At 50.6% G+C, this 72,089-nt stretch overlaps 1 long non-coding RNA gene across 1 annotated transcript; it reads right to left on the reverse strand.

The window, feature by feature from the left end:
• Positions 1–13,911: 13,911 nt before the first annotated feature.
• On the reverse strand, positions 13,912–52,627 carry LOC138287241 (uncharacterized). Its single transcript, XR_011202177.1, has 4 exons — positions 52,533–52,627; positions 16,825–16,885; positions 15,070–15,122; positions 13,912–14,553 (listed from the first exon to the last, which is right to left on the reverse strand). It is a non-coding gene; the product is annotated as an uncharacterized lncRNA (long non-coding RNA).
• Between the last annotated feature and the right edge of the window lie 19,462 nt (positions 52,628–72,089).

Below are 72,089 nucleotides of genomic sequence, written 5' to 3' on the forward strand. Positions count from 1 at the left end.
TGCTGAAGGCCGCCAACATACCGTGGCCGCGGCGGAAATCCGCAACAGGTATTGCGACCCACATCTCGTAATCCGCCACTATGCAGACACCCACACAAGTCCGCCACACCAAAGGTCAGTGATAAACTGGCGATACCAAAACCCACACCGTCACGCCAACAAGAATACGTCCACACTATCACGACCCACAAATCTACACACACTTTAAAAACACAACCACATTGGACAAATCGAAATACACACACCTGATACACATACACACACCACACCCACACACTCACAACACTATAAAACACACACCCCAAACTACCCACAACCCCTTACAATGACATTTTTGTGAAGAAGCACAGAGAGAGAATAGATAACACTACTCCAGCATCCACTAGCACACCACACCATCACGCATACAACATCCACACAACTCAAACAACACAAACCAACACAACATTTCACACAGCACAACAAACATCACCTCACACATCACCCACACCACATCATGGCACCTCAAAGACACCCCAGGTTCATGGTGGAGGAAATCATCCGGTGGAGCCACAGCTTTTCGGATCACAGGTGCAGCACACCTCCATTGTTAGGAAGATGGAGCTATGGCGGAGAATCTTCGACAGTGTCAACGCAGTGGGACAGCATCCAAGAACACGGGATGATATCAGGAAGAGGTGGAACGACCTACGGGGGAAGGTACGTTCCGTGGTATCCAGACACCAGATTGCTGTACAGAGGACTGGCGGTGGACCCCCACCTCTTCCCCACAACTAATAACATGGGAGGAGCAAGTCTTGGCAATACTGCATCTTGAGGGACTCGCAGGAATAGCAGGAGGACTGGACTCTGGTAAGTCAAAGCTTTATCCCCCCACCCCACCTGCATGCCATCAAATACCCCCACCCTCACCCTCACCCCCATCACTCCAACACCTCACATATGCCCCACTATCACAACACAGCCATCCCAAGCCCAAGCCCTGCATGCAACACCAAAGCATGGACACCCATTGCCAAAGCATGTCCAGTGCAGACACCCACACAGACCCTAAAAACACTAATCACACAATGGCAAACACAACAAGGCAAGCACAGGAGTAGAGTGTAACTCACCCAATGCACAAGATGGCACTCACAGATACTAAAACTATGCATTTACACCCCAACAGGACCCATACCCAACGTCACCGGACAGGAGGTGCCAGACATATCCAGTTACCCCACAGAAGAGGCCCACTGTGACGACAGCAGCTCTGCACACCTGGATCAAGATGACTAGCCCGGACCATCAGGGACCTCTGGACAGTCCGTTCCCCTGCCACGGTCACAAGCCACCACAGAGCCTCCCCCTTCAGGAGACATCACCACAGCACCCACCCAGCAGGCCCATCCCTCTGTCCCCAGGACACGTCAATCAGCAGTGTGTGCACCACTACAGGGACCCCAGGCAAACCCACCAACCCAAGACAATCAGGGACCGGGGGTCAGAAGCAGTGGGCACACGGTTCAGGGGACAGAGGCACAGGATAACAGGGAAACTGGGAGGACTGCTGTGCGACAGGAGGAGGACAAGCCCAGGGAACCCACTCTCCACGAGGCACTCTCCAACATCATGGGAGCATACCATCATTCCCAGGAGACCATGGGCACAGTACTGGGCAAGTTTCAGGAGACCCAGCAGCTGCAGGAGGAACACTAGCTGGGAATCAGGGAGGACACCACCCTGGTCACTATTGCAGGGGTGCTGGCAGATCTGGCCAACACCATGAGGGACACAGTGGGACACAAATGGGCCCCTGACACTAGCCTGGACGTTGAACAGCCCTCCACCTCCGCCGGCACTAGTGGACAGGAGGCCCGCCACAGGACCAACAGGCCACCAGCACCCCACCCTCTGCAGAAGGAGACCCAGCCTGCAAACGGTCCCTGAGATCCAGGAACAAGACAGAGAACATTGCCAAGACCCCCGCCAGGAAATAAGACTCTCCTGATTGTCACCCTTCTGTCCCACTTTGTCACCCTGTCCACCTAAACTGCCATTGCTGCCCTTCCTATGCCCCCTTGGACAATGCACCTGTGAGACCAAGAGACTGAACTCTTCCATGGACATTCCTCCACCATCACCCCAGCCCTTTGCACCCCCTCCACTTATTAGTACTGAAATAAACACCCTTGAATTACAAATCAATCTGGAGTCAGTCTGTACTTTCACAAATGTGTAATTGCAACCTTTCAGAAATATAGCAATGTCAATGTTTATGTTCACATACCAATGTTACACAGTTGTTGGGCAGCAGTGAACATAGCAGAGGGCACAAAGTGGGACCCAAATCTGTGAAATGGAAAGCCAAAGTGACATGTCAGGGTCCATACATAGAGGTAAAAATGCAGAATTATGCTATGTCCTACAGTAGTATGAGATGTGAGAAGCAGTGCCATCCTCTTACCTGTGTCTCACTGGAAGTATTGCATGATGATGTTGTTTCGGTTGTCTATATCTTCTTCTTCTACCTCCTCTTCTTCACTGTCCACAGGCTCTGCAGCTGCCACAAGACCAGCATCAGGCCAATCCCCCTGCAGAAAAGGCACCTGGCATCGCAAAGCCAGGTTGTACAACATACAGCATGCCACGATGATCTGGCACACCTTCTTGGGTGAGTAGTATAGGGAGCCACCTGTCAGATGAAGGCACCGGAACCTGGCCTTCAGGAGGCCGAAGGTGCGCTCTATTATCCTCCTAGTTTGCCCATGTGCCTCAGTGTTACGTTCCTCTGCCCTTGTCCTGGGATTCCTCACTGGGGTCAGTAGCCATGACAGGTTGGGGTAACCTGAGTCACCTGCAAATATCGAGGGACAACTGTTAGACATTGTAGAAGGCTGGCCTGGCTTATAGTGGGTACCTTGTCGTACTTACACACTGTGCCAGGTCCAGTGATTCCTTATTAGTAGAATAGAGGTGTTTCTAGCAGCTTAGGCTGATAGAAGGTAGCTATGGCAAAGCAGCTTAGGCTGAACTAGGAGACATGCAAAGCTCCTATTATACCAATGATACCATACAGCACAATATCATAAGAAAACACAATACACAGAGTCACTAAAAATACTTTATTTTAGTGACAATTTGCCAAAAGTATCTCAGAGGATACCCTCACTTAGGAGGTAAGTAATATACACAAATTATATGTACACAAACCCAAAACAGGTAAGTAACAGTAAGAAAAGTAGTGCAAACAATGTAGAATTACAATAGGATGGAATAGGTAGACATAGGTCTAGGGGCAACACAAACCATATGCTCCAAAAGTGAAATGCGAATCACGAATGGATCCCAGACCTATGGGAGGTTGTAGAAGGTCGCTGGGACTGTAAGAAAACAGTAAGGGTGTCCAAGATACCCCACCCCAAGACCCTAAAAAGTAGAAGTATATCTACCCTACTACCCCAGAAAGACAGAATAGTCGTGATAGGGGATTCTGCAAGAACCACAAGCACCAGCAAAACACTGAAGACGGATTCCTGGACCTGAGGACTTGTAAAGGAAGGGGACCAAGTCCAAGAGTCACGCAAGTGTCCGGGGGGGGGGGGTCAGGAGCCCACAAACCCCAGGTGGAAGAAGCCGAAGATTCTGCAATAATGAAAAGAGCTAGGAACTTCTCCTTTGGATGGAAGATGTCCCACGGCGTGCTGGTGGTGGCAGAAGTGTTTCCAGGCAAAAATACTGCAAACAAGCCTTGCTAGCTGCAAGAGTCGTGGTTGAGGATTTTGGGTGCTGCTGGGGACCAGGAAGGACCAGGATGTCGCCCCTTGGAAGAGGAGACAGAGGGGGCGCTCAGCAACTCAGAGAGCCCCTGCAGAAGCAGGCAGCACCCAAATAAGTACCAGAGCAGGCAGTTAGAAGATCTGAGGACAGCGGTTGACTCAGAGTAACAAAGGAGGGTCCCACAATGTCGGATTTCAACCCAGCGAGTTGGGCAATGCAGGACGGAGGGGTGGGGACCCAGGCTAGGCTGTGCACAAAGGAAGTCCTGGAAAAGTGCACAGAAGCCGGAGCAGCTGCAAATCACGCAGTACACAGGTTTGCTGTCTGGCATGGGGAGGCAAGGACTTACTTTCACCAAATTTGGACAGAAGGGCCACTGGACTGTGAGAGACACTTGGACCCAGCTCCTGTGTTCCAGGGACCACGCTCATCAAGAGGACCGGTGATGCAGAAGTTTTGTGCCTACGTTGGCAGGGGAAAGATTCAGTCGACCCATGGGGGATTTCTTCTTGGTTTCCAGTGCAGGGTGAAGGCAGACAGCCCTCAGATCATGCACCACCAGGAAACAGTCGAGAAAGCCGGCAGGATGTTGCTGGTAGTCTTCTTCCTACTTTGCTGCGGTTTTGCAGGTGGCCTGGAGCAGTCAGCGGTCGATCCTTGGCAGAAGTTGAAGAGGGAAGTGCAGAGGAACTCTGGTGAGCTCTTGCATTCGTTATCTGAGGAATAGCCCAGAGGATAGACCCTGAATAGCCTGAAAAGGAGGTTTGGCTACTAAGAAAGGAGGCTTGGCTACTGAAAGAGGTAAGCACCTATCAGGAGGGGTCTCTGACGTCACCTGCTGATACTGGCCACTCAGAGCAGTCCATTGTGCCCCAACACCTCTGAATTCAAGATGGCAGTGTTCTGGGACACACTGGAGTAGCTCTGGGCGCCTCCACTGGGAGGTACTGGCTGGGGAGTGGTCACTCCCTTTTCCTTTATCCAGTTTCGCGCCAGAGCAGGGCTGGGGGATACAAGAACCGGTGTAGACTGGCTTATGCAGAGATGGGCACCATCTGTGCCCATCAAAGCATTTCTAGAGGCTGGGGGAGGCTACTCCTCCCCAGCCCTTCACACCTATTTCCAAAGGGAGAGGGTGTAACACCCTCTCTCAGAGGAAATCCTTTGTTCTGCCAGGGGGGCAGAAAACTGTCTGAGGGGTTGGCAGCAGCAGCAGCTGCAGTGGAAACCCCGGAAAGGCAGTTTCGCAGTAACCGGGTTCTGTGCTAGTGACCCGGGGATGCATGGAATTGTCCCTCCAATACTAGAATGGTATTGGGGTGACAATTCCATGATCCTAAACATGTTACATGGCCATGTTCGGAGTTACCATTGTGACACCACACATAGGTAGTGACCTATGTGTGGTGCACGTGTGTAATGGTGTCCCCACACTCACAAAGTCCGGGGAATTTGCACTGAACAATGTGGGGGCACCTTGGCTAGTGCCAGGGTGCCCTCACACTAAGTAACTTTGCACCTAACCTTTACCAGGTAAAGGTTAGACATATAGGTGACTTATAAGTTACTTAAGTGCAGTGTAAAATGGCTGTGAAAGAACGTGGACGTTATTTCACTCAGGCTGCAGTGGCAGGCCTGTGTAAGAATTGTCAGAGCTCCCTATGGGGGGCAAAAGAAATGCTGCAGCCCATAGGGATCTCCTGGAACCCCAATACCCTAGGTACCTCAGTACCATATACTAGGGAATTATAAGGGTGTTCCAGTAGCCAATGTAAATTGGTAAAATTGGTCACTAGCCTGTTAGTGACAATTTAAAAGAAATGAGAGAGCATAACCACTGAGGTTCTGATTAGCAGAGCCTCAGTGAGACAGTTAGGCACCACACAGGGAACACATACATATAGGCCACAACCTTATGAGCACTGGGGTCCTGACTAGCAGGGTCCCAGTGACACATAACAAACATACTGAAAACATAGGGTTTTCACTATGAGCACTGGGCCCTGGCTAGCAGGATCCCAGTGAGACAGTGAAAACACCCTCACATGCACTCACAACAGGCCAAAAGTGGAGGTAACAAGGCTAGAAAGAGGCTACTTTCTCACACAACCCCCCCCCAAACGAAGGACAATAAGGCTAACCTTGGCCAGTTGAGACTTTATTGTCTAAGTGGTGATAAGTAGAGAGTAGCTCTGCAATAGACTGGTTACTCCCTTTATCATCCACTATATGGTTACCTCCCTGTGGGGATGTAAACCACCCTGTTTGAAGTTTTTTAGCTAAGCAACAATGTGAAGATGTATTTTCAGAGTTTCTATCAGTAAGTTTTAGCTTAGAGCAGTGGGAATTGTCCACTGAACCTATTTGTAATGATGGAAATGCCAGACAGGGATGCTGTCTCAGAAAAGCCATAGCTGGGCAAAAACTTTGTCCATATGGCTGGAAGAGAGAACAGGGATGCTGTTTCTCTTGAGTTGGAGCAGGGCAGGGATGCTGTCCTGTGAGCTCCACACTAGGGCAGGGATGCTGTCCTAAGGCCCATATTTATACTTTTTGACGCTAAACTGCGCTAACGCAGTTTAGCGTCAAAAAGTTTTGCGCCGGCTAACGCCATTCTGAAGCGCCATGCGGGCGCCGTATTTATTGAATGGCGTTAGCCGGCGCAAGCAGACCGGCGCTGCCTGGTGTGCGCGAGAAAAACCACGTACACCAGGCAGCGCCGGCGTAGGGGGAAAATGGCGCATGGGCGTCTTAAAATGGGGCAAGTCAGGTTACGTCGAAAAAATCGTCGTAACCCGACTTGCGCCATTTTTTTTCGACGCCCATCCCCCATCAACATGACTCCTATCATTGTAAAGATAGGAGTCATGCCCCCTTGCCCAATGGCCATGCCCAGGGGACTTCTGTCCCCTGGGCATGGTCATTGGGCATAGTGGCATGTAGGGGGGCACAAATCAGGCCCCCCTATGCCAAAAAAAATTATTAAAAAAAAATAAAAAAATACTTACCTGAACTTACCTGAATGTCCCTGGGGTGGGTCCCTCCAGCCTTGGGTGTCCTCCTGGGGTGGGCAAGGGTGGCAGGGGGGGTCCCTGGGGGCAGGGGAGGGCACTCTGGGCTCATTTTGAGCCCACTTGTCCCTTAACGCCATGCCTGACCCAGGCGTTAAAAAGCGGCGCAAATGCGCCGTTTTTAGCCACGCCCACTCCCGGGCGTCTCTTTTGCCCGGGAGTATAAATACCACGTAAAGGCCTGGGAGTCATTTTTTAGACGGGAACGCCTCCCTTGCATATCATTAACGCAAGGAAGGGGTTCACGCTAAAAAATGACGCACATTCCGGGAACTTTGGCGCTATACGCCTCTAACGCCATAGTATAAATATGGCGTTAGTTGGCGTTAGTTTAGCGTCGAATTTGCGTCGAAAAAAACGACGCAAATTCGGCGCAAACGGAGTATAAATACGGCCCTAAGGCCCATATTTATACTTTTTGACGCTAAACTGCGCTAACGCAGTTTAGCGTCAAAAAGTTTTGCGCCGGCTAACGCCATTCTGAAGCGCCATGCGGGCGCCGTATTTATTGAATGGCGTTAGCCGGCGCAAGCAGACCGGCGCTGCCTGGTGTGCGCGAGAAAAACCACGTACACCAGGCAGCGCCGGCGTAGGGGGAAAATGGCGCATGGGCGTCTTAAAATGGGGCAAGTCAGGTTACGTCGAAAAAATCATCGTAACCCGACTTGCGCCATTTATTTTCGACGCCCATCCCCCATCAACATGACTCCTATCATTGTAAAGATAGGAGTCATGCCCCCTTGCCCAATGGCCATGCCCAGGGGACTTCTGTCCCCTGGGCATGGTCATTGGGCATAGTGGCATGTAGGGGGGCACAAATCAGGCCCCCCTATGCCACAAAAAAAAAACAAAAAAAACTTACCTGAACTTACCTTAATGTCCATGGGATGGGTCCCTCCGTCCTTGGGTGTCCTCCTGGGGTGGGCAAGGGTGGCAGGGGGGGTCCCTGGGGGCAGGGGAGGGCACTCTGGGCTCATTTTGAGCCCACTTGTCCCTTAACGCCATGCCTGACCCAGGCGTTAAAAAGCGGCGCAAATGCGCCGTTTTTAGCCACGCCCACTCCCGGGCGTCTCTTTTGCCCGGGAGTATAAATACCACGTAAAGGCCTGGGAGTCATTTTTTAGACGGGAACGCCTCCCTTGCATATCATTAACGCAAGGAAGGGGTTCACGCTAAAAAATGACGCACATTCCGGGAACTTTGGCGCTATACGCCTCTAACGCCATAGTATAAATATGGCGTTAGTTGGCGTTAGTTTAGCGTCGAATTTGCTTCGAAAAAAACGACGCAAATTCGGCGCAAACGGAGTATAAATACGGCCCTAAGTGTTGTGAAGCAGTGCAGGGTTTCTGCACTAAAGTCTCTATGGGAGGGTTGGAGGGATGCTCCATGTTAACTAAAATGGTGCTCTTTTTCTCACCAATGTTAGTTATCCCACAGAGAGGTACTTTTACCTCAGGCAGTACAGTTTTGCCAACTGATGATTCCCTTGGAACAGGTGCCACCCCAGGAGAGGTTTCTCCCACCACAGGAATGGTATCCTGAATGGTAGGGTGGTTAGGGGATACTGTGATACCCTTTTTACCTGTTGATGGAGAGGGATCCTGAGTTTTCAGGCCTTCTCTCCTTTGCTTTTTCATTTCAGTAGAAATGAGAGGGAACAATTCCTCAGGGATGCCCAGCATGGCTGCATGGGCATAAAACTCTACATCAGCCCAACCTGAGCCCTCTAGGTCATTACCTAAGAGACAGTCTAAAGGTAAGCTAGGTGATACCACCACCTGCTTAGGGCCAGTAACTCCACCCCAACTAAACTGAATTATAGCTAAGGGAAGAAACTTAGTGGAGTTATGGACATCAATAATTTTATACTGTTGTCCAATGATGTGTTGTTCAGGAGCCACTAGGTTTTCAGTCACCAAAGTGATACTGGCACCTGTGTCCCTGTAGGCCAAGGCCTCAACACCATTTATTGAAATGTCTGCCTGTACTTATCCATTGTAAGGGGACAAGCAGCCAGTGTGGCAAGGCCAATGCCACTAGGTGTGACAGAAACTGTCTTGGGACTGACTACCCCAGTTTCTACTATGGACCCATAAGTGAACCCAACTACACCCTTATCTTGACTGTTGCCAGCAGTCCCACCACTAGTACCACAACTGCTAGGGGCACTAGAGCTTGATGTATTAGTGGTGGTAGGCTCAGGGGGTTTACCTGGACAGGACTTATCCCCTGGCCTATGGCCTCTATTTTTACACACAAAGCACCAAGGCTTTTTAAATTGTGTAGGTTGAGAAGAAGAGGAAGAATTTGTTTTATCCCCACCCCCTGAAGAGTGTTTAAGATTTGAAGTGGGATCTTTGGTTTTACCCTTATCCCCATGCTTATCTTGAGATTTTTCACCATCCTTCTTCTTAGTGTTCACTTTGTCACCCCCTGTATGAACTTTTCTGTTCACACTTGTTCTGACCCATTTGTCTGCCTTCTTTCCCAATTCTTGGGGAGAGGTCAGATCAGAGTCCACCAAGTACTGGTGCAACAAATCAGACACACAATTATTAAGAATATGCTCTCTCGGGATCAAGTTATACAGGCTTTCAAAATCAGTAACTTTACTGCCATGTAACCACCCCTCCAAGGCCTTCACTGAATGGTCAATGAAATCAACCCAGTCTTGTGAAGACTCCTTTTTGGTCTCTCTGAACTTTATCCTGTATTGTTCAGTGGTTAAGCCATAACCATCCAGGAGTGCATTCTTAAGAACTGTGAAATTATTGGCATCACTTTCTTTCACAGTAAGGAGCCTATCCCTACCTTTTCCACTAAATGATAGCCATAGGATAGCAGCCCACTGCCTTTGAGGGACATCCTGTACAACACAGGCCCTCTCAAGTGCAGCAAACCACTTGTTAATGTCATCCCCCTCCTTATAAGGGGGAACTATCTTATGCAGATTCCTGGAATCATGCTCTTTTGCAGGATGACTATGGGAAATACTGCTGCTGCCACCATGGATTTCTAAACCCAACTTCTGTCTTTTCTTCTCTAGTTCTAAAGACTGTCTATCCAAATCCAGCTGTTGCTTTTTAAGCTTCAGTCTGGTTTGTTCCACCCTCAACTTATTGAGTTCCCTTTCTAACAATCTGTCATCTGGGTTGGTGGGAGGGACATTCCTAGACACAGAAGTATGATGAGAATGAACAGAAGGAGACCTGTCCCTTACAGAGTGCACCCTAGCAGCTTGGCTAACAGAAACATCACTTCTACTGTGGTGAGAATGAATGCTCTTGCTATGATGTGAGACAACACTATGTGTATGGTGTGACTCTACATCAGTACCAACTATGCTAGACTGTCTAGTAATGGGCAGGCTAAGAAGTTTCTTTCCTGAACCTTTTCCTGGGGGTGTCCCTGGATCAGATTGGGAACCATTAGCTACTTTTTCAACAGATGGGGCACTTTTAGCCTTATCTTGTTCTCTAAGCATGTTAAGTAACAATTCCAAGGAAGGATTCTTCCCTACACTCAAACCTCTCTCTATGCAGAGACTCCTTGCTCCTTTCCAGCTAAGGTGATCATATGCAATCTTGGACAGATCAACATTTTGGCCTGTGCCAGACATTTTTAGAGAGAGTTAAAGTGATAGAAAAAGAGAAAAAAGTTTTCAGAACTTTTTAGAAAGACAGAAAAAAAAACTTTTTAAACTTTTTAGAACTTTTAGAAAGTTTAGAAGTACTTTTCAGCACTTTAGAAAAGAGTGAAAAGAGGAAATGCAAAACGTTTTAGCTATGTGTACACACACTGAACTTGTTTTGTATATTTTTCTCTTATGAAAAGTACAACGACAAGAGTGGTAAGTAGTCTCAAAGCACTTATCCCACCACTGCACAACCAATGTAGGAGGCTGGACTGGCTTGTAGTGAGTACCAAGGGGTACTTGCACCCTGCACCAGGCCCAGTTATCCCTTATTAGTGTATAGGGTGTCTAGCAGCATAGGCTGATAGATAATGGTAGCTTAGCAGAGCAGCTTAGGCTGAAATAGGAGACGAGTGAAGCTCCTACAGTACCACAAGTGTCACTTGCACAATATCATAAGAAAACACAATACACAGTTATACTAAAAATAAAGGTACTTTATTTTTATGACAATATGCCAAAGTATCTCAGAGTGTACCCTCAGTGAGAGGATAGGAAATATACACAAGATATATGTACACAATACCAAAAATATGCAGTATAGTCTTAGAAAACAGTGCAAACAATGTATAGTTACAATAGGATGCAATGGGGACACATAGGGATACGGGCAACACAAACCATATACTCCAAAAGTGGAATGCGAACCACGAATGGACCCCAAACCTATGTGACCTTGTAGAGGGTCGCTGGGACTATTAGAAAATAGTGAGAGTTAGCAAAATAGCCCTCCCCAAGACCCTGAAAAGTGAGTGCAAAGTGCACTGAAGTTCCCCAAAGGACAAAGAAGTTGTGATAGAGGAATAATGCAGGAAAGACACAAACCAGCAATGCAACAACAATGGATTTCCAGTCGAGGGTACCTGTGGAACAAGGGGACCAAGTCCAAAAGTCACAAGCAAGTCGGAGATGGGCAGATGCCCAGGAAATGCCAGCTGTGGGTGCAAAGAAGCTTCTACTGGACAAAAGAAGCTGAGGATTCTGCAGGAACGAAAAGGGCTAGAGACTTCCCCTTTGGAGGACGGATCCCTCTCGCCATGGAGAGTTGTGCAGAAGTGTTTTCCCGCCAAAAGAACACCAACAAGCCTTGCTAGCTGCAAATCGTGCGGTTAGCATTTTTGGATGCTGCTGTGGCCCAGGAGGGACCAGGATGTCGCAAATCGGAACAGAAGGTAGAGGGGACATCGAGCAAGACAAGGAGCCCTCTTAGCAGCAGGTAGCACCCAGAGAAGTGCCAGAAACAGGCACTACGAGGATGCGTGAAATGGTGCTCACCCGAAGTTACACAAAGGAGTCCCACATCGCCGGAGACCAACTTAGAAAGTTGTGCAATGCAGGTTAGAGTGCCGTGGACCCAGGCTTGGCTGAGCACAAAGGATTTCCGCCGGAAGTGCACAGGGGCCGGAGTAGCTGCAAAAGTCGCGGTTACCAACAATGCAGTCTGGCGTGGGGAGGCAAGGACTTACCTCCACCAAACTTGGACTGAAGAGTCACTGGACTGTGGGAGTCACTTGGACAGAGTTGCTGGATTCAAGGGACCTCGCTCGTCGTGCTGAGAGGAGACCCAAGGGACCGGTAATGCAGCTTTTTGGTGCCTGCGGTTGCAGGGGGAAGATTCTGTCGACCCACGGGAGATTTCTTCGGAGCTTCTAGTGCAGAGAGGAGGCAGACTACCCCCACAGCATGCACCACCAGGAAAACAGTCGAGAAGGCGGCAGGATCAGCGTTACAGAGTTGCAGTAGTCGTCTTTGCTACTATGTTGCAGTTTTGCAGGCTTCCAGCGCGGTCAGCAGTCGATTCCTTGGCAGAAGGTGAAGAGAGAGATGCAGAGGAACTCTGATGAGCTCTTGCATTCGTTATCTAAAGTTTCCCCAGAGACAGAGACCCTAAATAGCCAGAAAAGAGGGTTTGGCTACCCAGGAGAGAGGATAGGCTAGCAACACCTGGAGGAGCCTATCAGAAGGAGACTCTGACGTCACCTGGTGGCACTGGCCACTCAGAGCAGTCCAGTGTGCCAGCAGCACCTCTGTTTCCAAGATGGCAGAGGTCTAGAGCACACTGGAGGAGCTCTGGACACCTCCCAGGGGAGGTGCAGGTCAGGGGAGTGGTCACTCCCCTTTCCTTGGTCCAGTTTCGCGCCAGAGCAGGGGCTAAGGGGTCCCTGAACCGGTGTAGACTGGCTTATGCAGAAATGAGCACATCTGTGCCCATGAAAGCATTTCCAGAGGCTGGGGGAGGCTACTCCTCCCCTGCCTTCACACCATTTTCCAAAGGGATAGGGTGTAACACCCTCTCTCAGAGGAAGTCCTTTGTTCTGCCATCCTGGGACAAGCCTGGCTTGACCCCAGGGGGGCAGAAACCTGTCTGAGGGGTTGGCAGCAGCAGCAGCTGCAGTGAAACCCCTGAAAAGGCAGTTTGGCAGTACCAGGGTCTGTGCTACAGATCACTGGGATCATGGGATTGTGCCAACTATGCCAGGATGGCATAGAGGGGGCAATTCCATGATCATAGACATGTTACATGGCCATATTCGGAGTTACCATTGTGAAGCTACATATAGGTAGTGACCTATACGTAGTGCACGCGTGTAATGGTGTCCCCACACTCACAAAGTTCAGGGAATTGGCTCTGAACAATGTGGGGGCACCTTGGCTAGTTCCAGGGTGCCCTCACACTAAGTAACTTTGCACCTAACCTTTACCAGGTAAAGGTTAGACATATAGGTGACTTATAAGTTACTTAAGTGCAGTGTAAAATGGCTGTGAAATAACGTGGACGTTATTTCACTCAGGCTGCAGTGGCAGGCCTGTGTAAGAATTGTCAGAGCTCCCTATGGGTGGCAAAAGAAATGCTGCAGCCCATAGGGATCTCCTGGAACCCCAATACCCTGGGTACCTCAGTACCATATACTAGGGAATTATAAGGGTGTTCCAGTAAGCCAATGTAAATTGGTAAAATTGGTCACTAGCCTGTTAGTGACAATTTGAAAAGAAATGAGAGAGCATAACCACTGAGGTTCTGGTTAGCAGAGCCTCAGTGAGACAGTTAGGCACCACACAGGGAACACATACATATAGGCCACAAACTTATGAGCACTGGGGTCCTGACTAGCAGGGTCCCAGTGACACATAACAAACATACTGAAAACATAGGGTTTTCACTATGAGCACTGGGCCCTGGCTAGCAGGATCCCAGTGAGACAGTGAAAACACCCTGACATACACTCACAAACAGGCCAAAAGTGGGGGTAACAAGGCTAGAAAGAGGCTACTTTCTCACAATGCCACATTGATTTTATGAATTATCAATAGCGCAACACTGGGTCCTTTTAAAGCTTCCTATCCCAGTACAAGCTTTTCTTGTTCTGTGGCTAAAGCCAGGTACGTGATCGACTTTGGCGGTCTTTGAAATAACTCGATCAACACAAAAAAGAGAGCTGGTGGAGAAAATCTTTCTAGATTAAAAACGATAATCCAGCGATTTTTATTGCAGTGAGAACAAGAAAAGAGTTTTCATAATTGCTTTCTTTTAAACAATGTTTTATTTCCTCCTGAATTACAGGAGATGCAGATGAAAGATTGTTCTTTTAAACTGGGACGATTGGTCGTCTTGACAGTTCTGTCACATTATGTGGGCAGATGCTGTTTTCTTGAGAAGGTGCTCAGGTCTTCAAGGCACTGCTCATAAACGACCAAGCAGAATCTACAGCACTGATTAGTTTTCTCTCAAGTGCACGGCTTGTCGCCAATGTTCTTCGTTCTTACAAACCTTGAAACGGTAAATTCAGTAATTGCTTCTGATCGTTTTACTTTAGGTGCTCGACAACGTATAATGAACAGAAGAAATGTGAGGAATCACTTCGACATTCTGCAGTTTCTTCTGCTCCACGTTCCTCACCATTCCTGGTGCGAAGGATTTCTTTTTACAGCTCTAGAATGTAGAATATTTTACTTTCTTCAAAATAATCCTTTTCATCGTGTTTCACCAAACAAAGTTTCTTTTTCGGTTAGTGTTTCAGTGACCTGTAGAAATAGAGTTAGAGATAGTAAAGTGACACCAAGAAATAATGTTTATGACAGTTTGCAGAAACAAAGCATTTACAGAAATGAGGAAGGAAACCAGCTTGAGTTGCATTTCTGACAGGGGTGACACAGCTCTCGGACACTGTGCATACAGGGAGCTTGGAACCAGTGAAACCCGAGGTTGTGTGCACAAAAATGAGTGAATACTGAAGAACGAAATGCAAGTTACACATACATTGCAACACGGATTCTCAGAACCATCCAACATCAACAATTTACTCTCCGTGACAATGGCTGGTATCACAGTAAGACATTTGAACACCTTTACTGAGTTATCAGCTATTGTTTACTCTCCTGCCCACTTAGAGGATTCATCGATTTCTTATTTCAGTGATTCCTGAAGAGACATTTTATCGGCCTTGTACTCAGTGCTTTAAATGCCGCCGTAGACTGAGGCTGTGTCCAGTTCGCTCAGTGGAATTCACCATTTCAAACTGAGGGAAGATAAGGACTTACTTGGCGGCCGGAACTCTTCCCGCTCCTCCAACAGCACCCGATTACTGCAACACCTGAAAAAGGAGAAAAATCACAACACAAAAAGAAGTAAAAAATGGACAAGAAAAGAAAAGCACATACCAAAGAAACAGAGGAAAGAGAAAAAAAAGACAAGCTCCCACTCCCACCAGAGAGACCCAGCACAACCCCTGAAGTGGCAGACAAGACAGAGAAGGGCGGGATGGGAGGACACGACTAGGCGGAAGTCAGTTCCATGAGGAAGAATGACTAACAGTCCGAGGGAGGAGAGTGTCACGTGCTGTGGAAGAGGAGACAAATGCGGGGCTACTCAAGGAACTGCTGGGCGACACAGGGACAGTGCTGAAGGCCCAGCGCGTCCAGACCCAAGGAACTGCTGGGCGACACAGGGACAAGTGCTGGAGGCCCAGCGCGTCCAGACCCAAGGAACTGCTGGGCGACACAGGGACAAGTGCTGGAGGCCCAGCGCGTCCAGACCCAAGGAACTGCTGGGCGACACAGGGACAAGTGCTGGAGGCCCAGCGCGTCCAGACCCAAGGAACTGCTGGGCGTCCAGACCCAAGGAACTGCTGGGCGACACAGGGACAAGTGCTGGAGGCCCAGCGCGTCCAGACCCAAGAAACTGCTGGGCGACACAGGGACAAGTGCTGAAGGCCCAGCGCGTCCAGACCCAAGGAACTGCTGGGCGACACAGGGACAAGTGCTGAAGGCCCAGCGCGTCCAGACCCAAGGAACTGCTGGGCGACACAGGGACAAGTGCTGAAGGCCCAGCGCGTCCAGACCCAAGGAACTGCTGGGCGACACAGGGACAAGTGCTGAAGGCCCAGCGCGTCCAGACCCAAGGAACTGCTGGGCGACACAGGGACAAGTGCTGGAGGCCTAGCGCGTCCAGACCCAAGGAACTGCTGGGCGACACAGGGACAAGTGCTGGAGGCCCAGCGCGTCCAGACCCAAGGAACTGCTGGGCGTCCAGACCCAAGGAACTGCTGGGCGACACAGGGACAGTGCTGAAGGCCCAGCGTGTCCAGACCCAAGGAACTGCTGGGCGACACAGGGACAAGTGCTGGAGGCCCAGCGCGTCCAGACCCAAGGAACTGCTGGGCGACACAGGGACAAGTGCTGAAGGCCCAGCGCGTCCAGACCCAAGGAACTGCTGGGCGACACAGGGACAAGTGCTGAAGGCCCAGCACGTCCAGACTCAAGGAACTGCTGGGTGACACAGGGACATACCCAGGAGGGGACCAGACCTGCACCAGGAGCCCACCAAATTCACATTCCGTGAGGAGTGTGGCTGCATCTGCTGGTGCCAGGGTAAGCAGGCTGTCAGCCACATCAGTGGGACTCGGGGAGGCAGGACACTGCTACAAACCCTACATGGCAACGCGCTTTGCCAGAGAAACCTTAGTATTCGTAACTGCCTTAAAGTGAGAGGCAGAAAGGAGAAAACATCACAGAGATTGTGAAACTGGAGATAGTTACCCTGACCCTGGAGTATACTAACTTGTGGAGGGGAACATTCTCAAAGCAGGTACCATAACAATAAATAAGGAAGAGGACTACATATAAGTCACATATTTGTTTTATTTTATTTCCATTTTTTATTCTCACATGCTCTATAGCTATAGAATAGTCTGGAGGGGGAGTCAAATTCCTAAAGCTGAAGAGATATAAAAAAGAGAGAGGAAGTCTAGAGAAGAAGTAGGGGTTATGGAGACTGAGGTTTTAGGAAATCTTTACCTGACATTTTTTATGTTCCTCCTAAGGTAGCAGTCCCAGTGCTTGGTCCATCCCAGAACACCTTGAAAACAAGGAAAGAGAAGCTGCAACCTATAGATTATTTGCTGCAAACATGAATCACACAACAGCACATCTCCCAAACAACCATCCTGTACTTACAAAACAAAACAAACTCTTATTCTCAGGAACAATTGTAAAGCACTTTTGGTTTATGAACAATTAGGGCTTTTTTCGGAATACTATTTTATCCTCCCGGTATCTGTGACCAAACCAACAACACACATCTTTCTTCAAATCCAAACTTCCTGTCTGTCGGGTTATCCCCCTTGTTCATGGTTGAGAGACCCCATCGTGACTTCACCCCCAAGTAATGCCCGGATACTGATTCCGAACGCCCCGGAGTCCTCAACACATTCTTTAGGGGGTCGGCAGGCTATAGCGCCTAGTGCTGTTCCATACAGAGAGGGGATCTAGGGCCAAAGGTGAAGAATAATATTAATAATGAGGCGTCCACCTCGTGAGAAAGCTCCTGCTCACATTTCTCACATCGGACTTCATTTGCTTCCCTACGAGCATTTCTTTTTTACTGGCAGCGCTTGCCTACAGTTTCTTCATGCTGTGTATCCTCGTGTGCTGCGGCTTCGTTGCTCGTAAGTATCACAGAGTTCAGGCTGCGGACTGGCTCGGCTCTTAGAGCCCGTGTACGAGCCGAGCCCTGACAATACTTGCCATGGAAAGCACCACAAACAAGCAGAATATGAACACAAAATAGTCTCTTTAGTGAACTAAAAGGCAAGACAGTTATCATGTGAACCATGTACGTGGCCCAGAATATTATAAAGCAACATTACAGTCGTTAAATTAAGCAAAACAGATTTTAATACAATTGATATTGTGAACTCACATATTCAAAAGTACTTTATATACGCAAATGCCAGATTTTCTGGAACTCAACAAAAGCTCAATTTTTAGAGTGAAGGTGGTGTAAAAGTGAATGGATATCTATTTGTGGTCCCTTTTTTAAGTTAAGGCTTTGTTTTACTTAGTTGTACATCTTTTGCCAGTTTTGTGTAGCGCCAGCTCACACAGAAGGTTTTGAAGCGCTTCACATAAGCACCAGTTTACACAAGGTCAGGTTCATTTTTACAGTCACCGGGAAATGAAGTGAGTTACCCAGAATCACGGGATAGTCAGCTAGCGCCGAGACTCGAGCCTGGCCACAGCATGTGGAGAGGGAGGGTGTCAGGCAGAAGCCTCTTGCGGGCTTGAGGTTTCCACAGCGCCTCGAGCTGAGCCAGAGCCAGGCTTCAGGCCTGAGTTTTCGGGGCTCCCCCACCTCTGAAAGCTAAGAGGGGCTCAGAGAGGCGCCTAGATACTGGCCAGGAGAACCTCAAAGGACAACAATTCACCCTGTGCAAGCGCTGTTCTGAGATAGCAAACAGCGTTAAAGGTAGTGGACGTCACTTAGCGGTCAGTGAACTGCTATGCCTCCGTAAGTGGAACCCTGTCCTGTCTTGAACTCTGACCTCGGTCAGAAGCTCAAGGCCCTCCTCCACCTGCAGGCTTCTGCCTGCGCCTCATCCCTGGTGCCTAGTGGGAGAGTTCTGCTATTCTGCTGGGCTGCCCTCTTTCCTCTTTTCTCCTCCTTTTTCTCTAAGTGTGCCAGCACTTTCCTCTTTCTTTGCCTCTTTCCCTTTTCTCCTCCTTTTTCTTTTAGTGTGCTGTTTCTGTGCCTTTCATTTTCTGCGCTTTCCTCCTCATTCTCACATCTCTCTCTTTCTTCTCTCGCTCACTCCCCCCGCCACTGCTGCCCCCGCGGCCCGCCCCCTTTTTTTCATGCCGTTCCCCGCTCCTGCCTCCCAGCTGTCCTCTCCTCCCCCCTCCCTACTTAATGGCAGTCACGCCCAGCAGGCGCCCCACTGGCACGCGTAAGGGAAACCTGTCTCCGTCCGTGTCCCAACCACGACCAGCGCCAGGACCCCTGGACCTCTCACCCACCCCTGCTACACGCCAGCAGCACTAATCGCACTCCACCCAGGACACGGCAACAACTGTAAGCAGGCATCTCCAAGTAACACCAAGGGACCCTTCACCTGTCCCCACCGCAAATTCACCAGCCTCCGTCACTCAGGACCACCCCTGAGGACCCACAAAGCAGATCACAGCCTCAGATGTATCCTGATCAACACTCGCTCCATCCACAGGCACGCCATCGAACTCTGGAACCTCATCGACACCACATCCCCGGACGTCGCCTTCCTCACAGAAACATGGCTCAACCCCTCCTCGGCTCCAGACATCGCCATCCCAGACAGCTAGAAGATCATCCGCAAAGACCGCACAAATCGCCCGGGGGAGGCATCGCCATCTTCCACAAAGAGTCCCTACGCCTCTCCACCAGCACCAAAGACTCCACAACCAACATGGAGCGCCTCCTCTTCCAGATTAAAACCAACCCTAACACCACTCTGCAGGGCACCCTCATCTACAGGACGCCGGCCCCCCGCCCACCATTCTGCGACCCCATCGCTGACCTAGCCACCACCCACGCTCTCACATCTGAGGACTAGATCCTACTGGGGGACCTCAACTTTTACCAACCCCGGACTCAAGCAACTTGTCACCGCAGCCACTCACTCGGCCGGTCACACACTCGACCCCATCTTCTCCCCCAGCAACCACATCTACGTCAGTCACACCACCGAACTCCAATGGACCGACCACTGCTGCATTCACTTCACCTTCAACAAACCCATTGGTCGCCACCACGCTACCCAACTTCCCCGCAGAAATTACCGAAGCGTCATCACACACCCCCCAACCCCCTACACCGACAATGAGTCCAGCAACATAATAGCAACCATCCACTCAGGAGCACCCACCGACCCCAGCCCTCACCACATTTTCAACAAAGCCAGTGACATCATCGCACCCAAACTCCGGCATACCGTCAACCACTCCTTCTAAACCACCACAGAGTCTGAAACACGCAGAGATCAACCCTCTACTGAAGAAACCCAGCGCTGACCCGACAGACCTCAAGAACTACCGGCCCATCTCCCTGCTCCCCTTTCCGGCCAAATTCATCAAGAAGGCAGTCAACAAACAACTCACCACCTTCCTGGAAGCCAACATTATCCTGGACCCCTCTCAGTCAGGATTCAGAGGCAACCATAGCACCGAGACCACCCTCCTCGCCGCCACAGACAACATCTACACCATCCTGGACCAAGGCGAGACCGTTGTCCTCATCCTCCTGGACCCTTCTGGCTGCGATACAGTCTCACACGACACACTACGCATCTGTCTCCACGACGCCGGCATCCAAGACTCAGCACTGCAATGGTTCTCCTCGTTCCTCACTGGCAGAACACTGAAGGACCGACTCCCCCCCTTTCTCTCGGAAGCCATCAAAATCAGCTGCGGCATACCCCAAGTATCCTCACAGAGTCCCACCCTCTCAGCTTCTACATGACCCAACTGGCTGTCATTGTCAGAAGCCACGCACTCAACATCATCTCCTATGCGGACAACACCCAACTGATAGTCTCCCTCACCAACAACTCGACCACCGCCAAGAACAATTTCCACAAAGGAATGGAAACAGTCGCCGCCTGGATGAAAGAGAGTTGCCTCAAACTGAACTTGGACAAAACAGAAGTCCTCATCCTCAACTCAACACCGTCCACCTGGAATGATTCCTGGTAGCCCACCTCCCTCGGAAATGCCCCCACCGACCACGGCCGCAACCTCAGCGTCATCTTAGAGTCATCGCTCTCAATGGACCGAGAGGTGAGTGCCGTCTTATCTGGCTGCTTCCACACCCTGCGCATGCTTAGAAAAATCTACAAGTGGATCCCTACTGAAGCCAGAAAGACAGTCACCCAGGTCCTCGTCAGCAGCCTCCTCGACTACACCAATGCACTCTACGCCGGAACCATCGCCAAGACCCAGAAAAGACTACAACGCATCCAGAATGCCTCCACACATCTCATCAAGAATGCCCTGTAGGAGGCTGGACTGGCTTGTAGTGAGTACCAAGGGGTACTTACACCTTGCACCAGGCCCAGGTATCCCTTATTAGTGTATAGGGTGTCTAGCAGCTTAGGCTGATAGATAATGGTAGCTTAGCAGAGCAGCTTAGGCTGAACTAGGAGACGAGTGAAGCTCCTACAGTACCACTAGTGTCACTTGCACAATATCATAAGAAAACACAATACACAGATATACTAAAACTAAAGGTACTTTATTTTTATGACAATATGCCAAAGTATCTCAGTGAGTACCCTCAGTATGAGGATAGCAAATATACACAAGATATATGTACACAATACCAAAAATATGCAGTATAGTCTTAGAAAACAGTGCAAACAATGTATAGTTACAATAGGATGCAATGGGGACACATAGGGATAGGGGCAACAGAAACCATATACTCCAAAAGTGGAATGCGAACCACGAATGGACCCCAAACCTATGTGACCTTGTAGAGGGTCGCTGGGACTGTAAGAAAACAGTGAGAGTTAGAAAAATAGCCCACCCCAAGACCCTGAAAAGTAAGTGCAAAGTGCACTAAAGTTCCCCAAAGAGCACAGAAGTCGTGATAGGGGAATTCTGCAGGAAAGACCAACACCAGCAATGCAACAACTGTGGATTTCCATACGAGAGTACCTGTGGAACAAGGGGACCAAGTCCAAAAGTCACAATCAAGTCGGGAGTGGGCAGATGCCCAGGAAATGCCAGCTGTGGGTGCAAAGAAGCTGCTACTAGGCAGTAGAAGCTGAGGATTCTGCAGGAACGACAAGGGCTAGAAACTTCCCCTTTGGAGGATGGATGTCCCACGTCGTGAAGAGTCGTGCAGAAGTGTTTTCCTGAAGAAAGACTGCAAACAAGCCTTGCTAGCTGCAAATCGTGCGGTAAGGGTTTTTGGATGCTGCTGTGGCCCAGGAGGGACCAGGATGTCGCCAATTGCGTGAGGGGACAGAGGGGGCGTCCAGCAAGACAAGGAGCCCTCTCAGAAGCAAGCAGCACCCAAGGAAGTGCCAGAACAGGCACTATGAAGTGGAGTGAAACAGTGCTCACCCGAAGTTGCACAAGAGAGTCCCACGCCGCCGGAGGACAACTCAGGAGGTCGTGCAATGCAGGTTAGAGTGCCGTGGACCCAGGCTTGGTTGTGCACAAAGGATTTCCGCCGGAAGTGCACAGAGGCCGGAGTAGCTGCAAAAGACGCGGTTCCCAGCAATGCAGTCTGGCGTGGGGAGGCAAGGACTTACCTCCACCAAACTTGGACTGAAGAGTCACTAGACTGTGGGAGTCACTTGGACAGAGTTGCTGGATTCAAGGGACCTCGCTCGTCGTGCTGAGAGGAGACCCAGGGGACCGGTGATGCAGTTCTTTGGTGCCTGCGGTTGCAGGGGGACGATTCCGTCGACCCACGGGAGATTTCTTCGGAGCTTCTAGTGCAGAGAGTAGTCAGACTACCCCCACAGCATGCACCACCAGGAAAACAGTCGAGAAGGCGGCAGGATCAGCGTTACAGAGTTGCAGTAGTCGTCTTTGCTACTTTGTTGCAGTTTTGCAGGCTTGAAGCGCGGTCAGCAGTCGATTCCTTGTCAGAAGGTGAAGAGAGAGATGCAGAGGAACTCTGATGAGCTCTTGCATTCGTTATCTAAGGAATTCCCCAAAGCAGAGACCCTAAATGTGAGAAGGTAGCCTCTTTCTAGCCTTGTTACCCCCACTTTTGGCCTGTTTGTGAGTGTATGTCAGGGTGTTTGTCACTGTTTTCACTGTCTCACTGGGATCCTGATAGCCAGGCCTCAGTGCTCATAGTGAAAACACTATGTTTTCAGTATGGTTGTTATGTGTCACTGGGATCCTGCTGGTCAGGACCCCAGTGCTCATAGGTTTGTGGCCTATATGTATGTGTCACTGGGACCCTGTCACACAGGGCCCCAGTGCTCATAGGTGTGCATGTGTATGTTCCCTGTGTGGTGCCTAACTGTCTCACTGAGGCTCTGCTAACCAGAACCTCAGTGGTTATGCTCTCTCATTACTTTCAAATTGTCACTAACAGGCTAGTGACCAATTTTACCAATTTACATTGGCTTACTGGAACACCCTTATAATTCCCTAGTATATGGTACTGAGGTACCCAGGGTATTGGGGTTCCAGGAGATCCCTATGGGCTGCAGCATTTCTTTTGCCACCCATAGGGAGCTCTGACAATTCTTACACAGGCCTGCCACTGCAGCCTGAGTGAAATAACGTCCATGTTATTTCACAGCCATTTTACACTGCACTTAAGTAACTTATAAGTCACCTATATGTCTAACCTTTACCTGGTAAAGGTTAGGTGCAAAGTTACTTAGTGTGAGGGCACCCTGGCACTAGCCAAGGTGCCCCCACATTGTTCAGAGCCAATTCACTGAACGTTGTGAGTGCGGGGACACCATTACACGCGTGCACTACATATAGGTCACTACCTATATGTAGCTTCACCATGGTAACTCCGAATATGGCCATGTAACATGTCTATGATCATGGAATTGCCCCCTCTATGCCATCCTGGCATTGTTGGTACAATTCCATGATCCCAGTGGTCTGTAGCACAGACCCTGGTACTGCCAGACTGCCCTTCCTGGGGTTTCTCTGCAGCTGCTGCTGCTGCCAACCCCTCAGACAGGCAGCTGCCCTCCTGGGGTCCAGCCAGGCCTGGCCCAGGATGGCAGGACAAAGAACTTCCTCTGAGAGAGGGTGTGACACCCTCTCCCTTTGGAAAATGGTGTGAAGGCAGGGGAGGAGTAGCCTCCCCCAGCCTCTGGAAATGCTTTGTTGGGCACAGATGTGCCCAATTCTGCATAAGCCAGTCTACACCGGTTCAGGGACCCCTTAGCCCCTGCTCTGGCGCGAAACTGGACAAAGGAAAGGGGAGTGACCACTCCCCTGACCTGCACCTCCCCTGGGAGGTGTCCAGAGCTCCTCCAGTGTGCTCCAGACCTCTGCCATCTTGGAAACAGAGGTGCTGCTGGCACACTGGACTGCTCTGAGTGGCCAGTGCCACCAGGTGACGTCAGAGACTCCTGCTGATAGGCTCCTTCAGGTGTTAGTAGCCTTTCCTCTCTCCTAGGTAGCCAAACCCTCTTTTCTGGCTATTTAGGGTCTCTGTCTCTGGGGAAACTTTAGATAACGAATGCATGAGCTCAGCCGAGTTCCTCTGCATCTCCCTCTTCACCTTCTGATAAGGAATCGACCGCTGACCGCGCTGGAAGCCTGCAAACCTGCAACATAGTAGCAAAGACGACTACTGCAACTCTGTAACGCTGATCCTGCCGCCTTCTCGACTGTTTTCCTGCTTGTGCATGCTGTGGGGGTAGTCTGCCTCCTCTCTGCACCAGAAGCTCCGAAGAAATCTCCCGTGGGTCGACGGAATCTTCCCCCTGCAACCGCAGGCACCAAAAAGCTGCATCTCCGGTCCCTTGGGTCTCCTCTCAGCACGACGAGCGAGGACCCTCGAATCCAGTGACACCGTCCAAGTGACCCCCACAGTCCAGTGACTCTTCAGCCCAAGTTTGGTGGAGGTAAGTCCTTGCCTCACCTCGCTGGGCTGCATTGCTGGGAACCGCGACTTTGCAAGCTTCTCCGGCCCCTGTGCACTTCCGGCGGAAATCCTGTGTGCACAGCCAAGCCTGGGTCCACGGCACTCTAACCTGCATTGCACGACTTTCTAAGTTGGTCTCCGGCGACGTGGAACTCCTTTGTGCAACTTCGGCGAGCACCGTTTCACGCATCCTCGTAGTGCCTGTTTCTGGCATTTCTCTGGGTGCTACCTGCTTCAGTGAGGGCTCTTTGTCTTGCTCGACGTCCCCTCTCTCTGCAGGTCCAATTTGCGACCTCCTGGTCCCTCCTGGGCCCCAGCAGCGTCCAAAAACGCCAAACGCACGATTTGCGTGTAGCAAGGCTTGTTGGCGTCCATCCGGCGGGAAAACACTTCTGCACGACTCTCCAAGGCGTGGGGGATCCATCCTCCAAAGGGGAAGTCTCTAGCCCTTGTCGTTCCTGCAGTATTCACAGTTCTTCAGCCTAGTAAGAGCTTCTTTGCACCAACCGCTGGCATTTCTTGGCATCTGCCCATCTCCGAGCTGCTTGTGACTTTTGGACTTGGTCCCCTTGTTCCACAGGTACCTTCAGACAGGAATCCATCGTTGTTGCATTGCTGATTTGTGTTTTCCTTGCATTCTCCCTCTAACACGACTATTTTGTCCTTAGGGGAACTTTAGTGCATTTTGCACTCACTTTTCAGGGTCTTGGGGAGGGTTATTTTTCTAACTCTCACTATTTTCTAATAGTCCCAGCGACCCTCTACAAGGTCACATAGGTTTGGGGTCCATTCGTGGTTCGCATTCCACTTCTGGAGTATATGGTTTGTGTTGCCCCTATCCCTATGTTTCCCCATTGCATCCTATTGTAACTATACATTGTTTGCACTGTTTTCTAAGACTATACTGCATATTTTTGCTATTGTGTATATATATCTTGTGTATATTTCCTATCCTCTCACTGAGGGTACACTCTAAGATACTGTGGCATATTGTCATAAAAATAAAGTACCTTTATTTTTAGTATAACTGTGTATTGTGTTTTCTTATGATATTGTGCATATGACACTAAGTGGTACTGTAGTAGCTTCACACGTCTCCTAGTTCAGCCTGAGCTGCTTTGCTAAGCTACCATTATCTATCAGCCTAAGCTGCTAGACACCCTATACACTAATAAGGGATAACTGGGCCTGGTGCAAGGTGCAAGTACCCCTTGGTACTCACTACAAGCCAGTCCAGCCTCCTACATTGGTTGTGCAGCGGTGGGATAAGTGCTTTGAGACTACTTACCACTCTTGTCATTGTACTTTTCATAAGAGAAAAATATACAAAACAAGGTCAGTGTATATACACATAGCCAAAAAGTTTTGCATTTCCTCTTTTCACTCTTTTCTAAGTGCTGAAAAGTACTTCTAAACTTTCAAAAAGTTCTTAAAAGTTTAAAAAGTTTTTTTCTGTCTTTCCAAAAAGTTCTGAAAACTTTTTTCTCTTTGTCTATCACTTTAACTCTCTCTAAAAATGTCTGGCACAGGCCAAAAAGTTGAACTGTCCAAACTTGCATATGATCACCTTAGCTGGAAAGGAGCAAGGAGTCTCTGCATAGAGAGAGGTTTGAGTGTAGGGAAGAATCCTTCCTTAGAACTGTTAATTAATATGCTTAGAGTACAGGATAAGGCCATAAGTGCCCAATCTGTAGAAAAAGTAGCTAATGGTTCTCAATCTGATCCAGGGACTCCCCCAGGAAAAGGTTCAGGAAAGAAACTTCTCAGCCTGCCCATTACTAGACAGTCTAGCATAGTTGGTACAGAGGTTGAATCACATCATACTGATGATGTGCTCTCACATTATGCTGGTAGCCAAGCTGTTAGGGTGCCCTTGGTAAGGGACAGGTCTCCTTCTGTTCATTCCCATCATACCTCTGTATCTAGAAATGTCCCTCCCACCCACCCTGATGACAGATTGTTAGAAAGGGAGCTCAATAGATTGAGAGTGGAGCAAACCAGACTGAAGCTCAAGAAGCAACAGCTGGATTTGGATAGACAGTCTTTAGAAATAGAGAGGGAAAGACAGAAGATGGGTTTAGATACCCATGGTGGCAGCAGCAGTATTCCCCATAGTCATCCTGCAAAAGAGCATGATTCCAGGAATCTGCATAAGATAGTTCCCCCTTACAAGGAGGGGATGACATTAACAAGTGGTTTGCTGCACTTGAGAGGGCCTGTGCTGTACAGGATGTCCCTCAAAAGCAGTGGGCTGCTATCCTATGGCTATCATTTAGTGGAAAAGGTAGGGATAGGCTCCTTACAGTGAAAGAAAATGATGCCAATAATTTTACAGTTCTTAAGAATGCACTCCTGGATGGTTATGGCTTAACCACTGAACAGTACAGGATAAAGTTCAGAGAGACCAAAAAGGAGTCTTCACAAGACTGGGTTGATTTCATTGACCATTCAGTGAAGGCCTTGGAGGGGTGGTTACATGGCAGTAAAGTTACTGATTATGAAAGCCTGTATAACACAATCCTGAGAGAGCATATACTTAATAATTGTGTGTCTGATTTGTTGCACCAGTACCTGGTAGACTCTGATCTGACCTCTCCCCAAGAATTGGGAAAGAAGGCAGACAAATGGGTCAGAACAAGGGTGAACAGAAAAGTTCATACAGGGGGTGACAAAGATGGCAATAAGAAGAAAGATGGTGAAAAATCTCAAGATAAGCATGGGGATAAGGGTAAAACCAAAGATCCCACTTCAAATCTTAAACACTCTTCAGAGGGTGGGGATAAAACAAATTCTTCCTCTTCTTCCCAACCTGCACACATTAAAAAGCCTTGGTGCTTTGTGTGTAAAAATAGAGGCCATAGGCCAGGGGATAAGTCCTGTCCAGGTAAACCCCCTGAGCCTACCACCACTAATACATCAAGCTCTAGTGCCCCTAGCAGTAGTGGTACTAGTGGTGGGACTGCTGGCAACAGTCAAGCAAAGGGTGTAGTTGGGTTCACTTATGGGTCCATAGTGGAAACTGATGTAATCAGTCCCAAGACAGTTTCTGTCACACCTAGTGGCACTGGCCTTGCCACCCTGGCTGCTTGTCCCCTTACAATGGATAAGTACAGGCAGACAGTTTCAATAAATGGTGTTGAGGCCTTGGCCTACAGGGACACAGGTGCCAGTTTCACTTTGGTGACTGAAAACCTAGTGCCTCCTGAACAACACATCATTGGACAACAGTATAAGATTATTGATGTCCATAACTCCACTAAGTTTCTTCCCTTAGCTATAATTCAGTTTAGTTGGGGTGGAGTTACTGGCCCTAAGCAGGTGGTGGTATCACCTAGCTTACCTGTAGACTGTCTCTTAGGTAATGACCTAGAGGCCTCAGGTTGGGCTGATGTAGAGTTTTATGCCCATGCAGCCATGCTGGGCATCCCTGAGGAATTGTTCCCTCTCATTTCAAGTGAAATGAAAAAGCAAAGGAGAGAAGGCCTGAAAACTCAGGATCCCTCTCCATCAACAGGTAAAAAGGGTATCACAGTATCCCCTAACCACCCTACCATTCAGGATACTATTCCTGTGGTGGGAGAAACCTCTCCTAGGGTGGCACCTGTTCCAAGGGAATCATCAGCTGGCAAAGCTGGACTCCCTGAGGTGGAAGTACCTCTCTGTGGGATAACTAACATTGGTGAGAAAAACAGCACCATTTTAGTTAACATGGAGCATCCCTCCAACCCTCCCAGAGAAACTTTAGTGCAGAAACCCTGCACTACCTCACAACACTTAGGACAGCATCCCTGCCCTAGTGTGGAGCTCATAGGACAGCATCCCTGCCCTGCTCCAACTCAAGAGAAACAGCATCCCTGTTCTCTCTTCCAGCCAGATGGACAAAGTTTTTGCCCAGCTATGGCTTTTCTGAGACAGCATCCCTGTCTGGCATTTCCATCACTACAAATAGGTTCAGTGGACAATTCCCACTGCTCTAAACTAAAACTTACTGATAGAAACTCTGAAAATACATCTTCACATTGTTGCTTAGCTAAAAAACTTCAAACAGGGTGGTTTACATCCCCACAGGGAAGTAACCATATAGTGGATGATAAAGGGAGTAACCAGTCTATTGCAGAGCTACTCTCTACTTATCACCACTTAGACAATAAAGTCTCAACTGGCCAAGGTTAGCCTTATTGTCCTTCGTTTGGGGGGGGTTGTGTGAGAAGGTAGCCTCTTTCTAGCCTTGTTACCCCCACTTTTGGCCTGTTTGTGAGTGTATGTCAGGGTGTTTGTCACTGTTTTCACTGTCTCACTGGGATCCTGATAGCCAGGCCTCAGTGCTCATAGTGAAAACACTATGTTTTCAGTATGGTTGTTATGTGTCACTGGGATCCTGCTGGTCAGGACCCCAGTGCTCATAGGTTTGTGGCCTATATGTATGTGTCACTGGGACCCTGTCACACAGGGCCCCAGTGCTCATAGGTGTGCATGTGTATGTTCCCTGTGTGGTGCCTAACTGTCTCACTGAGGCTCTGCTAACCAGAACCTCAGTGGTTATGCTCTCTCATTACTTTCAAATTGTCACTAACAGGCTAGTGACCAATTTTACCAATTTACATTGGCTTACTGGAACACCCTTATAATTCCCTAGTATATGGTACTGAGGTTCCCAGGGTATTGGGGTTCCAGGAGATCCCTATGGGCTGCAGCATTTCTTTTGCCACCCATAGGGAGCTCTGACAATTCTTACACAGGCCTGCCACTGCAGCCTGAGTGAAATAACGTCCACGTTATTTCACAGCCATTTTACACTGCACTTAAGTAACTTATAAGTCACCTATATGTCTAACCTTTACCTGGTAAAGGTTAGGTGCAAAGTTACTTAGTGTGAGGGCACCCTGGCACTAGCCAAGGTGCCCCCACATTGTTCAGAGCCAATTCACTGAACTTTGTGAGTGCGGGGACACCATTACACGCGTGCACTACATATAGGTCACTACCTATATGTAGCTTCACCATGGTAACTCCGAATATGGCCATGTAACATGTCTATGATCATGGAATTGCCCCCTCTATGCCATCCTGGCATTGTTGGTACAATTCCATGATCCCAGTGGTCTGTAGCAGAGACCCTGGTACTGCCAGACTGCCCTTCCTGGGGTTTCTCTGCAGCTGCTGCTGCTGCCAACCCCTCAGACAGGCAGCTGCCCTCCTGGGGTCCAGCCAGGCCTGGCCCAGGATGGCAGGACAAAGAACTTCCTCTGAGAGAGGGTGTGACACCCTCTCCCTTTGGAAAATGGTGTGAAGGCAGGGGAGGAGTAGCCTCCCCCAGCCTCTGGAAATGCTTTGTTGGGCACAGATGTGCCCAATTCTGCATAAGCCAGTCTACACCGGTTCAGGGACCCCTTAGCCCCTGCTCTGGCGCGAAACTGGACAAAGGAAAGGGGAGTGACCACTCCCCTGACCTGCACCTCCCCTGGGAGGTGTCCAGAGCTCCTCCAGTGTGCTCCAGACCTCTGCCATCTTGGAAACAGAGGTGCTGCTGGCACACTGGACTGCTCTGAGTGGCCAGTGCCACCAGGTGACGTCAGAGACTCCTGCTGATAGGCTCCTTCAGGTGTTAGTAGCCTTTCCTCTCTCCTAGGTAGCCAAACCCTCTTTTCTGGCTATTTAGGGTCTCTGTCTCTGGGGAAACTTTAGATAACGAATGCATGAGCTCAGCCGAGTTCCTCTGCATCTCCCTCTTCACCTTCTGATAAGGAATCGACCGCTGACCGCGCTGGAAGCCTGCAAACCTGCAACATAGTAGCAAAGACGACTACTGCAACTCTGTAACGCTGATCCTGCCGCCTTCTCGACTGTTTTCCTGCTTGTGCATGCTGTGGGGGTAGTCTGCCTCCTCTCTGCACCAGAAGCTCCGAAGAAATCTCCCGTGGGTCGACGGAATCTTCCCCCTGCAACCGCAGGCACCAAAAAGCTGCATCTCCGGTCCCTTGGGTCTCCTCTCAGCACGACGAGCGAGGTCCCTCGAATCCAGCGACACCGTCCAAGTGACCCCCACAGTCCAGTGACTCTTCAGCCCAAGTTTGGTGGAGGTAAGTCCTTGCCTCACCTCACTGGGCTGCATTGCTGGGAACCGCGACTTTGCAAGCTTCTCCGGCCCCTGTGCACTTCCGGCGGAAATCCTGTGTGCACAGCCAAGCCTGGGTCCACGGCACTCTAACCTGCATTGCACGACTTTCTAAGTTGGTCTCCGGCGACGTGGGACTCCTTTGTGCAACTTCGGCGAGCACCGTTTCACGCATCCTCGTAGTGCCTGTTTCTGGCATTTCTCCGGGTGCTACCTGCTTCAGTGAGGGCTCTTTGTCTTGCTCGACGTCCCCTCTCTCTGCAGGTCCAATTTGCGACCTCCTGGTCCCTCCTGGGCCCCAGCAGCGTCCAAAAACGCCAAACGCACGATTTGCGTGTAGCAAGGCTTGTTGGCGTCCATCCGGCGGGAAAACACTTCTGCACGACTCTCCAAGGCGTGGGGGATCCATCCTCCAAAGGGGAAGTCTCTAGCCCTTGTCGTTCCTGCAGTATTCACAGTTCTTCAGCCTAGTAAGAGCTTCTTTGCACCAACCGCTGGCATTTCTTGGGCATCTGCCCATCTCCGAGCTGCTTGTGACTTTTGGACTTGGTCCCCTTGTTCCACAGGTACCTTCAGACAGGAATCCATTGTTGTTGCATTGCTGATTTGTGTTTTCCTTGCATTCTCCCTCTAACACGACTATTTTGTCCTTAGGGGAACTTTAGTGCATTTTGCACTCACTTTTCAGGGTCTTGGGGAGGGTTATTTTTCTAACTCTCACTATTTTCTAATAGTCCCAGCGACCCTCTACAAGGTCACATAGGTTTGGGGTCCATTCGTGGTTCGCATTCCACTTCTGGAGTATATGGTTTGTGTTGCCCCTATCCCTATGTTTCCCCATTGCATCCTATTGTAACTATACATTGTTTGCACTGTTTTCTAAGACTATACTGCATATTTTTGCTATTGTGTATATATATCTTGTGTATATTTCCTATCCTCTCACTGAGGGTACACTCTAAGATACTGTGGCATATTGTCATAAAAATAAAGTACCTTTATTTTTAGTATAACTGTGTATTGTGTTTTCTTATGATATTGTGCATATGACACTAAGTGGTACTGTAGTAGCTTCACACGTCTCCTAGTTCAGCCTGAGCTGCTTTGCTAAGCTACCATTATCTATCAGCCTAAGCTGCTAGACACCCTATACACTAATAAGGGATAACTGGGCCTGGTGCAAGGTGCAAGTACCCCTTGGTACTCACTACAAGCCAGTCCAGCCTCCTACACTAAATAGCCAGAAAAGAGGGTTGGGCTACTTAGGAGAGAGGATAGGCTAGCAACACCTGAAGGAGCCTATCAGAAGGAGTCTCTGACGTCACCTGCTGGCCCTGGCCACTCAGAGCAGTCCAGTGTGCCAGCAGCACCTCTGTTTCCGAGATGGCAGAGGTCTGGAGCACACTGGAGGAGCTCTGGGCACCTCCCAGGGGAGGTGCAGGTCAGGGGAGTGGTCACTCCCCTTTCCTTTGTCCAGTTTCGCGCCAGAGCAGGGCTGAGGGGTCCCTGAACCGGTGTAGACTGGCTTATGCAGAAATGGGCACTATCTGTGCCCATGAAAGCATTTCCAGAGGCTGGGGGAGGCTACCCCTCCCCTGCCTTAACACCTTTTTCCAAAGGGAGAGGGTGTAACACCCTCTCTCTGAGGAAGTCCTTTGTTCTGCCTTCCTGGGCCAAGCCTGGCTGGACCCCAGGAGGGCAGAAACCTGTCTGAGGGGTTGGCAGCAGCAGCAGCTGCAGTGAAACCCCTGAAAAGGCAGTTTGGCAGTACCAGGGTCTGTGCTACAGACCAGTGGGATCATGGGATTGTGCCAACAATGCCAGGATGGCATAGAGGGGGCAATTCCATGATCTTAGACATGTTACATGGCCATATTCGGAGTTACCATTGTGAAGCTACACATAGGTAGTGACCTATGTGTAGTGCACGCGTGTAATGGTGTCCCCGCACTCACAAAGTCCGGGGAATTTGCCCTGAACAATGTGGGAGCACCTTGGCTAGTGCCAGGGTGCCCACACACTAAGTAACTTAGCACCCAACCTTTACTAAGTAAAGGTTAGACATATCGGTGACTTATAAGTTACTTAAGTGCAGTGAAAATGGCTGTGAAATAATGTGTGCATTATTTCACTCAGGCTGCAGTGGCAGGCCTGTGTAAGAATTGTCAGAGCTCCCTATGGGTGGCAAAAGAAATGCTGCAGCCCATAGGGATCTCCTGGAACCCCAATACCCTGGGTACCTTAGTACCATATACTAGGGAATTATAAGGGTGTTCCAGTATGCCAATGTGAATTGGTGAAATTGGTCACTAGCCTGTTAGTGACAATTTGGAAAGAAATGAGAGAGCGTAACCACTGAGGTTCTGGATAGCAGAGCCTCAGTGAGACAGTTAGTCATAACACAGGTAACACATTCAGGGCACACTTATGAGCACTGGGGCCCTGGCTGACAGGGTCTCAGTGACACATACAACTAAAACAACATATATACAGTGAAAAATGGGGGTAACATGCCAGGCAAGATGGTACTTTTCCTACACAACCCCCCCCCCCAAACGAAGGACAATAAGACTAGTCATTACCTGATGGGTCTTAATTGTCTAAGTGGAAATATCTGGAGAGTCCATCTGCATTGGAGTGGGTACTCCCAGGTCTATGTTCCACTGTATAGTCCATTCCCTGTAGGGATATGGACCACCTCAACAATTTAGGATTTTCACCTTTCATTTGTTTTAGCCAAAGTAGAGGTTTGTGGTCTGTCTGGACAATGAAGTGAGTGCCCAACAGGTATGGTCTCAACTTCTTCAGTGCCCAGACCACAGCAAAGGCCTCCCTCTCTATGGCAGACCAACGCTTTTCTCTAGGGGTCAACCTCCTGCTAATAAAAGCAACAGGTTGATCCTGGCCCTCAGAATTAAGTTGTGATAAGACTGCCCCTACCCCTAATTCAGATGCATCAGTTTGGACATAGAATTTTTTGGAGTAACAAGGGCTTTTCAGGACAGGTGCAGAGCACATGGCCTGCTTCAGCTTCTCAAAAGCTTTCTGACAGTTTGCTGTCCATAATACCTTTTTAGGCATTTTCTTGGATGTGAGGTCATTAAGAGGGGCTGCAATGGAGCCATAGTTCTTTATGAACCTCCTGTAATACCCAGTGAGGCCTAAAAAGGCTCTCACCTGGGTCTGAGTAGTAGGGGGAACCCAATCTATAATAGTTTGAATTTTCCCCTGAAGTGGTGCAATCTGTTCTCCACCAAACAGGTGTCCCAGATAAACCACCTTCCACTGCCCTATCTGGCACTTGGAAGCCTTGATAGTGAGGCCTGCCTTTTGCAGGGCCTCTAAAACTTTCCATAGGTGGACCAGGTGATCATCCCAGCTGGAGCTAAAGACAACTATATCGTCCAGATATGCTGCACTGAAAGCTTCCAGCCCTTGCAGGACTGTATTCACCAACCTTTGAAAAGTGGCAGGTGCATTTTTCAATCCAAAAGGCATTACTGTGAATTGGTAATGGCCTCCAATGGTTGAAAATGCAGTTTTTGCTCTTCTGACAATTTGATCTGCCAATACCCTGCAGTCAAGTCAAAAGTGCTTAGATACTTGGCAGATGCCAGTGTATCTATTAGCTCATCTGCCCTGGGTATAGGGTGAGCATCAGTTTTGGTTACCTGGTTGAGACCTCTGTAGTCAACACAAAACCGCATTTCCTTCTTTCCATCCTTGGAATGAGGTTTTGGTACAAGTACCACAGGAGAGGCCCATGGACTTTCAGAGTGCTCAACCACTCCCAGTTCAAGCATTTTCTGCACCTCTTGCTTTATGCAGTCTCTGACATGGTCAGGCTGCCTATAGATCTTACTTTTGACAGGCAAGCTGTCTCCAGCATCTATCGTGTGCTCACACCAAGAAGTGGTACCTGGCACAGTAGAGAAGAGTTCAGAAAACGGACCCAGGAGATTTATGCAGTGGTCTTTCTGCTCAGCAGTAAGACAATCTGCCCAAACTACACCTTCCACTAGAGCATCTTGCTCTGTGGAAGAGAAGAGATCAGGGAGAGGGCCACTCTCTTCTTCCTGTCCCTCATCTGTTGCCATGAGCAGGGTGAGATCAGCCCTGTCATAGTAGGGTTTCAGGCGATTGACATGGAGCACCCTAAGGGGACTCCTGGCAGTGCCTAAGTCAACTAAGTAGGTGACTTCACCCTTTTTCTCAACAATTGTGTGGGGTCCACTCCATTTGTCTTGGAGTGCTCTTGGGGCCACAGGCTCCAAGACCCACACTTTCTGCCCTGGTTGGTACTGAACCAAAACAGCCTTCTGGTCATGCCATTGCTTCTGGAGCTCTTGGCTGGCCTGAAGGTTTTTACTGGCCTTTTTCATGTACTCAGCCATCCTTGATCTGAGGCCAAGTACATAGTCCACTATGTCTTGCTTTGGAGCTTTTAAAGGTTGTTCCCAACCCTCCTTAACAAGTGTTAGAGGACCTCTCACAGGGTGTCCAAAGAGGAGTTCAAAGGGGCTGAAGCCCACTTCCTTCTGGGGTACCTCCCTGTAAGCAAAAAGGAGGCATGGTAAAAGGATTTCCCATCTCCTGCGGAGTTTTTCAGGGAGTCCCATAATCATGCCTTTGAGAGTTTTGTTAAATCTCTCCACCAGTCCATTTGTTTGTGGATGATAGGGTGTGGTGAACTTGTATGTAACACCACACTCCTTCCACATGGCCTTTAAGTAAGCAGACATGAAATTGCTTCCCCTGTCTGATACCACCTCTTTTGGGAAGCCCACCCTGGAAAAGATTCCCAGGAGGGCCTTTGCCACTGCAGGAGCTGTAGTGGTCCTTAGGGAATTGCTTCAGGATATCTGGTGGCATGGTCCACTACCACCAAGATAAACCTATTGCCTGAAGCAGTAGGAGGGTCAAGGGGGCCAACTATGTCAACCCCTACCCTTTCAAAGGGAACCCCAACCACAGGCAGTGGAATAAGGGGTGCCTTTGGAGTGCCACCTGTCTTGCCACTGGCTTGACAGGTTTCACAGGACTTACAAAATTCCTTTGTGTTCTCTGACATTCTAGGCCAATGAAACAGGGGAACAAGCCTGTCCCAAGTTTTCATTTGCCCCAAATGTCCAGCTAAGGGAATGTCGTGGGCTAGAGTTAGGAGGAACTTTCTGTACTCCTGAGGAATCACCAATCTCCTGGCAGCTCCAGGTTTTGGATCCCTTGCTTCAGTGTACAAGAGGTTGTCCTCCCAGTAAACTCTGTGAGAGTCACTGACATCCCCATTTGCTTGTTTGACAGCTTGCTGCCTTAGATTCTCTAGTGTGGGACAGGTCTGCTGTGCCACACTCAGCTCCTCCCTGGCAGGCCCCCCTTCACCCAAATGCTCAGCAGTGTCTGCTTCCAGCTCCTCTGGTGTAGGTTCTGCACAGGGTGGGAATTCTTCTTCCTCAGAATCAGAATTCACTGTAGAGGGAGGGATAGTAGGTAGTGATTTACCTTTACTAACCCTAGCTTTAGGGAGCACTTGGTCCATTCTTTCAGGATCCAAGTCACCCTGTCCTTTTTGCTTTTTGGCCTGAGCCCTAGTCAAAGCAAAAATATGCCCTGGAATGCCCAACATTGCTGCATGAGCCTCCAACTCCACTTCTGCCCAAGCTGATGTCTCTAAATCATTCCCTAATAGACAGTCTACAGGTAAATCTGAGGCAACCACAACTTTCTTTGGGCCAGTAACCCCCCCCAGTTGAGATTCACAACAGCCATGGGGTGGCTAAGGGTGTTGTTATGAGCATCGGTTACTTGGTACTGGTGACCAAGTAGGTGTTGTTCAGGGTGGACCAGTTTCTCTATTACCATTGTAACACTGGCACCTGTGTCCCTGTAGGCCTGAACCTCAACACCATTTATTAGGGGTAGATGCTTGTACTTATCCATGTTAAGGGGACAAGCAACCAAGGTGGCTAAATCAATAGCCCCCTCAGAGACTAACACAGCCTCTGTGGTCTCCCTAATTAGACCAACCCCAACTAAGTTACCAATAGTGAGCCCAGCTACTCCCTTGGACTGGCTATTAGTAGGTTTGCTCCCACCACCACTGCTATTAGTAGGGACACTAGGTGTAGCAGTAGGGGTTGTAGTGGTAGGAGGCTTGGTGCTTTTCTTTGGTCAACTGGGATCTGTTGTCCAATGGCCTTTTATTTTACATAAATAGCACCATGGTTTCCTTTTTTTGTTTTGATTTGAAGATGATTTGGGCCCACCACCCCCACCAGAGTGTTTTTGTGGGCCTGATGAAGACTCATTTTTAGATTTGTCCCCACCCTTGTCAGAAGACTCACCATCCTTCTTCTTGCCATCTTTGTCACCCCCTGTATGAACTTTTCTGTTCACCCTTGTTCTGACCCATTTGTCTGCCTTCTTTCCCAATTCTTGGGGAGAGGTCAGATCAGAGTCCACCAGGTACTGGTGCAACAAATCAGACACACAATTATTAAGTATATGCTCTCTCAGGATTAAGTTATACAGGCTTTCATAATCAGTAACTTTACTGCCATGTAACCACCCCTCCAAGGCCTTCACTGAATGGTCAACAAAGTCTACCCAGTCTTGTGAAGACTCCTTTTTGGCCTCTCTGAACTTGATCCTGTACTGTTCAGTGGTTAAGCCATAACCATCAAGGAGTGCATTCTTAAGAACTGCAAAATTATTGGCATCACTTTCTTTCACAGTAAGGAGCCTATCCCTACCCTTTCCACTAAATGATAGCCATAGGATAGCAGCCCACTGCCTTTGAGGGACATCCTGTACAACACAGGCCCTCTCAAGTGCAGCAAACCACTTGTTAATGTCATCCCCCTCCTTATAGGGGGGAACTATCTTGTGCAGATTCCTAGGATCATGCTCTTTTGCAGGATGACTATTTGGAATACTGCTGCTGCCACCATGGGGTCCAAACCCCAACTTCTGCCTTTCTTTTTCTAAGTCAAATGCTTCCCTGTCTAGATCAAGCTGTTGCTTTTTAAGCTTCAGCCTGGACTCTTCCACTCTCAATCTATTGAGTTCCCTTTCTAACACTCTGTCATCAGGGTGGGTGGGTTGGGCATGCCTTGACACAGAAGAATGGTGTGAATGAACAGAGGGAGACCTGTCCCTAACAGATGGCACCCTAACAACCTGGCCTAAGGGAGTAATCTCTATACTGTGATGAGAACTCACATAAGTACCAGCCCTGCTAGGTGGCCTGCTAAGGGGCAGGCTGAAAAGATTTCCTCCCAAATCTTTTGCTAGGGGTGCCCCAGAATCAGAATGGGAACCATCAGCTAATCTCTCACCAGACGTGCCACCTAAGGTCTTATCCTGTTCAATGAGCATATTAACTAACAGTTGTCTTTAGGGATTCTTCCCTACCCCTAAACCTCTATCTACACAGAGACTCCTTGCTTCCTTCCAGCTAACGTTGTCATAAGTTGTGCTGGCCAGATCAAGAGTTTGGCCTGTACCAGACATGATAGAAAAGGTTTAAGGGACAGAAAAAGAAAGGAAAAGTTTTCAGAACTTTTTAAGGAACCGAAAAAAAAACTTTAAAAACTTTTTAAAGAACTTCTTAGAAAGTTAGAGGTACTTTTCAGCACTTAGAAAATAAGTGAGAAGAAAAGCAAAACTTTTTGGTTATGTGTACACACACTGAACTTGTTTTGTATATTCTTCTCTTATGAAAAGTACAGTGACAAAAGTGGTAAGTAGTTGCAAAGTACTTATCCCACCGCTTCACAACCAATGTAGGAGGCTGGACTGGCTTGTAGTGAGTACCAAGGGGTACTTACACCTTGCACCAGGCCCACGTATCCCTTATTAGTGTATAGGGTGTCTAGCAGCATAGGCTGATAGATAATGGTAGCTTAGCAGAGCAGCTTAGGCTGAACTAGGAGACGAGTGACACTCCTACTATACCACTGATGTCATATGCACAATATCATAAGAAAACACAATACACAGATATACTAAAAATAAAGGTACTTTATTTTTATGACAATATGACAAAGTATCTCAGTGAGTACCCTCAGTATGAGGATAGCAAATATACACAAGATATTTGTACACAATACCAACAATATGCAGTATAGTCTTAGAAAACAGTGCAAACAATGTATAGTTACAATAGGATGCAATGGAGACACATAGGGATAGGGGCAACACAAACCATATACTCCAAAAGTGGAATGCGAACCACAAATGGACCCCAAACCTATGTGACCTTGTAGAGGGTCGCTGGGACTGTAAGAAAACAGTGAGGGATAACAAAATAGCCCACCCCAAGACCCTGAAAAGTGAGTGCAAAGTGCACTAAAGTTCCCCAAAGAGCACAGAAGTCGTGATAGGGGAATTCTGCAGGAAAGACCACCACCAGCAATGCAACAACTGTGGATTTCCATACGAGAGTACCTGTGGAACAAGGGGACCAAGTCCAAAAGTCACGATCAAGTCGGGAGTGGGCAGATGCCCAGGAAATGCCAGCTGTGGGGGCAAAGAAGCTGCTACTAGGCAGTAGAAGCTGAGGATTCTGCAGGAACGACAAGGGCTAGAAACGTCCCCTTTGGAGGATGGATGTCCCACGTCGTGAAGAGTCGTGCAGAAGTGTTTTCCTGAAGAAAGACCGCAAACAAGCCTTGCTAGCTGCAAATCGTGCGGCAAGGGTTTTTGGATGCTGCTGTGGCCCAGGAGGGACCAGGATGTCGCCAATTGCGTGAGGGGACAGAGGGGGCGTCCAGCAAGACAAGGAGCCCTCTCAGAAGCAAGCAGCACCCGGAGAAGTGCCGGGACAGGCACTACGAAGTGGAGTGAAACGGTGCTCACCCGAAGTTACAGAAGTCTCACGCCGCCGGAGGACAACTCAGGAGGTTGTGCAATGCAAGTTAGAGTGCCGTGGACCCAGGCTTGGCTGTGCACAAAGGATTTCCGCCGGAAGTGCACAGAGGCCAGAGTAGCTGCAAAAGACGCGGTTCCCAGCAATGCAGTCTGGCATGGGGAGGCAAGGACTTACCTCCACCAAACTTGGACTGAAGAATCACTGGACTGTGGGAGTCACTTGGACAGAGTTGCTGGATTCAAGGGACCTCGCTCGTCGTGCTGAGAGGAGACCCAGGGGACCGGTGATGCAGTTCTTTGGTGCCTGCGGTTGCAGGGGGACAATTCCGTCGACCCACGGGAGATTTCTTCGGAGCTTCTAGTGCAGAGAGGAGGCAGACTACCCCCACAGCATGCACCACCAGGAAAACAGTTGAGAAGGCGGCAGGATCAGCGTTACAGAGTTGCAGTAGTCGTCTTTGCTACTTTGTTGCAGTTTTGCAGGCTTCCAGCGGGGTCAGCAGTCAATTCCTTGGCAGAAGGTGAAGAGAGAGATGTAGAGGCACTCTGATGAGCTCTTGCATTCGTTATCTAAGGAATTCCCCAAAGCAGAGACCCTAAGTAGCCAGAAAAGAGGGTTTGGCTACTTAGGAGAGAGGCTAGGCTAGCAACACCTGAAGGAGCCTATCAGAAGGAGTCTCTGACGTCACCTGCTGGCCCTGGCCACTTAGAGCAGTCCAGTGTGCCAGCAGCACCTCTGTTTCCAAGATGGCAGGGGTCTGGAGCACACTGGAGGAGCTCTGGGCACTTCCCAGGGGAGGTGCAGGTCAGGGTAGTGGTCACTCCCCTTTCCTTTGTCCAGTTTCGCGCCAGAGCAGGGCTGAGGGGTCCCTGAACCGGTGTTGACTGGCTTATGCAGAAATGGGCACCATCTGTGCCCATGAAAGCATTTCCAGAGGCTGGGGGAGGCTACTCCTCCCCTGCCTTAACACCTTTTTCAAAAGGGAGAGGGTGTAACACCCTCTCTCAGAGGAAGTCCTTTGTTCTGCCTTCCTGGGCCAAGCCTGGCTGGACCCCAGGAGGGCAGAAACCTGTCAGAGGGGTTGGCAGCAGCTGCAGTGAAACCCCTGAAAAGGCAGTTTGGCAGTACCCGGGTCTGTGCTACAGACCCGTGGGATCATGGGATTGTGCCAACAATGCCAGGATGGCATAGAGGGGGCAATTCCATGATCTTAGACATGTTACATGGCCATATTCGGAGTTACCATTGTGAAGCTACACATAGGTAGTGACCTATGTGTAGTGCACGCGTGTAATGGTGTCCCCGCACTCACAAAGTCCGGGGAATTTGCCCTGAACAATGTGGGAGCACCTTGGCTAGTGCCAGGGTGCCCACACACTAAGTAACTTAGCACCCAACCTTTACTAAGTAAAGGTTAGACATATCGGTGACTTATAAGTTACTTAAGTGCAGTGAAAATGGCTGTGAAATAATGTGTGCATTATTTCACTCAGGCTGCAGTGGCAGGCCTGTGTAAGAATTGTCAGAGCTCCCTATGGGTGGCAAAAGAAATGCTGCAGCCCATAGGGATCTCCTGGAACCCCTATACCCTGGGTACCTTAGTACCATATACTAGAGAATTATAAGGGTGTTCCAGTATGCCAATGTGAATTGGTGAAATTGGTCACTAGCCTGTTAGTGACAATTTGGAAAGAAATGAGAGAGCATAACCACTGAGGTTCTGGATAGCAGAGCCTCAGTGAGACAGTTAGTCATAACACAGGTAACACATTCAGGGCACACTTATGAGCACTGGGGCCCTGGCTGACAGGGTCCCAGTGACACATACAACTAATACAACAAATATACAGTGAAAAATGGGAGTAACATGCCAGGCAAGATGGTACTTTCCTACATGCGCCATGACACAGCCACACCTCCGCCCTTCTGAGAGACCTACACTGTCTGCCTATCGACAAGAGAATCACCTTCAAGCTCCTGTCCCAAACGTACAAGGCACTACATGATGCCGGACCAGCCTACCTCAACCACAGACTCTCCTTCTACACTCCATAAAGACAACTCCGCTCCACTGAACAGGCCTTTGCCAACATCCACTGCATCCGTAAAACCACAGCCAGAGGAAGATCCTTCTCCCACATCACCACCAAGACCTGAAACACCCTCCCCATCCACCTCAGGCAGTCCCCCACCCTGTCACAGTTCAGGAAGGACCTCAAGACCTGGCTCTTTGAATGATCCTCAGCACCCGCACCTCCCCCAGCGCATTGAGACCCTCACGGGTGAGTAGCCACGCTCTACAAATCCCTGATTGATTGATTGATTGAAAGCGCTGGATTGTCACTTCTCAGTGCTGTAGCCACAGAAAGCGCTTTATGAAATGGGGAATAACTTGAAGGGACAAGTGGGGTCTTCTGGTCTCCGAGAGCAGAACCTGGACCCGAAGGTACTGGAAAGGTTTACATGAGTATTAGGTGTAATGCACCAGAACACAAGTACTTGTGCTACTTACATGAGCAGTAGGTGCAGTGCACCAGGACACAAGTACTGGTAATACTTACATGAGCAGCAGGTGCAGTGCACCGGGACACAAGTGCTGGTGCTACTTACAGCCCCCCTGAACATGCCACATCTTCTGTAGTGAAACACGAGCAATCATCCTGTTCACTTAACTCTGGCTGGGAGGTCAGAAGGGGCTGGGGCGGAGGTCACCCAAGAGCCGGAGCTCCCGAGATACACAGGGGCCGGGCAACGACCAACAGCTGACAGCTGGTGCAAGTCCGAGGGCCAGGAGCACATGTGGCATCAGGGATGTCTCCTCCCTCAATCAGGGGGCCCCACTGGGGGTCACAGATCAGTCCAAGTAAATAGGAGGAAGCGAGGGTGACCCCAAAAAATAAAGGGCACAAAGGGAAGGGGGAGGGGCCGAAAAACAGTTGACACTCTCTGCAGTGACACATGGATCTGACCACCATTGGGTCAAGGAACTAAGATGAAGGTCAGCAGTGTTATGGGGAGGTCAGGGGTCAATGCAGGGCCCTCACAACATCAAAGCAGGTCAAGGACCAATGCAGGACCCTCACAGCATCAAAGAGCATCAAAGCAGGTCAGTGGTCAATGCAGGACCCACATAGCATCAAAGCAGGTCAAGGGTCCATGCAGGACCCACATAGCATCAAAGCAGGGCATGGGTCAATGCAGGACTCTCATAGCATCAAAGCAGGTCAAGGGTCAATGCAGGACCCCCATAGCATCAAAGAAGGGCATGGGTCAATGCAGGACCCACATAGCATCAAAGAGGGTCAGTGGTCAATGCAGGACCCACATAGCATCAAAGCAGGTCAAGGGTCAATGCAGGACCCACATAGCATCAAAGCAGGGCATGGGTCAATGCAGGACCCACATAGCATCAAAGCAGGTCAAGGGTCAATGCAGGACCCTCATAGCACCAAAGGAGGCCAGGGGTCAATGCAGGACTCTCATAGCCTTAAAGCAGGTCAGGGGTCAATGCATGACCCTCATTGCATCAAAGCAGGTCAGAGGTCAATGCATGATCCTCATAGCATCAAAGCAGGTCAAGGGCCAATGCAGGACCCTCATAGCATCAAAGCAGGTCAAGGCCAATGCAGGACCCTCATAGCATCAAAGCAGGTCAGGAGTCAGTGCAGGACCCTCATAGCATCAAAGCAGGTCAAGGGTCAATGCAGGACGCTCATAGCATCTAAGCAGGTCAGGAGTCAGTGCAGGACCCTCATAAGAAGGAGGTAATTACACCCCATACTGCGCCTCTAACTCCAGAGGTGTTATTCACAGGCCCGGATCAAAGCCACTGCTCCCCTGGACCTGCCCAGAGGTGCCAGATGCAGGACTGTGGCTCGAGGCGCTTTAATACCACCCATCTAATCTAGACGCTACAACCAGACACATACTAATCACTCAGAATATGTAAATGACAGAAATGTCCAGATCCATTTTGCATCTTTCAGCCCCGGTACCTGGACAGGCTTCACCTCCTCTGCACTCCCCTCTCCTTGACAGGCCTCACCACCTCTGCACCACTCCTGCATAGGCCTCACCTCCTCTGCTCCCCATCTAGACAGGCCTCATCTCTGCCGCACCCCCCAGTAGACAGGTCCCACCTCCTCTGCACTCCCGGACAGGACAGGCCTCACCTTCTCTGTGCCCCCTTGACAGGACAGGCCTCACCTCCTCTGCACTTCTCTGGACAAGCCTGTCTGTACGCCCCCCCCCCCCCAGGAAGGCCACTCCTCCTCTGCACCCCCAGACAGGCCTCACCGTCTCTGCACCCCCTGGACAGACCTTACCACCTCAGAGCCCCCCCCTCCCCGGACAGGCCTCACCACTTGTGCCCCCCCAACCCCCTCCCCTGGACAGCCCTCACCTCCTCCGCGCCCCATTGACAAGCCTTATGTCCTCTGCACCCCTGGACAGGCCTCACCTCCTCTGCACCCCCTGGACTGACCTCACATTCCCTGCACCCCCCTGGACAGGCATCTCCTTTGCACCCCCTGGACAGGCCCAACATCCTCTGGATAGGCCTCACCTCCTCTGGACCCCTCAGGACAGGCCTCACCTCCTGTGCACCCCCTGGACAGGGCTCACCTCCCCTGCACTCCCCTGAACAGGCCTCACCTCCTGTACGCCCCCTGGACAGACCTCACCTCCTCTGAACCCCCTTGTCAGCCCTCACCTCAACTGCACCCCTGGACATGCCTCACTTCCCCTGCACTCCCCTAGACAGGCCTCAGCTCCTGCACAACCCCTGGACAGACCTCACCTCCTCTGCACTGCCTTATCAGACCTCATCTCCTTTGCACCCCCTGGACAGGTCCTACCTCCTCTGGACAGACAGGCCTCACCTCCTCTGGACCCCTCTAGACAGGCCTCGCTTCCTCTGCACCCCCCTGGATAAGCCTTAATTCCTCTGCACCCCGCTGGACAGGCCTCACTGCCTGTACACTCACTGGACAGGCCTCACCTCCGCTGCACACCCATGGACAGACCTCACCTCCTCCGCACCCCGGGACAGCCTCACCTCCTCTGCACCCCTGCGCAGGCCTGACCACCTCTGCACCCCTATAGACAGGCCTCACCTCCTCTGCTCGCCCGTACAGGCCTCATCTCCTCTGCACCCCGGACAGGCCTCAACTCCCCTGGACCCCTTCTGGACAGGCCTCAGCTCCTCTGCACCCCCTGGACAAGCCTCACCTCCCCTGCACTCCCTGGACAGGGCTCACCTCCCCTGCACCCCCCCCCGGACAGGCCTCAGCCCATCTGCACCCCCCTGGACAAGCCTCACCTTCTCTGCACCCCCTGAACAGGGCTCCCCTCCCCTGCACCCCCCTGGACAAGCCTCACCTCCTCTGCACCCCCTGGACAGGCCTCACCTCCCCTGGACCCCCCTGGACAGGCCTCAGCTCCTCTGCACCCCCTGGACAAGCCTCACTTCCCCTGCACTCCCCTGAACAGGCCTCACCTCCTCTGCACCCCCCTGGACAGGCCTCACCTCCTGTACACCCCCTGGACAGACCTCACCTCCTCTGAACCCCCTTGTCAGCCCTCACCTCAACTGCACCCCTGGACATGCCTCACCTCCCCTGCACTCCCCTAGACAGGCCTCAGCTCCTGTACACCCCCTGGACAGACCTCACCTCCTCTGCACTGCCTTATCAGACCTCATCTCCTTTGCACCCCCTGGACAGGTCCTACCTCCTCTGGACAGACAGGCCTCACCTCCTCTGGACCCCTCTAGACAGACCTCGCTTCCTCTGCACCCCCCTGGATAAGCCTTAATTCCTCTGCACCCCGCTGGACAGGCCTCACTGCCTGTACACTCACTGGACAGGCCTCACCTCCGCTGCACACCCATGGACAGACCTCACCTCCTCCGCACCCCGGGACAGGCCTCACCTCCTCTGCACCCCTGCGCAAGCCTGACCACCTCTGCACCCCTATAGACAGGCCTCACCTCCTCTGCACGCCCGTACAGGCCTCATCTCCTCTGCGTCCCCGGACAGGCCTCACCTCCCCTGCACCCCCTGGACAGGCCTCACCTCCTCTGCACCCCCTGGACAAGCCTCACCTCCCCTGGACCCCTTCTGGACAGGGCTCACCTCCCCTGCACCCCCCCGGACAGGCCTCAGCCCATCCGCATCCCCCTGGACAAGCCTCACCTTCTCTGCACCCCCTGAACAGGGCTCACCTCACCTGGACCCCTGGACTGGCCTCACCTCCCCTCCACCCCCCTGGACAAGCCTCACCTCCTCCGTGTAGACACGTGGCGCAGCGCATCGCTTAATGAACACGCATGGACCTTCAGTGTTGCTGCCACACTCGGAACTGCGTCACCGCAGTTCCTTTCTTTATTTATAGACTGGTGCTCCGTGCCCCTCCCGGACACGTCGAGCACATTGCTGAAACACGGAGAGCCCGCATGGCTCTCCGTTCACACTTTACATCTCCCCCATGTTTTACTCCACATGGACAGGGATTAACCAAATGAACTTAAACAGATGATAAAAAACATTTTCATATGAAAAGCTTCAATATAAAATTGAAATAACTCTCTCTTCGATAACAAATAACTGAAAATACCACAAATTTGTTTCTTAACACCCTGAACCCTAGTGTCGCTCACAGAGTCCCTTTTAGACGGCTGGGGGTCGTTGCACACTGTTCACATCGTTCTTCTCACAGTGTGCTTACACTCCAGACGACGCCGACACTTACTTTCCAAACAAACTATTCAACAAACAAGGGGGGTCATTCTAACTCTGGCGGGCGGTGGAGGCCGCCCGCCAGAGTTCCCCCCTCCAGAATACCGCACCGCAGTCAGAAGACCGCTGTGGTTATTCTGTGTTTCCCGCTGGGCTGGCGGGCGACCGCCAGAAGGCCGCCCGCCAGCCCAGCGGGAAACCCCCTTCCCACGAGGAAGCCGGCTCCGAATGGAGCCGGCTGAGTGGGAAGGTGCGACGGGTGCAGTTGCACCCGTCGCGAATTTCAGTGTCTGCTAAGCAGACACTGAAATTCTTTGTGGGGCCCTCTTACGGGGGCCCCTGCAGTGCCCATGCCATTGGCATGGGCACTGCAGGGGCCCCCAGGGGCCCCACGACACCCCATACCGCCATCCTGTTCCTGGCGGGCGAACCGCCAGGAACAGGATGGCGGTATGGGGTGTCTGAATCCCCATGGCGGCGCAGCGAGCTGCGCCGCCATGGAGGATTCATGAGGGCAGCGGAAAACCGGCGGGAGACCGCCGGTTTTCCTGTTCTGACCGCGGCCAAACCGCCGCGGTCAGAATGCCCTGCGGGGCACCGCCAGCCTGTTGGCGGTGCTCCTGCCGACCCTGGCCCAAATCACCCCCAAAGTCTTTTAGCTGACTGCTCGGCACAGGATTAGGGTGTAAGTTATATCTCGCACTTCTCGTGCTACCACTTCCATGTTCAAAAACACAACCAGGCCTGGTTTGTTCGATCCTCGTTGGCTCTGTAACATCCTTCCTTTCTTCAGCCAGTATTGGTGAATCATAGGAAATGTCCTCTATCTCTCCATCTTCACTGGTCGACTCTCTCAGACCAGCCCTCTTAAAATGTGATACGTTTCGTGTTACTCTTTGTCTCCCTCTTGCTGCCGTTATCATTGATCCTTTTATGCCAATCACTTCCCATACATCAGGCTCAAACGGCGTTCGGAACTTCCCTCCTCCTCGCCGACATCTCACTACCACTCGATCTCCTTCTTGGAATCCTCGATACTTCGCTCGTCATTGGACACTCGCCCTCTGGTTAGTGGCTTCTCGCCTGCTTTGAGTGGCCTTTACATCCAATACGGGAGGTTTCCATTTAGTACCGGATGGAATACAATCATGTGGAGACACTTTGAACATCAAAGAGGAGGGAGCACAACCAGTGGTGCTATGAGGCATTTGACGGTAAGCACTTAAAAATTGATACAGACATTGTTCACTATTTTCATTTTGCTCCACTCCAATCCTGAGAGCCCTGTTCAAAGTTCGCATGAACCTTTCCACATCCCCATTTGCCTGAGGCCAGTAAGGCATTATCTTACGATGACGAATTGCCAGACCGTCAAGGTATGACCTAAACTCTTGTCCATGGAAAGGAGGACCATTATCAGTTCGGACTTCATCAGGCAAACCAAACAAAGCAAATGTCTTTTGTAGAATTGGCCTTACATTTTCAAACGACGTTGACGCCACAACTTCCACCACAGGGACTTTGGTATAAGAATCAATTAAAACCACAGTCAATCTCCCATCTGGGAAACTCCCAAAGTCCATGCTCACTTTAGCCCAGGGTTTCAGAGTGGCCGGTTCAGTTACCACTGGGCAACTCGGGGGCTCTATTGACGTAATGATGCAAGAATGACATCTCCCTATCATTTCATCAACCTGAGTATCCATACCCGGGAACCAGACTTTAGCCCGTAACCTTGCTTTGGTTTTAGCAGCCCCTTGGTGCCCTTGATGAGCCAACTCGATCACCCTTGACCAGAGACATTGTGGAAGCACAATTCGCCTTCCTCGCAGAACCAACCCATCACAATCAGTAGATAGCTCATCACGCACCTTCCAGATACTCTGCATAGCCACTTTTTGATCAGGGCAGGACGTGTGGGTTTTCTCTAGAAAATATTTCCACCTTTTGTGACTTAACGCCTCTTTGACGTTACTCAACATCGCATCTTCCTGGGTAGCGTTCACAATGTCAGTTACGAGAAGAGCATTAGGACATGCCGACTGCACAACCATGCTAACAAAAACTTCAGTATTTTCTTCATCCTGTTCTTGATGAACATCAAACACCTTTGGAGACGGGTGTCGAGACAGATAATCTGCAGGATTATTCTCACCAGGCCGATATACAACCGTGAATCTATAAGGTTGAAGTAGGACAGTCCATCGTTCAATTCTCGGAGGTGCAAGACGCGGACTACCCGTAAACAAGGGGACCAAAGGCTTGTGGTCAGTCACTACTTGAAACTCGTGACCATACAAATACAGGTGGAAATGGCGGCACGCCCATCGAATGGCTAGAGCCTCACGCTCGATCTGCGCATAGCGGGTTTCAACCGCCGACAACGCCCGACTGGGGTATGCAACAGGGATCCACTCTTGATGCCTCTGTTCCTGTAAGAGCACAGCTCCAAGCCCAACGGGGCTTGCATCCACCACCACTTCAGTTTTCCTACCTGGGTTAAAATAAGCCATAGTCGCTTTATCCAGCAAGGCATTTTTAATATCCATAAAGGCCTGTTGCACATCTGGAGTCCAGTCCCAATGGTGCTGCCCTTTCGTGAGTTGTCGAAGAGGTTCAGACATGGTGGCAAGCTGTGGTATAAACCTTCCGCAATATGTGGCCATTCCTAGAAAACTACGAACTTCCGTTGGATTTTGCGGAACAGGGGCTTGACGGATCGCTTCAGCCTTCCGTGGGTCCACTTGCAGACCATCTTTTGAAAACACATATCCGAAAAACTCTACCGAGTTTTGATAGAAGGCACATTTCTTCTTATGAAGTGTTAGCCCTGCTTCAGTCAATCTTTTCAATGTCGCCCTTAGATGACGATGATGCTCTTCTCTAGTCTTAGAGTATATCAAAATATCATCACTTAAGTTGATTACCCTCGGTAATCCGGACAACGTTTCTCGAATCGCATTCTGAAATACTTCGGCGGCTGACGACACTCCAAAACTCAGTCTCTTGTACCTTCTTAGCCCCACATGTGTCGAGAAGGTAGTAATGTTCCTGCTTCCGGGGTCCAGCTCCAACTGATGATACCCCGCATTAAGATCCAACTTTAAGAACCACTGGGCCCCATTCAGGTCTGCAATGATGTCATCCATAGTAGGGGTTATGTGCCTCTCTCTCCTGATAGCCTTATTCGGCAGGCGCATGTCCACACATAGATGAATCGCTCCCGGCGGTTTAGGTTTCGGTGTGATCACCAACGGTGACACCCATGGCGTAGGCCCATCCACTTTTTCAATGACTCCTTGTTCTTCCAACGACTGCAACTCTTTCTCAACAACCGTCCGTAGATGAAAAGGCACCCGACGATGTCGTAAGGCCACAGGAACCACATTGTGGTCTATGTGCAACTTGATGCGTTTTCCTTTCAAACATCCTAGTCCCTCGAACAGCTGCGGGAATTCATGGAGAAGGCGTTCCACTTGAGTGTCATATATTTGACGCGCAAAGAATACTAACTCTAACTCTTCAGCCGTGTGACATCCTAGCAAGGTGCCACGATCCCCGGCCACGACGTAGAACTTTGCCTCTGTTGATCTGTCTCCACTGCTTACAGCCACTTCTACGGTTCCTTTGAGGGGGAGGGGATCTCTACCCCCGTAATTATATATTTTGGTAGCTGTCAAGGTAAGTGGCGGGGCAGGTACTAATTTTTTGAAAAGGGTTTCGTCCATGACATTGACAGACGCTCCTGTGTCAATGAGTACAGAAACCAGCGTGCCATTGACGTGAACGTCACTCATGGGCGGGGGTCTCTTTTTTCCTGGTTTTCCTCCCGTAAAGGATATTACAAAAATGTCCTCTTCTTCATCCTCCTCAAAGACTGGACCACTTGCTGTCGCCTGGTCCCTTACTTCCTCCGCACTTTTGGATACAGCTCTGACTTTCGTGTCTCTTCCTTTCTGTTCTCCTGGCTTATTTCTCCTAGACCTGCACATTTTAGCGAAATGGTTTGGTTTCCTACAGCGGTTACATGACTGCCCTTTTGCCGCACACCCCGCATTCGGTCGATGTTCATAGCCACAGCTTCCGCAGGCTCTATCACTGGGTTTAGCAGGGTTCAGCTTACGAGGTGTTGCCTGTCGTGTCTGGACGGCATCCACTTGTTCCTCTTTGACTTGAACTATGCGAGTCGATGACGCAGCAGCCAATGACTGACCTCTCACAGCCGCCATCGCATCTGCTCGTACTGCCGATAGTTCATGTGACCTCGCCAGAATCAGAATCTCATCAAGGGACATGCCCTGTTGCCGAAGAATAAGCTTTCTCAAAGCATTAGACCGACATCCTTGAATGATCTGTGCTCGGATCTCTTCTTGTTGGTTGAGACCCATGCACGAACTCACCAGTTTTCTCAATCTGGCGTAAAACATATCCATTGACTCGACTTCGGTCTGTTGCGCCTGTCTCAGTTTAAAACGTTCGTAATCCGAGTTAAGTTGAGGATCAAAATGCCTGTTCAAAGCAGTTACCGCTGCGTCAAAATCAGACTTGTCCCCTGTATCAGTGAGAGAATCAAAAAGCTCCTGTAGCTCATCTCCGCCCATCAGCAGCATCACAGACCTACGCACTGCTCCATCCGTCTCTCGGGTAGCGCAAAAATAGTTTTCTAGGCGATTTATCCACAGACGCCACCTTGGCGCAGCTGTGGCCGGGTCAATCAGTTGGCTAAACGGTGGTAAGGAGGTAATCGAGGAGTGAATACTATTATTTAGTTGTGCTGGGAGTTGAGGATTCCCTGGTGGTTGAGGAGGATTGGCATTGTTAGCATTGTCTTGTGGTGGGGCACTCATTTTCACACTCCCTCACTCTAGTGTGTTGCAAGGGTTAATAATATTTTTTTTTCTTCTTTTTTTTTACTATTTTCTTATTAATTTTTTTTTTCTTCTCTTTTTATTCAACCCTTTTTTCCTTTTTAAAAAAAAAAAATTTCCTGGGGGTCCACCTGCCAGTTTCACCCCCTCCTTCACTCTGGCGTTGTCAATTTCCTTCCGACACGCCTTCCTCTTCTTTTTTTTATTTTTTAAATGATTCCCAGCCTCGGGGAAAACGCGTGTCAATTTCAGCTTTCTCAGCCCCGAGACGCTCATAAACAAAGCGCTCGGCTGAGAAAGCACACGTCGTCAATTTCAGCTGCTACCCTTGCAGCACGGACACGCCCGAAGGCAAGGCGCTCAACGGAGCGATCCGCTCCACGTGACGGTCCTCTTCTGGGGGCGGGGCTGGGCTCACCTTCTTGGGTTTCCCCGACCGGGAAACCACAAGGCACCACCCTCCGCCGACGCAAGGCACACCACTAGGCGATCGGGCTCCAGCAGTGGCTTTTAGCTCCTTACAGCGGCCGGCACCGCACCGCGTGGATTTCTTATACTTTCAACGTCCGACTGGACCGCTTTTCGGGTACGTCCTTTCCGCGCTCATACCCCTTTATATAATTACTTAATTACAGCGCGATGTCTCGCATCCCGCTCGTCGCCATTGTAGACACGTGGCGCAGCGCATCGCTTAATGAACACGCATGGACCTTCAGTGTTGCTGCCACACTCAGAACTGCGTCACCGCAGTTCCTTTCTTTATTTATAGACTGGTGCTCCGTGCCCCTCCCGGACACGTCGAGCACGTTGCTGAAACACAGAGAGCCCGCATGGCTCTCCGTTCACACTTTACACTCCGCACCCCCTGGACAGGCCTTACCTCCCCTGGACCCCCCTGGACAGGCCTCAGCTCCTCTGCACCCCCTGGACAAGCCTCACTTCCCCTGCACTCCCCTGAACAGGCCTCACCTCCTCTGCACCCCCCTGGACAAGCCTCACCTCCTGTACACCCCCTGGACAGACCTCACCTCCTCTGAACCCCCTTGTCAGCCCTCACCTCAACTGCACCCCCTGGACAAGCCTCACATCCCCTGCACTCCCTGGACAGGGCTCACCTCCCCTGTACCCCCACGGACAGGCCTCAGCCCATCTGCACCCCCCTGGACAAGCCTCACCTTCTCTGCACCCCCTGAACAGGGCTCAACTCGCCTGGCCCCCTGGACAGGCCTCACCTCCCCTGCACCCCCTGGACAGGCCTCACCTCCCCTGCACCCCCCTGGACAGGCCTCAGCTCCTCTGCACCCCCTGGACAAGCCTCACCTCCTCTGCACCCCCTGGACAGGGCTCACCTCGCCTGGACCCCCTGGACATGCCTCACCTCCTCTACACCCCCTGGACAGGCCTTACCTCCTCTGCACCCCCCTGGACAGGCCTCACCTCTTCTGCACCCCTTGGGCAAGCCTGTCCTGTGCACCCCCCTGGACAGGCCTCACTTCCTCTGCACCCCCTGGACAGGCCTCACCTCCTCTGCACCTGGTGCTGCACTGACTTCTCACAGGATCTCTCAGTGAAGGATTCTTATTAAGAACAGAAGAGCCCAGATTTAGTTACACCCCGTAAAGCGCCTCGAGGCGCTATGCACAGGCCCCGAAGAGAGACGCTGCTCCCCTAGACCTGCCCATACGCGCCGGATGCAGGACTGACTCTCAGATAGGAGGCGCTTTAATACCACACACCAGACACTAGGCGCTACACATGGGGCACGTGTTAATCATTCAGAATAAGGGAAATTAAAGAAATGTCCGGATCCATTTTGCGTCTTTCAGCCCCGGAATGGGGAGGGGGTTGGGAGGGAGAAAAGAAGGGGACAGAGACAGTGGAAGAAGGGACTGAGAAAGTCGGGAGAGGGGAAGAGAGGGAGGAGAGAAGGGAAGTGAGAGATGGTAGAGAGAGAAAAAGCGGGATGAGAGAAGGTTAGAAAGAAAGAGATCGGGGGAAGGGGATGGATGGATACATGGATGGATGGACAGACTGATGGATGGATTGACTGATAGATGGAATGATGGATGGATGGAAGGATGGGTGGATGGATGGACAGATAGACCGATGGATGGATGGACAGATGGACCGATGGATGGAAGGATGGGTGGATGGTTGGACAGATGGATGGAAGGATGGGTGGATGGATACATGGAAGGATGGATGGATGGACAGAAGGATGGATGGATAGAGACTGCACGAGGAGGTGAATGGAGTGGGGCTAGTTTGAACATTGTTGCCAGGGCTGCTCTTGGGTCTCAGTCGGGCCCTGGTAACAAGGACCGCGCGGAGGCAGGAGCCGCGGGTACCACAGAGTCCTATATTACTACCACTGGAGCGGGGGCGCGTCACTCCTGTCCTAATAATCCCCCTCCTTCCTGCCCTCCTCCTAGAAGTAATGTCCAGGTGTCCGGGGATGGGTCACTCTCTGTGTCTTCAGTGTCCTGCTGTCCTGCGCTGTACACAACATCCAGTGCTTAATTTGTAAAAGAACACGTGCCGGGCCCAGAGTTGTGCTCAAAAGCCCACCGCCCGCGCTACTGAATGTCGGGTGCTGAATACGAAGGCTGCATAGTCTTGATTCCACCTCGTGGCTCTTTAATCCACCACCAGACACTCTCTGCCCCTTCATCTCTCTCTTGTAGGCTCCTGTCTTCTGCTTTTGTCACTTTTTTCCGTCTTTGTCTTCCTCCTTCTTCTTCGTGTGTTTTTCACTCTCTCGTTATGGGTCAAAGTTTGATGAAGAAATATAAGTGCCGGTCCCCAAAAATGAGTGCTGACGAGCCCCGCCTGCAACCACCAGCTCAAATGAAGCACTAATCAGCTTCTTACCCTTTGGGTGACAAATGAATAACTCAGGCCTTTGGGTATGGTGGGGGGGGGAGTAAAAACAGAGGCAGGAAAGAGAAGAATAAAGAAATGAGGAAAAAAGAGCACTAGAGAAAGAGAATACACGTGAGGAGCTCCACGACCACATCTCTCCTCTCCATCACTGTGGACTTCTGATGCAGTGACACAGTCGTCAGTGTCACCCCCTCCTTCTACCTCTCAGGGTGGAGCTTCTGCACCTCTCCTTGTAGCACCCACTCCATATGCCTCTCAGGGTGCACCTCCTGTGCCTCTCTTGTACCACCCGCTACCTCTGTCTCTAAGGGTGGAGCTTCTGCGCCTTTCCTTGTACCACCCACTCCATCTGCCTCTCAGGATGGAGTTTCTGTACCTCTCCTTGTGCCACCCCCTCCATCTGCCTCTCAGGGTGAACCTTCTGTACCTCTCCTTGTACCACCCGCTCCTTCTACCTCTCAGAGTGGAGCTTCTGCACCTCTCCTTGTACCACCCACTCCATATGCCTCTCAGGGTGGAGCTTCTGCGCCTCTCCTTGTACCACCTACTCCATATGCCTCTCAGGGTGCACTTTCTGTGCCTCTCTTGTACCACTCGCTCCATCTGCCTCTCAGGTAGAGCTTCTGTGCCTCTCCTTGTACCACCTTCTCCATCCGCCTCTCAGGGTGGAGTTTCTGCGCCTCTCCTTGTGCCACCTGCTCCATCTGCCTCTCAGGGTGGAGCTTCTGTGCCTCTCCTTGTACCACCCGCTCCATCTGCCTCTCAGGATGGAGTTTCTGCGCCTCTTCTTGTACCACCCACTTTATCTGCCTCTCAAGGTGTGCGGTCTGCACCTCTCCTTGTACCACCTGCTCCATCTACCTCTAAGGGAGGAGCTTCTGCACCTCTCCTTGTACCACCTGCTCCATTTGCCTCTAAGGGTGGACCTTCTGCACCTCTCCTTGTACCACCTGCTCCATCTGCCTCTAAGAGTGGACCTTCTGCACCTCTCCTTGTACCACCTGCTCCATCTGCCTCTAAGGGTGGACCTTCTGTGCCTCTCCTTGTACCACCTGCCCCACCTGCCTCTCAGGGTGCACCTTCTGCAGCTCCTCTTGTGCCACCTGCTCCTTCTGCCTCTCAGGATGCACCTTCTGTGCCTCTTCTTGTACCACCCACTTTATCTGCCTCTCAAGGTGTGCGTTCTGCACCTCTCCTTGTACCACCTGCTCCATCTACCTCTCAGGGTGGGCCTTCTGCGCCTCTCCTTGTGCCACCCTCTCCATCTGCCTCTCAGGGTAGAGCTTCTGCGCCTCTCCTTGTACCACCCGCTACATCTGCCTCTCAGGGTGGAGCTTCTGTGCCTTTCCTTGTACCACCCACTCCATCTGTCTCTCAGGAAGGAGCTTCTGCACCTCTCCTTGTACCACCCGCTCCATCTGCCTCTCAGGGTGGAGCTTCTGTGCCTTTCCTTGTACCACCCACTCCATCTATTTCTCAGGGAGGAGCTTCTCCACCTCTCCTTGTACCACCTGCTCCATCTGCCTCTAAGGGTGGACCTTCTGCACCTCTCCTTGTACCACCTGCTCCATCTACCTCTCAGGGTGCACCTTCTGTGCCTCTCCTTGTACCACTAGCTCCATCTGCTTCTCAGGGGGCACTTTCAGCGCCTCTTCTTGTACCACCTGCTCCATCGGCCTCTCAGGGTGCGCCTTCTGCACCTCTCCTTGTGCCACCTGCTCCTTCTGCCTCTCAGGGTGGACCTTCTGCACCTCTTCTTGTACCACCTGCTCCATCTGCCTCTCAGGGTTGACCTTCTGTACCTCTCCTTGTACCACCGCTCCTTCTACTTCTCAGGGTGTACCTTCTGCACCTCTCCTTGTGCCACCAACTCCATCTGCCTCTCAGGGTGCACTTTCTGAGCCTTCCCTTGTACCACCCATTCCATCTGCCTCTCAGGGTGCACCTTCTGTGTCTCTCCTTGTACCACCCGCTCCATCTGCCTCTCAGGGTGCACCTTCTGTGCCTCTCCTTGTGCCACCTGCTCCTTCTGCCTCTCAGGGTGGACCTTCTGCACCTCTCCTTGTACCACCTGCTCCATCTGCCTCTAAGGGTGGACCTTCTGTGCCTCTCCTTGTACCACCTGCCCCACCTGCCTCTCAGGGTGCACCTTCTGCAGCTCCTCTTGTGCCACCTGCTCCTTCTGCCTCTCAGGATGCACCTTCTGTGCCTCTTCTTGTACCACCCACTTTATCTGCCTCTCAAGGTGTGCGTTCTGCACCTCTCTTTGTACCACCTGCTCCATCTACCTCTCAGGGTGGGCCTTCTGCGCCTCTCCTTGTGCCACCCTCTCCATCTGCCTCTCAGGGTAGAGCTTCTGCGCCTCTCCTTGTACCACCCGCTACATCTGCCTCTCAGGGTGGAGCTTCTGTGCCTTTCCTTGTACCACCCACTCCATCTGTCTCTCAGGAAGGAGCTTCTGCACCTCTCCTTGTACCACCCGCTCCATCTGCCTCTCAGGGTGGAGCTTCTGTGCCTTTCCTTGTACCACCCACTCCATCTATTTCTCAGGGAGGAGCTTCTCCACCTCTCCTTGTACCACCTGCTCCATCTGCCTCTAAGGGTGGACCTTCTGCACCTCTCCTTGTACCACCTGCTCCATCTACCTCTCAGGGTGCACCTTCTGTGCCTCTCCTTGTACCACTAGCTCCATCTGCTTCTCAGGGGGCACTTTCAGCGCCTCTTCTTGTACCACCTGCTCCATCGGCCTCTCAGGGTGCGCCTTCTGCACCTCTCCTTGTGCCACCTGCTCCTTCTGCCTCTCAGGGTGGACCTTCTGCACCTCTTCTTGTACCACCTGCTCCATCTGCCTCTCAGGGTTGACCTTCTGTACCTCTCCTTGTACCACCGCTCCTTCTACTTCTCAGGGTGTACCTTCTGCACCTCTCCTTGTGCCACCAACTCCATCTGCCTCTCAGGGTGCACTTTCTGAGCCTTCCCTTGTACCACCCATTCCATCTGCCTCTCAGGGTGCACCTTCTGTGTCTCTCCTTGTACCACCCGCTCCATCTGCCTCTCAGGGTGGACCTTCTGCACCTCTCCTTGTACCACCTGCTCCATCTACCTCTCAGGGTGCACCTTCTGTGCCTCTCCTTGTACCACTAGCTCCATCTGCTTCTCAGGGGGCACTTTCAGCGCCTCTTCTTGTACCACCTGCTCCATCGGCCTCTCAGGGTGCGCCTTCTGCACCTCTCCTTGTGCCACCTGCTCCTTCTGCCTCTCAGGGTGGACCTTCTGCACCTCTTCTTGTACCACCTGCTCCATCTGCCTCTCAGGGTTGACCTTCTGTACCTCTCCTTGTACCACCGCTCCTTCTACTTCTCAGGGTGTACCTTCTGCACCTCTCCTTGTGCCACCAACTCCATCTGCCTCTCAGGGTGCACTTTCTGAGCCTTCCCTTGTACCACCCATTCCATCTGCCTCTCAGGGTGCACCTTCTGTGTCTCTCCTTGTACCACCCGCTCCATCTGCCTCTCAGGGTGCACCTTTTGTGCCTCTCCTTGTGCCACCTGCTCCTTCTGCCTCTCAGGGTGGAGCTTCTGCACCTCTCCATGTACCACCCACTTCTTCTGCCTCTCAGGGTGGAGCTTCTGTGCCTCTCCTTGTACCACCCACTCGATCTGCCTCTCAGTGTGGACCTTCTGCACCTCTCCTTGTGCCACCTGCTCCTTCTACCTCTAAGGGTGGTCCTTCTGCCCTTCTCCTGGTACCGTCTGCTCCATCTGCCTCTCAGGGTGGAGGTTCTGCACCTCACTTTGTACCACCCACTCCAACTACCTCTTAGGGAGGAGCTCCTGCACCCTTCCTTATGCCACCCACTCCATCTTCCACTCAGGGTGGACATTCTGCACCTCTCCTTGTACCATCCACTCCATCTGTCTCTAGGGGTGCATCTTCTATGCCTCTTCTTGGATCACACGCTTCATCTGCCTCTCAGGGTGCACCTTCTGTACCTCTTCTTGTACCACCGGCTCCATCTGCCTCTCAGAGTGGACCTTCTGTGTCTCTTCTTGTACCACCCGCTCCATCTGCCTCTCAGGGTGGAGCTTCTGAGCCTCTCCTTGTACTACCTGCTACATCTGCCTCTCAGGGTGGAGCTTCTGCGCCTCTCCTTGTACGACCCACTCCATCTGCCTTTCAGGGTGGTTCTTCTGCACCTCTCCTTGAACCACCCGCACCATCTGCCTCTCAGGGTGCACCTTCTGTACCTCGCCTTTCACCACCTGCTCCATCTGCCTCTCAGAAAGCACCTTCTGTCCCCAGCCGTTCAGAGCCTCTAGTTTCATGCCTGGTGATTGAGAGGGCATCACCATCATGTGAGAAAAATCTACGAGCAGCTGTACTCAACAAGCATTGGCAAAGTCAACAGGTCTCACAACTATGCAAGTGTTATTGGCTTTGCCAGTGTGTTTTAGTCATGTTGAATACCAGGGCAACTGCTTTTTAACATGGCTAAAGGTTAGTGGCATAGAGGAGAGTGTAGTGGAGTGGAACAGTGAAGACTGGAGCACAGTGTCGTAGAGAGGAGTAGCACTGAGTATTGCTTGTAGGAGAGGCACAGGGTGGAGTTGTGTAGTGTGGAGTTCAGTAGACTGGTGTAGAGTGCACTGGTGTAGTGTTGCAGAGTAAAGTGGTGTAGAGTGCAGTGGCACAGAGTGGAACTAGTGACCAGCGTACCTTAACCACCATCTGAATGTCCACCTTCCTGCCAGACACCTGCGCTCCGCCTCCCGCTACTTCACCCACACCCTCTGCATCTGCCACAGCAACAGTGGAGATTCCTCCTTATCCTTCCTTGGTGCGGAGTACCGGAACAACCTCCACATCACCTACAAACCTCACCATCTCAGCTGGAATTCAGAAATGGACTTAAGACCTGCATGTTCAACTGCGCTCTCTGCAGCAGTACTCCCAGCACCTGAATACCCTCATGGGTGCTTAGCTGCACTATACAAATCCCGATTGACTGAGTCATGTAGCATGGTGTACAGTGGAGCAGAGTAGAGTGGACTGGTGTAGAATGAACTGGTGTAGAGTGTTGCAAAGTAAAGTGGTGTAGAGTGCAGTGCACAGAGTGCAGCAGTATAGAATTCAGTGGTGTACAATGCAGCATCGTAGAATTGTAGAATGCAGTGGTGTAGATTAGAGTGTTGCATCGTAAAGTGCAGTAATGCAGAGCAGAGTGTCATAGCCAAAGTACCTTGGTTCAGTCTGTAAAATGAAATACTAAAATGTGTTTTCTGTTTGACTATTTGAAGGGATTATTTTAATGAAGAGGTAGCATGGGAGTGGGGTGGGGGTGATTCTCAGGTGACTGACTCCCCGGGAAATTGGCCTTGCAGCAGCTTCGGTATATTGCTTTCCATGCTTTTAGAGCCTTGGAGCACTGAGACATGTGCACTCTGTTGTCAAAAGAGAGAACCTTGGGTACAGCTAATGGTGAATAGTACATGTGAAACCACAATCTGCATTTTATTTCCACGTATGGCGTCTACAAGTGAAGTACTACATTGGGGTTCTAGTGGGAGGGCGAGTGTGCTCTAATGACAACCCACTCAGATCTAGTTGCAATCATCCCCCAGTTTTCAAAACAGTGAGAGTATCCCCAGAACAACCTGAAATATGTACCCAAAAGCAACACTCTCACTTTAGAGAGGAGAAGCCAACAGGACCAGCAGGCTGCTGCTCCTGTAGACAGTTTGGGGGGCACCGACCCATGCCATGCTTTCACTTTCAGTATAGAGAGGACAAGGCAGCCAGACCAGCAGGCTGCTGGTCCTGTAGACAGTTTGGATGGCACTGAGCCATTTTCACTTTCAGTATAGAGAGGACAAGGCTGCCAGACCAGCAGGCAGCTGCTCCTGTAGACAGTTTGGGTGGCACCCACCCATGCCATGCTTTCACTTTCAGTATAGAGAGGACAAGGCAGCCAGACCAGCAGGCTGCTGCTACTGTAGACAGTTTGGATGGCACCGAGCCATTTTCACTTTCAGTATAGAGAGGACAAGGCCGCCAGACCAGCAGGCGGCTGCTCCTGTAGACAGTTTGGGTGGCACCGAGCCGTGCCACGCTTTCACTTTCAGTATAGAGAGGACAAGGCCGCCAGACCAGCAGGCGGCCACTCCTATAGACAGTTTGGGTGGCACCGAGCCGTACCACGCTTTCACTTTCAGTATAGAGAGGACAAGGCCGCCAGACCAGGAGGCGGCTGCTCCTGTAGACAGTTTGGGTGACACCGACCCGTGCCACGCTTTCATAAGTCAGGTTACAAGAAACTTTTTAAAGAAGCTGAGTCGGTGCCTTGATTGGCTTAAAGTAACCAAGTAGTATAATTCATCACCTTAAAGTAATTCACACATGCTGTTTTTGTTGCAAGTAATGCATGTGTTTCTGATTGTACGTGAATGTTCCTAATTGTGCCTAAAAATGAAATAGGCACAGGGTGATGAACTGATTTGGTGAGGATCCCTCACTTAGTTATGCAGGGAAGCTGAGATTCATATGTTAATGCATTAAAGTTTTAGACCTCGTTTTCACATTTGTCCACTGCCTCAGGCAGACTCTCAAGGCCAATTTACACCATTTTCACATGCTGTCGAGGAGCAGAAAAAAGGATACAATGAGCAGGCAGCTGTTTAAACTTACAGGATTTTAGTTTGTGCTGTAATTTTGCTACAGATTTTCTTGGGCAGAACCCCTGCCTCAGAAGTCCTGCTTGACAAATATGGTGCACTTACTCTGTTTACCTTGGCACAAGCGTTTACCCACCCCCCACACACTTTAAAATTTCACCAGCTGCCACTGATGCACATGCACAATGCATAGGATGTCATGTTTCGGATTTCAGGGTCATTGTGAACTGCAGAACTTTAGTTGAATGGGCCAGTAGGCGAGCATTCACACTGTCAAGTAAAAGGCCTATCCGCCTAATTCACTAACACGGTACGCTGCCACCACCTGAAACCCTAGGCATGGATGGTAGTCCTCTGTCACTATCAGTGCACACTTGGGGCATCATTTACAAGGTCTGTGGCACAGGGCGGCACAGCAAGTGCCTTGTTGCGCCACCCTGCCCTGTTGGGAAAGGGCAGAAATGCACCATATCTACAAGATATAGGCCCTCAATATATGATTGGCGTTAAAACCCGCCTACCACCGAGGCAACAGCCACCAAAAGACAGTTGCCGCGGCTAACATCCGTCCGCCAAATTATGACCACAGCTAGATTTCGCCCGCAAGCAGGGCGGAAATCAGGCTGTGGCCATGCTGGCGGATGATGTTAAGGTGACGCTGCTACCACCAGCAGCGCCACGTCAGTAGACCATGGCCAGCCATATTATGACAAGTAATACGGCCTGACGGTGTTCTGCTTGCGGGTGCTGCTGGCGGTAGCAGTGCCCCGTCCCATCCCCTGCCGGAAGACCCCCTGGATGCAGGTAAGTCGGGTTTCCGACAGGGGAGGGGGTTGGGGGTGTTGTGTGCATGAATGTGTAGTGTGTGCGTGAATGCGAATGTGTGTGTAGTGTTGTATGCGTGTGTGTATGCATGTGTGAGAATGCGTGTATGAATGTAAATGTGAATGTGTGTGTGCTTGTCAGTGTGAATGTGTGTACGGATGTGTGCGAGAATGAATGGATGCATGCGTAAATGAATGCATGTATGCCTGTGTGAGTGAGTGTGTGTATGCGTGGTGCGAGGCTGACATTGTGCATGAATTGGGGGGTGGGGGATCGAATGGGGGGATTGGATGGAGGGGGGTGTGGGGGAGTCTGGGGAGTGTTTGGGGGGGTGGGTGAGCCTCCTACCAGTGACAGGGAAGGAATTCCCTATCACTAGTAGGGCCTACCACCACGTTTTTTGTGGCATTACGAACGGCATCAAAACCATGGCGGTAGGCAGGGTCATAATACTGTCAGCGGTACAATAGCAGCCGCTGGACTCGAGATTGTTATCCGGTCGGAGTGGTACTTTGGTGGGTTGGCTGGCAGCCAACCCGCCAATGTCATAATGTGCCAGTATGTACCACCAGCCTGTTGGTGGTACTATCGCTACATTATCACCGACCGCCGGGGTCATAATGACCCCCATAGTGCATTTCTGTCCTTTCCCTCTGAGTTGGTGCACAAATTGCTGCCATGAGCCAACGCAGGTACCCCTGCACCATAGCGCAAGGCTGCCTGCATTGTGGGGATGATTGTTTTTGTGCAGAAGGGATGGCGTGCTGCATAAAAACAATCAATGGAGGCGATGTCTTCCTCCTATGTGTGTTGCATAATGCAGCACACATACAAAGAGGAAAAAACTGGGATAAATAAAGATGTCACTCTTACCCCACCACTGAGGTGGTGTAAGAATCTGATTCATTCCCAGACTTGCAAATCTGTGAATGTGTCAGCTTCCATCGGGTCCCATGAGTGTTGTGTGGGAACACCCCAAGCAACACCCATGAAACGCCCTTTCACGCAGTCTGGCTTTGAGTGGCCTTGTAAATATGGGCTGGCACACTGCGCCACCAGAGCGTAAAAACAAATGATGCTCCGGGGGCGCAGAGTGCCGCTAGGGCCATGGTGTGTCCCTCCCTGTTCAGGACTGGGTCCAGATCCAGCAGTGTCGAAGCTTGGGCCTAGGTCAATGCACACACATTGGATTAGCGTGTAGCATGACCAAAAATAAAAAACATAGGATCATGGATACGCAGTTCGGTTACACAGGGAAGAGTACATTGTCATCTTAAAACTGCATCCCACATACTTCCCACCTCTTCTTCGGATAGTGTCAAATGGGCAACAATCATTCCTGCGAGACTCACAGGATTATTTATAAGTGAGTTCCAGACCCTCCTTCCTACATGGGTGACCACGCAGAAGAAATCCACACTGAATATTTTAGAAGGCTTTAATGAAAATGAACGCCCTGCAGATAATGCGTATACTTGTAATTGAGATGCACAGAACAAGTATGACGATATGAGCAATAAAACAGTGCATTAGAAAAAATGGGAGATTGGTGGTGGCTTTCAATTGTTAAACAATGAATGATGGACCTCCTCCCCCAGGGCCGTAGGTCAGCTAAACCCATTCAGCATGAAAGGTGCCGGCATGAGGTTCTCAGAAGGCCCTGACATGCACACTTTACAAGATGTTGTCTCGATGAGCGTTGCACGTGCGATTTGTGATGTAAAATGCACTAATTGTCATATGACCTCTGTATGCTTGAGCCATCCAGCAAGGACGGAACCACCTGAAGCTATCGGGCCCCCGCAGGTGTTCAAATCAGAACTCTTACCTGTTGTAGGTTTTATCTGTTTTTAATGCTGAATCCTCAATGCGATGCGGTGCTCTTTGTCCCTCCCTTCTGCCTTTTCTCTTCTCCACTTCCTTTCGTTCCTGCCCTCATTATGTTCTCGTCCCAGCATGCACTTTCCATGACATATATTGCAATGAGGCTCCGAGTTTACATTTTCCTAATTTTGAAAAGTCTTTGTACTTCCCAAACACCTTTCTGTGCACATTCTCTGTCCCTCTCAGGCACAGATATGAACAAGCACCTTCCTCTGGTTGTATTTCCCAGACACAGATAGAGAAAGGAACAGGCACTTACCTATGCACCTCTTATGTGTGTACCTCAGAGGCAGTGACCTTTTCATCTCCGCCCAGGCACAGAAAAGAGCAAACAGCTTCATGTGCACCTCGTCTGTGCCCCCAGATCTGCATCCCATTTATCCTTCAGCACAGCCAGTGGCACATCAATGTCTTTCCTAAGGGCTCGCTAGAGGCCCAAAACAACTGACGTCCCTGGTGGAGGTACAGAAAAAGTTACAATTATGCGTCCGAGGTTCTCCCTCATCTCCCAGCCATTTCCACCGAAGCACTTGGGCCTGAAGGAGCATCCAGCCAACCTTCTCCTTCCAATCCTGGCCCTTCTCTCACGCTGTTTAATAGCATGAGAGCAGCATCTGGATTGGATAGGGGAGCTCTTCCACTTATGCCACAGCAAACTGCAGATTCAGAACAACGAGGAGAATGTGCAGCCATGGGTAAGCACCATTTATTCCTATTTTATTTCAAGTTAGTGTAGTTGTTTTATTTTGGACTTTTGGAGGGAGTGGTTGTCTATTGTGGGGTTTTGGAGAGGGGTGTTTTATTTTGTTTTTTGGGAAGTGGTGGGGCACTTGGCTCACCTCACCACATTCAAATGTTACCAACTGCGCCTGGTTCCCAGACTGCATGCTGTGTCATAGGTGGTGCATTCATTTCTGCCCGTAAATAAGCCGGTTTTCTGCTAGTTCACCCGCAGGACTGAAATACCCCCAAACAGGTACAGGAGCTATATAGCCTTGTTGGAGTCAGAACACCTGTTCAGAAGAAAAAGTAAAAAATCATCCGGATATAATGTAATATGATGCATGCTGCCACAACTTGCCAGTCGTCATAATGCCTACTCGTTCAGCGACGTTCACCAATAGCGCCATTGCCAGAGCAAACAACAACAGAGAGAGAGGACAGGCTTGTCCTGTGCCCCTCTCCATCTGAAATCAGCCCCTCCCTCCAAGTCTAAACTCAAGCCATGGGGTTCGTATACAACATCTGCATCCATTTGTGGAAACCCCAGGCCCATCTGTTCTATCACAGCGTACAGGTAGCGCCAATCCAGACTGTCAAATGCTTTCTCAATGTCAACAGACCAACGCCTCAGACACAATATCTGGAGCATTCAACAGTAAAAAGATTAGCTGCCATACATTAAGCACCGTATTCCAGCCCAGTATTAATCATGCCTGGTCAGTATGGATCAGTTGGGTCATATACGGCAGGAGCTGCACCACCAATATCCCACTTAATATTTTATAATCAAAGTTCATCATCAAACTCGTATGCTCTGAGATCCCACTGATCCCACCAGGGTTTAACCAGGGGTATTATTGTAGGAGGCTGGACTGGCTTGTAGTGAGTACCAAGGGGTAATTGCACCTTGCACCAGGCCCAGTTATCCCTTATTAGTGTATAGGGTGTCTAGCAGCTTAGGCTGATAGATAATGGTAGCTTAGCAGAGCAGCTTAGGCTGAACTAGGAGACGTGTGAAGCTACTACAGTACCACTTAGTGTCATATGAACAATATCATAAGAAAACACAATACACAGTTATACTAAAAATAAAGGTACTTTATTTTTATGACAATATGCCAAAGTATCTTAGAGTGTACCCTCAGTGAGAGGATAGGAAATATACACAAGATATATATACACAATAGCAAAAATATGCAGTATAGTCTTAGAAAACAGTGCAAACAATGTATAGTTACAATAGGATGCAATGGGGAAACATAGGGATAGGGGCAACACAAACCATATACTCCAAAAGTGGAATGCGAACCACGAATGGACCCCAAACCTATGTGACCTTGTAGAGGGTCGCTGGGACTATTGGAAAATAGTGAGAGTTAGAAAAATAACCCTCCCCAAGACCCTGAAAAGTGAGTTCAAAGTGCACTAAAGTTCCCCTAAGGACAAAGTAATCGTGTTAGAGGAATAATGCAGGAAAGACACAAACCAGCAATGCAACAACTGTGGATTTCAAATCTAGGGTACCTGTGGAACAAGGGGACCAAGTCCAAAAGTCACAAGCAAGTCGGAGATGGGCAGATGCCCAGGAAATGCCAGCTGCGGGTGCAAAGAAGCTTCGACTGGACAGAAGAAGCTGAGGTTTCTGCAGGAACGAAAAGGGCTAGAGACTTCCCCTTTGGTGGACGGATCCCACTCGCCGTGGAGAGTCGTGCAGAAGTGTTTTCCCGCCGAAAGAACGCCAACAAGCCTTGCTAGCTGCAAATCGTGCGTTTGGCGTTTTTGGACGCTGCTGGGGCCCAGGAGGGACCAGGAGGTCGCAAATTGGACCTGAAGAGAGAGGGGACGTCGAGCAAGACAAAGAGCCCTCACTGAAGCAGGTAGCACCCGGAGAAGTGCCAGAAACAGGCACTACGAGGATGCGTGAAACGGTGCTCGCCGAAGTTGCACAAAGGAGTCCCACGTCGCCGGAGACCAACTTAGAAAGTCATGCAATGCAGGTTAGAGTGCCGTGGACCCAGGCTTGGCTGTGCATGAAGGATTTCCGCCGGAAGTGCACAGGGGCCGGAGTAGCTGCAAAGTCGCGGTTCCCAGCAATGCAGCCCAGCGAGGTGAGGCAAGGACTTACCTCCACCAAACTTGGGCTGAAGAGTCACTGGACAGTGGGGGTCACTTGGACAGCGTCGCTGGATTCGAGGGACCTCGCTCGTCGTGCTGAGAGGAGACCCAAGGGACCGGTAATGCAGCTTTTTGGTGCCTGCGGTTGCAGGGGGAAGATTCCGTCGACCCACGGGAGATTTCTTCTGAGCTTCTGGTGCAGAGAGGAGGCAGGCTACCCCCACAGCATGCACAAGCAGGAAAACAGTCGAGAAGGCGGCAGGATCAGCGTTACAGAGTTGCAGTAGTCGTCTTTGCTACTATGTTGCAGGTTTGCAGGCTTCCAGCGCGGTCAGCGGTCGTTTCCTTATCAGAAGGTGAAGAGAGAGATGCAGAGGAACTCGGATGAGCTCTTGCATTCGTTATCTAAAGGTTCCCCAGAGACGGAGACCCTAAATAGCCAGAAAAGAGGGTTTGGCTACCTAGGAGAGAGGATAGGCTACTAACACCTGAAGGAGCCTATCAGCAGGAGTCTCTGACGTCACCTGGTGGCACTGGCCACTCAGAGCAGTCCAGTGTGCCAGCAGCACCTCTGTTTCCAAGAAGGCAGAGGTCTGGAGCACACTGGAGGAGCTCTGGACACCTCCCAGGGGAGGTGCAGGTCAGGGGAGTGGTCACTCCCCTTTCCTTTGTCCAGTTTCGCGCCAGAGCAGGGGCTAAGGGGTCCCTGAACCGGTGTAGACTGGCTTATGCAGAATTGGGCACATCTGTGCCCAACAAAGCATTTCCAGAGGCTGGGGGAGGCTACTCCTCCCCTGCCTTCACACCATTTTCCAAAGGGAGAGGGTGTCACACCCTCTCTCAGAGGAAGTTCTTTGTTCTGCCATCCTGGGCCAGGCCTGGCTGGACCCCAGGAGGGCAGCTGCCTGTCTGAGGGGTTGGCAGCAGCAGCAGCTGCAGTGAAACCCCAGGAAGGGCAGTTTGGCAGTACCAGGGTCTGTGCTACAGACCACTGGGATCATGGGATTGTGCCAACTATGCCAGGATGGCATAGAGGGGGCAATTCCATGATCATAGACATGTTACATGGCCATATTCGGAGTTACCATGGTGAAGCTACATATAGGTAGTGACCTATATGTAGTGCACGCGTGTAATGGTGTCCCCGCACTCACAAAGTTCAGTGAATTGGCTCTGAACAATGTGGGGGCACCTTGGCTAGTGCCAGGGTGCCCTCACACTAAGTAACTTTGCACCTAACCTTTACCAGGTAAAGGTTAGACATATAGGTGACTTATAAGTTACTTAAGTGCAGTGTAAAATGGCTGTGAAATAACGTGGACGTTATTTCACTCAGGCTGCAGTGGCAGGCCTGTGTAAGAATTGTCAGAGCTCCCTATGGGTGGCAAAAGAAATGCTGCAGCCCATAGGGATCACCTGGAACCCCAATAACCTGGGTACCTCAGTACCATATACTAGGGAATTATAAGGGTGTTCCAGTAAGCCAATGTAAATTGGTAAAAATGGTCACTAGCCTGTCAGTGACAATTTGGAAAGAAATGAGAGAGCATAACCACTGAGGTTCTGATTAGCAGAGCCTCAGTGAGACAGTTAGTCACTACACAGGTAACACATGTAGGAGGCTGGACTGGCTTGTAGTGAGTACCAAGGGGTACTTGCACCTTGCACCAGGCCCAGTTATCCCTTATTAGTGTATAGGGTGTCTAGCAGCTTAGGCTGATAGATAATGGTAGCTTAGCAAAGCAGCTCAGGCTGAACTAGGAGACGTGTGAAGCTACTACAGTACCACTTAGTGTCATATGCACAATATCATAAGAAAACACAATACACAGTTATACTAAAAATAAAGGTACTTTATTTTTATGACAATATGCCAAAGTATCTTAGAGTGTACCCTCAGTAAGAGGATAGGAAATATACACAAGATATATATACACAATAGCAAAAATATGCAGTATAGTCTTAGAAAACAGTGCAAACAATGTATTATTACAATAGGATGCAATGGGGAAACATAGGGATAGGGGCAACACAAACCATATACTCCAAAAGTGGAATGTGAACCACGAATGGACCCCAAACCTATGTGACCTTGTAGAGGGTCGCTGGGACTATTAGAAAATAGTGAGAGTTAGAAAAATAACCCTCCCCAAGACCCTGAAAAGTGACTGCAAAGTGCACCAAAGTTCCCCTAAGGACAAAATAGTCGTGTTAGAGGGAGAATGCAAGGAAAACACAAATCAGCAATGCAACAACGATGGATTCCTGTCTGAAGGTACCTGTGGAACAAGGGGACCAAGTCCAAAAGTCACAAGCAGCTCGGAGATGGGCAGATGCCCAAGAAATGCCAGCGGTTGGTGCAAAGAAGCTCTTACTAGGCTGAAGAACTGTGAATACTGCAGGAACGACAAGGGCTAGAGACTTCCCCTTTGGAGGATGGATCCCCCACGCCTTGGAGAGTCGTGCAGAAGTGTTTTCCCGCCGGATGGACGCCAACAAGCCTTGCTACACGCAAATCGTGCGTTTGGCGTTTTTGGACGCTGCTGGGGCCCAGGAGGGACCAGAAGGTCGCAAATTGGACCTGCAGAGAGAGGGGACGTCGAGCAAGACAAAGAGCCCTCACTGAAGCAGGTAGCACCCGGAGAAGTGCCAGAAACAGGCACTACGAGGATGCGTGAAACGGTGCTCGCCGAAGTTGCACAAAGGAGTCCCACGTCGCCGGAGACCAACTTAGAAAGTCGTGCAATGCAGGTTAGAGTGCCGTGGACCCAGGCTTGGCTGTGCACACAGGATTTCCGCCGGAAGTGCACAGGGGCCGGAGAAGCTTGCAAAGTCGCGGTTCCCAGCAATGCAGCCCAGCGAGGTGAGGCAAGGACTTACCTCCACCAAACTTGGGCTGAAGAGTCACTGGACTGTGGGGGTCACTTGGACGGTGTCGCTGGATTCGAGGGACCTCGCTCGTCGTGCTGAGAGGAGACCCAAGGGACCGGAGATGCAGCTTTTTGGTGCCTGCGGTTGCAGGGGGAAGATTCCGTCGACCCACGGGAGATTTCTTCGGAGCTTCTGGTGCAGAGAGGAGGCAGACTACCCCCACAGCATGCACAAGCAGGAAAACAGTCGAGAAGGCGGCAGGATCAGCGTTACAGAGTTGCAGTAGTCGTCTTTGCTACTATGTTGCAGGTTTGCAGGCTTCCAGCGCGGTCAGCGGTCGATTCCTTATCAGAAGGTGAAGAGGGAGATGCAGAGGAACTCGGCTGAGCTCATGCATTCGTTATCTAAAGTTTCCCCAGAGACAGAGACCCTAAATAGCCAGAAAAGAGGGTTTGGCTACCTAGGAGAGAGGAAAGGCTACTAACACCTGAAGGAGCCTATCACAAGGAGTCTCTGACGTCACCTGGTGGCACTGGCCACTCAGAGCAGTCCAGTGTGCCAGCAGCACCTCTGTTTCCAAGATGGCAGAGGTCTGGAGCACACTGGAGGAGCTCTGGACGCCTCCCAGGGGAGGTGCAGGTCGGGGGAGTGGTCACTCCCCTTTCCTTTGTCCAGTTTCGCGCCAGAGCAGGGGCTAAGGGGTCCCTGAACCGGTGTAGACTGGCTTATGCAGAATTGGGCACACCTGTGCCCAACAAAGCATTTCCAGAGGCTGGGGGAGGCTACTCCTCCCCTGCCTTCACACCATTTTCCAAAGGGAGAGGGTGTCACACCCTCTCTCAGAGGAAGTTCTTTGTTCTGCCATCCTGGGCCAGGCCTGGCTGGACCCCAGGAGGGCAGCTGCCTGTCTGAGGGGTTGGCAGCAGCAGCAGCTGCAGAGAAACCCCAGGAAGGGCAGTCTGGCAGTACCAGGGTCTGTGCTACAGACCACTGGGATCATGGAATTGTACCAACAATGCCAGGATGGCATAGAGGGGGCAATTCCATGATCATAGACATGTTACATGGCCATATTCGGAGTTACCATGGTGAAGCTACATATAGGTAGTGACCTATATGTAGTGCACGCGTGTAATGGTGTCCCCGCACTCACAAAGTTCAGTGAATTGGCTCTGAACAATGTGGGGGCACCTTGGCTAGTGCCAGGGTGCCCTCACACTAAGTAACTTTGCACCTAACCTTTACCAGGTAAAGGTTAGACATATAGGTGACTTATAAGTTACTTAAGTGCAGTGTAAAATGGCTGTGAAATAACGTGGACGTTATTTCACTCAGGCTGCAGTGGCAGGCCTGTGTAAGAATTGTCAGAGCTCCCTATGGGTGGCAAAAGAAATGCTGCAGCCCATAGGGATCTCCTGGAACCCCAATACCCTGGGTACCTCAGTACCATATACTAGGGAATTATAAGGGTGTTCCAGTAAGCCAATGTAAATTGGTAAAAATGGTCACTAGCCTGTCAGTGACAATTTGGAAAGAAATGAGAGAGCATAACCACTGAGGTTCTGGTTAGCAGAGCCTCAGTGAGACAGTTAGGCACCACACAGGGAACATACACATGCACACCTATGAGCACTGGGGCCCTGTGTGACAGGGTCCCAGTGACACATACATATAGGCCACAAACCTATGAGCACTGGGGTCCTGACCAGCAGGATCCCAGTGACACATAACAACCATACTGAAAACATGGTGTTTTCACTATGAGCACTGAGGCCTGGCTATCAGGATCCCAGTGAGACAGTGAAAACAGTGACAAACACCCTGACATACACTCACAAACAGGCCAAAAGTGGGGGTAACAAGGCTAGAAAGAGGCTACCTTCTCACACAACCCCCCCCCCAAACGAAGGACAATAAGGCTAACCTTGGCCAGTTGAGACTTTATTGTCTAAGTGGTGATAAGTAGAGAGTAGCTCTGCAATAGACTGGTTACTCCCTTTATCATCCACTATATGGTTACTTCCCTGTGGGGATGTAAACCACCCTGTTTGAAGTTTTTTAGCTAAGCAACAATGTGAGGATGTATTTTCAGAGTTTCTATCAGTAAGTTTTAGTTTAGAGCAGTGGGAATTGTCCACTGAACCTATTTGTAGTGATGGAAATGCCAGACAGGGATGCTGTCTCAGAAAAGCCATAGCTGGGCAAAAACTTTGTCCATCTGGCTGGAAGAGAGAACAGGGATGCTGTTTCTCTTGAGTTGGAGCAGGGCAGGGATGCTGTCCTATGAGCTCCACACTAGGGCAGGGATGCTGTCCTAAGTGTTGTGAGGTAGTGCAGGGTTTCTGCCCTAAAGTTTCTCTGGGAGGGCTGGAGGGATACTCCATGTTAACTAAAATGGTGCTGTTTTTCTCACCAATGTTAGTTATCCCACAGAGAGGTACTTCCACCTCAGGGAGTCCAGCTTTGCCAGCTGATGATTCCCTTGGAACAGGTGCCACCCCAGGAGAGGTTTCTCCCACCACAGGAATAGTATCCTGAATGGTAGGGTGGTTAGGGGATACTGTGATACCCTTTTTACCTGTTGATGGAGAGGGATCCTGAGTTTTCAGGCCTTCTCTCCTTTGCTTTTTCATTTCACTTGAAATGAGAGGGAACAATTCCTCAGGGATGCCCAGCATGGCTGCATGGGCATAAAACTCTACATCAGCCCAACCTGAGGCCTCTAGGTCATTACCTAAGAGACAGTCTACAGGTAAGCTAGGTGATACCACCACCTGCTTAGGGCCAGTAACTCCACCCCAACTAAACTGAATTATAGCTAAGGGAAGAAACTTAGTGGAGTTATGAACATCAATAATCTTATACTGTTGTCCAATGATGTGTTGTTCAGGAGGCACTAGGTTTTCAGTCACCAAAGTGAAACTGGCACCTGTGTCCCTGTAGGCCAAGGCCTCAACACCATTTATTGAAACTGTCTGCCTGTACTTATCCATTGTAAGGGGACAAGCAGCCAGTGTGGCAAGGCCAGTGCCACTAGGTGTGACAGAAACTGTCTTGGGACTGATTACATCAGTTTCCACTATGGACCCATAAGTGAACCCAACTAC

The sequence above is a fragment of the Pleurodeles waltl genome, chromosome 4_1, assembly GCF_031143425.1.
Source record: "Pleurodeles waltl isolate 20211129_DDA chromosome 4_1, aPleWal1.hap1.20221129, whole genome shotgun sequence".
NCBI lineage: Eukaryota > Metazoa > Chordata > Amphibia > Caudata > Salamandridae > Pleurodeles > Pleurodeles waltl.